Source organism: Athene noctua, chromosome 16 (genome assembly GCF_965140245.1).
Source record: "Athene noctua chromosome 16, bAthNoc1.hap1.1, whole genome shotgun sequence".
Taxonomy (NCBI): Eukaryota; Metazoa; Chordata; class Aves; order Strigiformes; family Strigidae; genus Athene; species Athene noctua.
Window position 1 is genome coordinate 4,228,193 of NC_134052.1, and position 68,292 is coordinate 4,296,484.

General features: G+C 50.6%; 5 protein-coding genes across 11 annotated transcripts in view; 1 reads left to right on the plus strand and 4 right to left on the minus strand.

The window, feature by feature from the left end:
* Positions 1–3,410: 3,410 nt before the first annotated feature.
* On the minus strand, positions 3,411–21,885 carry MYBL2 (MYB proto-oncogene like 2). 2 transcript variants are annotated; one of them, XM_074920123.1, is made up of 14 exons: positions 21,759–21,885; positions 17,511–17,604; positions 16,291–16,362; positions 15,811–15,903; positions 13,853–14,073; positions 13,536–13,692; positions 12,473–12,742; positions 10,850–11,218; positions 9,114–9,253; positions 8,015–8,114; positions 7,297–7,410; positions 6,615–6,731; positions 6,254–6,400; positions 3,411–4,155 (listed from the first exon to the last, which is right to left on the minus strand). In XM_074920123.1, the coding sequence occupies exons 3-14, from the start codon at positions 16,345–16,347 to the stop codon at positions 4,027–4,029; spliced, it is 1,914 nt and encodes a 637-aa protein (XP_074776224.1). In that variant the 5' UTR covers positions 16,348–16,362; positions 17,511–17,604; positions 21,759–21,885; the 3' UTR covers positions 3,411–4,026. The 2 variants fall into 2 exon arrangements, with proteins under 2 accessions (XP_074776224.1, XP_074776223.1); XM_074920122.1 differs by lacking the exon at positions 21,759–21,885 and adding an exon at positions 18,317–18,351.
* Positions 19,436–21,194, plus strand: LOC141967149 (uncharacterized). Its single transcript, XM_074920597.1, has 2 exons — positions 19,436–19,472; positions 20,399–21,194. The coding sequence occupies exon 2, from the start codon at positions 20,445–20,447 to the stop codon at positions 21,192–21,194; it is 750 nt and encodes a 249-aa protein (XP_074776698.1). The 5' UTR covers positions 19,436–19,472; positions 20,399–20,444.
* A 2,339-nt stretch (positions 21,886–24,224) lies between the features above and the next one.
* On the minus strand, positions 24,225–36,233 carry IFT52 (intraflagellar transport 52). 2 transcript variants are annotated; one of them, XM_074920319.1, is made up of 13 exons: positions 35,951–36,233; positions 35,041–35,128; positions 34,647–34,776; positions 33,686–33,761; positions 33,528–33,599; positions 32,570–32,696; positions 30,175–30,261; positions 29,425–29,493; positions 28,586–28,740; positions 27,530–27,617; positions 26,346–26,454; positions 25,697–25,842; positions 24,225–24,551 (listed from the first exon to the last, which is right to left on the minus strand). In XM_074920319.1, the coding sequence occupies exons 1-13, from the start codon at positions 36,067–36,069 to the stop codon at positions 24,504–24,506; spliced, it is 1,314 nt and encodes a 437-aa protein (XP_074776420.1). In that variant the 5' UTR covers positions 36,070–36,233; the 3' UTR covers positions 24,225–24,503. The 2 variants fall into 2 exon arrangements, with proteins under 2 accessions (XP_074776420.1, XP_074776421.1); XM_074920320.1 differs by lacking the exons at positions 33,686–33,761; positions 35,041–35,128; positions 35,951–36,233 and having other exon boundaries at positions 34,647–34,760.
* A 1,049-nt stretch (positions 36,234–37,282) lies between these two features.
* SGK2 (serum/glucocorticoid regulated kinase 2) lies at positions 37,283–52,426 on the minus strand. 3 transcript variants are annotated; one of them, XM_074920038.1, is made up of 14 exons: positions 52,341–52,426; positions 46,827–46,896; positions 45,481–45,538; positions 44,641–44,690; positions 43,982–44,039; positions 43,360–43,443; positions 42,931–43,062; positions 42,067–42,179; positions 41,494–41,530; positions 40,856–40,942; positions 39,376–39,471; positions 38,937–39,092; positions 38,484–38,573; positions 37,283–38,268 (listed from the first exon to the last, which is right to left on the minus strand). In XM_074920038.1, exons 1-14 carry the CDS (start codon positions 52,390–52,392, stop codon positions 38,113–38,115), a joined length of 1,239 nt encoding a protein of 412 aa, XP_074776139.1. In that variant the 5' UTR covers positions 52,393–52,426; the 3' UTR covers positions 37,283–38,112. The 3 variants fall into 3 exon arrangements, with proteins under 3 accessions (XP_074776139.1, XP_074776138.1, XP_074776140.1); XM_074920037.1 differs by lacking the exon at positions 52,341–52,426 and adding an exon at positions 50,562–50,763; XM_074920039.1 differs by lacking the exon at positions 52,341–52,426 and adding an exon at positions 49,565–49,653.
* An 8,729-nt stretch (positions 52,427–61,155) lies between these two features.
* The window catches only part of SLC32A1 (solute carrier family 32 member 1), a 9,217-nt gene continuing 2,080 nt past the window's right edge, over positions 61,156–68,292 (minus strand). For 2 of the 3 annotated variants that reach the window (XM_074920418.1, XM_074920419.1), the window contains exons 2-3: positions 64,106–64,879; positions 61,156–63,312 (exon numbers count right to left, since the gene is read on the minus strand). In XM_074920418.1, coding sequence (XP_074776519.1) covers positions 62,125–63,312; positions 64,106–64,483 — 1,566 coding nt within the window. In that variant the 5' untranslated portion in view covers positions 64,484–64,879 and the 3' untranslated portion in view covers positions 61,156–62,124. Of the gene's footprint in view, positions 63,313–64,105; positions 64,880–68,182 lie in introns of all 3 variants that reach the window. The other variant, XM_074920417.1, reaches the window with a different exon arrangement.

Sequence of the window (68,292 nt, forward strand, 5' to 3'; positions counted from 1 at the left end):
AGCCAGCTCTTAAATACAAGTGGTCTTCATCTCTTGTAAAATCCAGGAGCTGCTCAGCTAATCCTCAGCATGTATCTACCAGGCTAAAATTGTCCTTTTAATTTCCTAAACCTCTAAAGCCACAGGTTAGTGTCAAACAAAGCACATGGGAAATTTTACAAAGCTAGTGCTTAGCAACTGCTCAATAAATACCACAAGCAAAGGCAGGAGAGGAGGCACTTTGCTGCTCTGAGTAATCCCCAGGGTCAAAGCATTTTTTGTCAAAGCAGAAGCCCCAGACGCCCACCCCGACCTCAGCATCCCTTTGCACCCCTCACAGCATTCAACACGGGGTCTGACAGCCTCTCTTCCTGCACATAGCTGCAATAAAGCTTGTGAAATATCATCAAGGTGTAAACAAATTTAGTCACCAATGGGAAATTCATCTTTTTCTTCCTCCCCAACAGAGCACACCCACAGCCCCAGAGGAGGCACGCTGCCCCGTGCGGGAAGGCAGGAGAGCTGGGATGGAGCAGCACGGTGGGAGTGGGGACAGCTCCTGAACCGAGCCGCGGTGTCCCCGGTGCAGCCAACAGCCCGGCAGTACCCCGGGGTCCCAGCGCTGCCCCGGGAGGACAGACCCTCCAGACACTCTGTGCACCACAGCCTCGCCGTACTTTCGTGGGAACACCAGGCAGCGACAGCTTGTGCTCAGTCTCAAACCTCTGTACCACCACCAAGCAATTATTCATCGTTTTATGCTCTGCAATTTACTTTGCTCTGTGCCATCATATTAGTTAAGTACTGCGTGTCAGCAAGGCCAGCAGGGTGAGTTTGGGCCGTGGCAGTAATTGCGCCCAGGTTCACAGGTCTCCTGCCTGCCCGGCCAGCGCAGCTGCGCCCGCACAAGCTCTGCGTGGGAGCAGGCAACACGCTGGCTTTGCCAGGGCTGGTCTGTGGGCGAGCCAGGGAACAGGGTACACCAGTTTTCTTTCCTTTAAGTTACAGGAAATACCCAAAATAGGAAAAAATGCTTGATTCACCATTTGCATCCCTCTGCAGCCGCATGCAGGGCTGGCTCTCCCCACAGTGTCCTGCCACAAAGCCCCTGTGAGCAACCCGCTGTTTGCACCGTGCTTGAGCCGAATCAGCTGTGAGAACAAGATAGAAGGGCTGTGAAATCCCTGCAACCATCAGGAACAAGTCCAACCCTTTGAGGGACATACAGCGGCTCCCATGCTGCAGCCGTGGAGCTGTGTGAGCTCAGCATTGCTCTGCCCCACCAGGTACCACACCCAGCTCCATCCTGAAGGAAGCCTGCCAATAAAAAACCCTGGGTGTCCTCATTTTTCCTTACCCCATTATTTTTGCTCTCCCTAGCTTTTCCAGGGCTTGTCCCAGCTGGAAGCAATGTCCTGCTTGCAGACAGAGTGCTGCCATCATTCAGGAGTTCCAGCTCTGCTATTCCCCCCTTGTCCCTGATAAAAATCAATCTTTTTTCCATGCCTGGATTCAAAGAAGGGGTCATCTGCTCTGCTGAGGAATGCAAAATGCCAAAAGCAAATACAAATTTTAAAATAAAGCAGCAACCTGGGGTTTCCACAGCTTTCCAGCAAGCCAGGCCATGGGAGGGGATTCCTCTCCCACACAGCAGAGGCTCCTGGGACTCTTTCATCTGGTCTTTCGCTTAAAGCTAAATTAAATTTCCAGGTATCGCTGTGACTGAGGGTTCTGCAGCCTGCGAGGGCTCTGTTACTGCAGAGGCTTCAAAGGGACAACAGCCAGGGACACAGAGCCCTGGACTGAGGGGAGTCTCCAGCAAAACTCCCTCCCAGGTTCTCCAGCTCCAGTCCAGGGACTCCACAGCCAGCGTGAAGTTCAACCTCTACAAGGTTTTTACTGGAAATAAAGCAGAGTATTCAAATTAACAGAAAAATGAAGCAAATGGGGTCTTTTTTCCTCACCTGCAGAGCAGTGCCTACTCCTTAGCCGCAGGACAGCCAGGCTAGTAACGTCCACACAAGAAGGAGCTTCATTTGCCAATTAAAAGCTAATTGTCTTTTTACTCATTAACTATGCTAGGCCTTGCTCATTTTCCTTGATAATTTTCTGCCCCTCAATCTTTCTTAATAATCACTCTGCAATGCAGGACACCCAGCACTATCTGGATTTACAGCACCAGAGCAGCAGTTAATACTTCTCAGCCTCATAATCCCTTAATTTAGGGGCAGCTCCCAAACTTATGTGCCAGGCTCACGCACCAATTTATTTTCCAGCAGACTCTTGCCTGCTCAGGACTCCCAGTTCATGTTGACTCTGGGAAAGAAATCCAATTCTGGGCTTGGTTTTGTAGTCACCCAGCACAGGAACAGCCGAGCCCACTAAAACCCAAGCAGAGAGGGATGGTTTTATGACATTTTCTCTTAAAATAACAACAGAATGGAAGCAGCTAGAGCCAGGCTTTCAGACAAGTGGTCCCAGCCGTCTCTCCAAAGCAAACATTGCAGCACTGAGAAACAGAAAAATGACTTCATGGATTCGCTTTGGCCCCAAGCTTGTAGAAATGAAAAATGAGCTGGGTTTCTAAAACTGCCTCATTTCCCAGGATCCAAGGTTTTATTAACAAGTTTGTCAGTAAGGATTTTTTGACTATTTCCAATGCAAGCCACAACCTGAAATGAGATTTATAGAGCCCTGCTCTGTTTTTCCACCCTGCAAAGGGACTGGAGACAGTGACCCCATTAAAAGGCACAGGAGTGCCCAGAACCCCTCCTCCCCACACCTCTGCTGTGTGGCTATCCCCAGCCAGAGGCAGATCTGCCACGATGGCTTTGGTGGCTTGCAAAGGCCAGCACACCACAGCACAGCCCCCAACACAGCTCATTCAAAGAGCTGTTCATGTGCTGGTCCAACTGCTGAGCTGCTCTTGTTTTTCCAGCACCTTTCCAATCGCAGAGTTAATATGTTGCTACAATTGCCACATTTCATCCTTGTCTCTGTCAAAACAGGACACTGCACTACTGATACTGCACTGGAACAGCTACACAGATGCAGCTTTGGCTTCCAAAGGAAGGACAGAAGAGGCTCTGCTGTATCACCCTCCTGGTGCTTCCAGCCCGCTGCCCACTGCAGCCTCCATCCACTCCTGCAGTTTTGCAGAGATCTCAGCCACACTAAGCTCAAACACACTGTGGCACCTTCCCAGAAAGTAGCTACAATTGTTTTTAAACAGCTGATGAAAGTACACTAATGGTAGGGGAGAAATCATCCCTTCTGCTCATGCTGAGAGGCTAACGGGAATTCAACAACTTGCCAGGAAAGAAAAGATCCCGCATGAAAACCAGTGCTTTGCTGCACTCACCACCCCAGCACAGCGCTGCGAGGCCCCAGGTAGAGTCAGAGTCCAAGTGACAGGGTGATGTTAGCACCATTGTTTATTTGAAGAAGGAGCACAGCCCTGGGGAGAGGCGCCCACCGCCCCCCTTCTGCAGCATGGCAGTACAAAACAGCCCCACAGCGAGCAAGGGGCCGGCTCCCAACACGGGTCACCCCAAAGCACGTCTCCAAGTGCACAACACCCTCCCTCCTCCTAGAGTGAAGAGGGAACTGCTCCATCCCCTGGGAAAGCCAGAAGGGGAGATGCAAGACATACAGGAACCTTTGCAAAAGCCATTCCCGAGGTACCAGAGGCAGCCACACGAGATCCAGGCAGGCTGCGAGATGTCTCCACACACTGCTCCAAGGTGGAACATGGCTGCATGCTTCTACTTTTGCAGAACTTGGGTCTTGCAGAGAGAGGTCTTGCTGTTAGCTCTCCAACCTTCCCTTGTTTGCCTTTCCATAATGATCCTAAAACTTGCATTCCACACATTAGCCAGCAGTTAGCCCAATTTATTACAATATAGATCTACCTGGGAACAGAAGGAAAAAAATACACCCCCACACAGTAAGGCCTGGCAGAGGTCATTAGTTTCCTGTGGTTCCCCCTCCCCTCCACTTACAAAAAAATTCTTAAAAATAAAATAAAAAGAAAAGGCAAACAATCCTTCATGATAAGATTAAGGTCCTTGATGTGTGACTCTGTTTCAGCATGCCCAAAAACTGTCGAGCTTTCTCCTGCATGAAGAGTTGGTCTCGGGTTCCACCACAGGCTACTGCTTTCCAAGCCCTGGTCATCTACAGAAGGAAAAGAAAGCACGTGTGCAACACAGGTAAGGGAGAGGACAAACGCAATGTTGACATCCTGTTTTGAAAGACTGCAAAAATAAAACTAACAACTATCTGCTAGTTGTTGGGAAATAAAGGGAAATAAAGCTTTGGACTTAGGAGCACCCATCTGGAAACCAGGAGGAACTTCCAGAGCACCAGTTACTCATCACAGCCGAGCAGGTTGTTTCTAGCAAAGGAGGGTTCTGTTCAGCAGTTTCCCAGGTGAATGATCCACTTCAGGACAACCCTTACTTGCCTTGAGAAAAAACCCCAAAGCATAAACCCACTAAGGCTCCTTGTACTGAAGAGATTCCAGAGGGATAGAAAGAACTCAGGAACAGTTTTGGGGTTTATTCCCAACCAGTTCAATTCCTACAGGAGCTGCTCAGTCCCAGGTCTAGATTTGTCAAAGCCCATCCTTGACAACTTGGTGCCTTCAGTTTCAGCAGGGTCCCAGCTGAAAAATCAGGTGTGCTTCAGTCACTGTGTGCAGAAAGGGCACTCATGAGCTGCTTTTACACTCCAGGAAAACCCCTGCGAATCCTTTGATAAATGCAGCCAAGAGACACACAGTGGAAAGACCCATTCAGATGCACCGCAAAGAGCCGGAGCTCAAGCTTCAGCATGGGCTCACAGTAACAACATTCCATGCAGCCAGAGCTCTGGGGCTGACTGAGGTTCAGCTCACAGCTAGGTGAGCTTCCTTAATAAATTTCTGCCACTGCTAGCAACACCAGGAGTCCAGAAACACCGCAAACAGCTCTGCTGTCTTTGGGCAATGGGATTTCACTGCACACCACACAAGCTGCCTTACTGTCACCTTCAAGTCACTCCCAAAGCTTTATTTATATGGATCTATTAGCTCTCAGAGCAATACGACCCTGCCTAGGACAGGAGGAGAAATGGAAGTGGTTAAGTAGCATTTATTTTGAGAAAGGGAAGGAATTACTCTGGCTGAGGAGTACTTATTTGTCAGAAAGAGCTTTCACAACAGACAGCTCTAATCCAGGGACAGACACAATCTCCCTTGCTGCAGTGTTTCATGAAGACTGAGCCAAGGCTCCTCAGCAAAGACAATACTGCACCTGGGCTTTTCCTGCGATGTGAAAACACCCCCACGCTAGGCCCCCAGTTGCAGTTTCACCCCCCACCAGGGAAAGCATATATTTCCCTCCTTATTCAAGCTATCAAAGCTCCCGTGACTCAGCAAATACCTGCAAAATCATGGTCTAAATCCCCTTCTCTAAGCCACACTGCCTCACAAAGCAAGGATATCTCCCTACTAACGTGCTCTACCTGCAAACATACCAAGTGGTGAAGATTTTAAATTAAAGAGAGCACAAGAAACTGTTATGCCCCAGAGGGCATTTGTAGGCTGCTGTGACTCCAGCACAACCCAGACACAACTGTGTGGAGCTGAGGAACAGAGTAGCTGTAACAGCACCAACCTCACCACAAGCTACAGGGTGACACGTGGTCAACTGGGGCTCTGTACTGCCACGCATTCAGGTGAAGAGCAGGATAAAGCCAGCCTATGCTGTCTATGGCACACAGCCTTCACCACAACCTAGAAACATCTAAAATTACAGGGGTGGGAAATATCTTTCTGGTTAGCATTTATACAGCCCTTCACAGACTTGCCATGCCCACAGAAACAAAAAAGATGAGCCTACTGTGGTCCACCCAAGGAGTGCTCACTGGAAAAAGGAATGTTTACTTCACTGCTGGATCAAATCAACCAAATTCCCTGATGGATTGGGACAGGATGCAGATGCCCATGAGGAAATCCAGGGCCAAACATGCTAAGCAGGCCACAGCTCTGATCAACTACAGGGCTTTGAGCCCCAGCAGAAGGGCAAGTTTGCAAAGAGACAGAAGGAAGCTGTAGAGCAACACCCCTGGCTCAGTATCTCCAAACCTTGGTGCAAAGACAACCCCAACAGCACATGGATGCCTATTCAGGAGTGCACAGAGCTTCCTCCCCTCACTCCTCCTCCCAAGGAGGGACAAGGGCTGCACTACCATCTAACCTCCTGACTGGGAGAGCAGTGGCTGCAGGGCTCACCGGTGCTGGTGGTCTGAAATGGCTCGGCATTTTCCTGTAGGACATTTTCTCTGGCTGCACTTGCACGAAGGCTCTGTTGAGCAAACCGCTGCTGTTCTTCCTGCTTGAGGATGAAAGGTTCAGGGACCTTGACAAGAAATTCACAGGCTGCGAAGGGGAAAAAAAACCCCACAACTTATAAGGAAACAAGCTCTAATGGTGCTGATACTTGGCCTGGCCAAAAGGCCAGGTAACAAATCCATCCCTTCATCCACATCCACAAGGGCAGCTGCAAGTTGCAAAGCTGCCACCACTGCTCTGTGCAGGGTTTCTTTGGAGCAGAAGCCAGCTCTGCCCCTGCTCTGAGCACAGCACCCCTCACCTGGGCTCTTTTGAAACAGACAGTCTTGGGGAGGGCAGGTATATTCTGCGTCATATCTTCGTCCACAATATCCAGGGCCAGAGACTTCCGGACCTTCTTGATGGGACTCCTGCGCAGCTGGGGGACACCGAAGAACAAGTGTCAGCATGAATCAATGCGGTGAATTGCCATCTCAAGGGCCCAGGGCACACCAAGCCCACACTGCCCCAGGTGTACCTTGCAGCAGCACCCCAGGGAGAAGGTATGCTGCAGCCCTCCCCACCACAGGGCACAGCAGCTTCCAGTGCTCTCCTCCTGGCACCAAAATCCAGTTTAGAAGACAAAAAGCCCCTTTCAATAGGAAAGGAAAGCCAACAGGGCAACCGACACAAGACTCTGCATACCAGCCCACAGCCTGCTGGGAGCCCAAAATGCCACAGATGCTCCGAGTGTGCCATGGGGTCTCTCCTGTAGGATAGGGACACAGCATCTCCTTCCATGCCCAGAGTTCAGCACAAACCAGGACACAGCTGGCAGTATTTTAAGCAGGCCTTAACATCAGGCACCTCTTGCCGATTAAAAGACAACAGCCACAGGCTAAAAACCTTTTGTCATCAACAGTACCATGAATAAAACTAGCCAAAACACCACTTCTCAGCACAGGGTAGCTCAGCAGCAGGTGCTAGATGCAAAATCAGCTCACCCCTTGTTTCCTCTTTTGTTTCTCAGGCTTCACATCATCCTCTATGATAAGTTCAATGCCAGCTTCACTTCGGAGCACCTCTTTCAAGTCTTCTTCCAGGTGAGGAGTCTGGGGCTGGTGTGAAAAATCAGGAGAAAGCACACAAGACAGTCAAAATCTGTATGCTGGGCAGACTCCTGAGTATTTCCCCTCAAGGGATAATGGGGTCAGGGAGCCCAGTGGGAAGACAAACACCAAAGTTACCTATTTACTTCCCATCTAGAAAAAATATTATGTTTCTGCTAGCCTGACAGATTTACAGGATCTCCAGGCATGAGAAGCTCTTATCAGCTGAACCTCAAATGTGCCATCAAGAGACCAGTATGCACAAAAAGCCTGGGATACTGGAAACTGTCATCCCCGCAACGCTTGCAGTTCTTCAGGGATGCCTAGATAGATAGCTTCCTTGGTTTTCCTCAATGTCATCAGTAGCCAAGCACTGCAGCCTGATTCAAGGACAGATTTTGGCATTTTTTAGCTGGTTTAGAGAGAAGCTAGAAGTCCTGTGGCTACTTACCATGACAAGGTCCCCTTCAACCCTCCCATCTCAGCCTGGCACTTATAAACTGTACTTTGCTAAGGCACAGGTAACAGTTGGCTCACAGCTCTGCTGCCACCTACTCCATTACACTCATTATGCGTCTGCCACTAGCAAGCAGCAGACCTGCCCAACACTTACCAGAGGCCTAATTGGTCCATATTTCTCCAGGGCATTTTTGAAAGGCGTGGGGGTGTGCGGAGTGTTGTCCACCACATACTTCTGATCTGGTGTGACAAACCTGGCAGCAGAGAGTGGGAAAGCATCAGACATGCTGTAAGCCACACAAAGTAAGCCCAGTCCTTCCAAGACCTCTCATTACACAGGCCACGGCACGAGTCTCACGTAGCAGCAGCAACCACCACCTGCCTGGCTGGACTGTTCCTGGGGTGCGAGCAGGGCAAACAGGCATGGAGGACCCTTTAGCAGGGAAAACACCCTTCAGATGTGCCAGCTATACTGCTTCACCCTGCCAGCTACCAAGCACCCTTGTCAGAAAGCAGCACAGCCCCCTGACACAGGCAACATGCAGCTCTGCAGGCCAGCCCTACCCTGCAATACTTCTGCTGGCAGATATGCTCAGGCCCAGCCTGGGCTTGTGACAGACAAAGCTAGACCAGCAGAAGCCCTGGGTGCAAACGCACTTCAAGCAGCCAAGCCAGCTCACACTGCCTGGACAGGGCAGCTGCTCTGGACTGTGCCAACAGAGCAGTTTTGCTAGCACAGCCAGAACCTCCAAACACTGTGCAGCTTCAGCCCACCAGCAAAACATTCCCTGTGTGGACCAGTCCTCCTGATCTGCCTGGTACAGTGCCTTGAGTAATCATCACCCCAAACTGCCCCTCAGGTCAGGCAAAGCAGAGGGTGCAGAGCTAAAGGAATGGATCTGAGCAGCTCTTGTTGAGGAAATCAAATCCCTTCCCTGTTGCACAGGGGTCACAGCACAGCAACGTTTCCCAAAGATATGCACAGAAGGCAACAGCCCACCCAGCAGCTGAACACAACAGTGGTCACTTGGCTGTGGCCCAAATCAGCCTGGACATTTGCTCCCTGCAGCTCAGACAGGAGCTGTCTTTGGGGGAAAACACTGATTTAAGGAAATCCACAGCCTGTCTTGTCCCTCTCTCAGTAGTGCCACTACAAGTATTGGGGGCAGTGTGTTTGAATTGGACCAGACTCCTGTGTGGAAAAGAATGCTGCTCAGGTGGGAATGGGGGAGGAGGGGGCAGAAAGGACTTACGCAGAGTTCTTCTGGAGCAGAGGGGTCTTGTCCCTGTGCAGAGGGGTGGTGACAATCACCTTCTGACTGCACACAGGCGTGGAGGTCAGAGATGGGTTCTCCAGTTCTAGTGTATCCTGTTTGGTCCAAAAGTTTAAGAACTGCACAGCACAGGAAAGAAAGAGAAGACACTCAGTCTCAAGCATCCAGCATAGTATCACAAATCATTACTTTTTCCTAAATATGAGGAAAAATTTCAAGTAAGGACAATCCTCCCGTACCAAGGGGCACAAGAGTATCTGTCCCAGTATAAACCACAATGACTGTTACAGACTTATACAGTCTTGCACATAGACACACACATGAAAGTTGCCAGGTGCCTCACATCTATAAAGATTATTCACTTCCCCTAAGGGAGGAGGTGATATGTCTACAAGCAGCTATAGGGTGGGAGAGAAGCCTTTCCTTGCACTGGTCCAGATAAAGCCAAACAAAATGGTGAAGGAGGTAATGCCAGCCCACCAAAGGGGTTGGCAAAGGCTGCCAAAGGTGAGAGAAGTCCATGTAACAACAGCATACAAGTTAACAGATTTTGCATTGATCTGTCTTCAGCCTAAACTGTGAGAAAATGACAAACTGTTTGTTAGGATTTTACTTCATAACAGCTAATAAGGGACAACTTTACTCCCATAAGGAACAAGGTTTGTACCCAAGAACCTATCAGGAGCAAAGAGCTGTGTGTGTTACATTCACTGATGGTTCAAGCTCATCCCGAAAGGCAGGACAGGCCATTTGCCTTCTCACATTCAATCCTGGCCTTCCAGCCTTTTACACTCTGTAGAGCTGCACATTTCAGCGTTGCTTTGATTTCCCAGTTCTTACTGGCCTTGCATTCAAGGTCTACCTGAACCTGAGTGTCACTGCCCTGTGGTGCTCTCCCACATGCCACCCAGGGCTGCAAAACCAGCAGAAATAAAGGCCTAAAAGGCACAAGTTGACAGGGTCTGAACAACAGAGCAGCTGTGGGAACAGTGGTGGGGACACTGCAATGCAGCAACCTTTATTCTGTTTCACAGACAGAACTCCACCACACCACAGAGCTCCAAGATAATGTATGTTGGAGACCCTGTGTGCACACGTGTGTGGACACTGTAGGAGTCATCACAAAGGCTGAGAGATACAAAGTCCCTTTTGCCACAAAGACAAGCCCAGGAATGTTTTCCCAAGCACAGCAACTCAGAGACCTGCAAAAGGTGTGTGCTGCCAAGCCTGCCTGTGTGACTTGGAAATGAATTTTCAACTGGAAATGAATAGAGAAAGCCACTTTTCACTGCTGCCATGGTGCTACCCACAGCTGGGGCAGTGATGCCCTGGGGACAGAAGCAGCATGTTCTCCAGTGATCCTGCAGCGGGCAGGCATGTCCTTCCTCAGACTGGGCAAGTACCCTGCCCACCACACAGGGTAGCTGGGCTTCCCCAACACTGCAAGCACTCCCAGAGGCAGACACAGGCTGCTGCTCCCACAGGAAGGGCAGAGCTGAAGACAAGCAGTGCCAGAACCCAGCTCTGCGCCTTGTTTTAACAAAGACACCCCCTGAACTGGTGCTGCCTCATTCAAGGGAGGAGAAACACAAAGCTGGCAGAACTGATGGGAATACATGCCATTAAAGCAAGTAGATGGAGCAGTAACATGTTTATTAGCTCACGACCAATCCCAAGTGGAGGAGCACAGCCCGTGCTCTGCCACTGCTCCGTACCTGAGATGGAGAGAAGGGCAGTGTCTTGACAGGGGTGCTCTTAGGCGTCATGCTGTTGCAGGAATCAAGGAAGGAAAGGCTGGTGCTGGTGGCACTCTCCGTGACGGGGGAGAGGGAGATCTTCCTCTTCTTCTGCCTCTTCAGCACAGAGGGCGGCGTGCCAAAGCTCACCTCTGCGTGCGGAGAGATGGGGATGAGCTCTCCCTTGCTGCTCTTGCTCAGGTCGGAGATGGTGTGGCCGTCCAGGCGGTACTCGGTCACATTGGGCAGGGGGTTTTGCCTCACTGGGCTGCTGCTGCTACTGCTGCTGCCAGCAGAGGGTTCCTCAGGCAGGTCAAACTGGGTCAAATCACACCAACCGTCGGGGTCCTGCACACAAGGGAAACTGTCAGAAGCAGCTCAGGAAGGAAAACTGAGCAGCTGACTGGCACAGATGCAGATATGAACTGGGGGGTGAAATACATGGATCTGTGAGATTGCACTAGCTTTTCAAGGAGCCTGGCTAAGGAGGGCTCAAGGCCTCCTCCCCTCTGCTGCCAGCACTGCTGAGAACCAGACCAGGGAAGTGATGCAGCTGAAAGCTGCTGCTTGTGCATAGGGCAGATTTTTCTATTTATGCAAGGTTGGTTTCCCAGTTCAGTTCACAGCACAGCTGCACAAACAGCTGCACCCCCGTGCAGAGGGGACAAAAAAAGCATCTGGGGATAGGTCTGGGAACAGGGGCTGAATGAAGTGACTGTCAGCCAACACCAAACCACAGTCTTGGGCACATCAGTACAGCTGGACACAGGGCTCCGCTGTAATGTGCACTGCTGAAAGACTAAAAATCATCAGACTAGTTCAGAGATCGGCAGCTCAACCCCACCAATACCCAAAGTACCATACAAACGGGCCCCTAAGGGCCCACAGATGGGCTGTTAAGCCTTGGGCACAGACTCTCTGTCCTCCTATACACATGCAAAGTGCATCCTTCGTGGATAATCAGCTCATAAACTCCTCAGGCAAGCTAGGGGCTAAAGAGACACTTTCTTCTGATGGCAGCAAAGTGCTTTGTTGATTCCAGCCAGCCTCCCACTCTGGCATACCTCTGTCACCCGGGGGACCTCAGCACTGCTCAACTGGCTCAAAATTACTAGTTTCTGTGAGGCTACCTCCACTAAAAGCAAACGGTGGGGTCATCCCAGTGTGAAGGGGTCCGTCCTGCATAAAGTGGGCCTGGCCTATTCCCAGTCTATTCTGTCCTATCCCATCCTGTAACAGGAGAAGGAAAGCCCATGAGCATGAGCCCAAATCATTATGAAAGGGAGAGCTGGAGACACTGGCTGATACAGGAATGCTTGAGATCAGGTTTGCCAGCATTTACAGCCTCCCACACCAGCAGAGACCATGCACATGGACACGGGCCTAGGGGAATTTGCAAGCCCAGCACAATACTCGCAGAGCTGGAAAGGCCTAATCCAGACCTGGAAAGGAGACAGTGGGAAGCTGCAAGCCAATGACAGACCTAGCCCTTCTCCGGATGCCCATGGTGATGAGCAAGGGGACCCAGTAAGTTCATTCAAGGGAAAAGGCTGGGGATCAGTCTCCCTACATTAGATGGAGGAGCAAGGGCCTATTACTTACAGATTCAATCATATCCAGAGCTTCATTGAAGGCTGGCACAGATGTTGGGATCAAATAGTTGGCAGCTTCAACGACCCATCTGTATGGTGATGTGACAAATGAAGAGGCATCCTCAGGCACAGCATCATCTGGGGTCCCCTCAGTGTTATGCTCTGCCAGTTCGGCAGCTGGCAGCTCTGAGGGTAACTCCTGTACACCCGTCACTTCCTCATCGCTGATATCCTCTTCCTTTATTTCAGAGATATCGACTGGCCAGTTTGGCAGGACATTCTTTGCGCATACAACAAAAAAAAAAATCCAGCCGTTAGTAGAAACCAAGGGAACAATGTCAAGTCCTGGGGACAAAGAGCAAGGGTCCCCAGACACATTCAACTGTGCCTGCTCTCCTACCTGCCATTCAGTTTGTTTCACACCCTTGTTCTCCCTCACTGCTCTGTCCCATCCATCCCTGCCTGAGCAGGAGTCCATGCAACATTATGAGCACAGGACTTCAACTGAAGATTTCACTTCACAGTATCCCAGGAGAAAGTTGAACAAAGGCTGAGCAGATAGCACTATTCTGCATTTCCTACTTTTGAAGAGCCTGCCTTTGAAAACTACATGCTTTCTTCTTGAAAAAATAACTGGGTATACTTTCCCTGCCTCTTTTTTCTTTTTTTTTTTTTTTTTGGAGGAAAGGGACCCAATGCCTCTTCACCATGCCCCCACGCTGTCTGGAGCAGCCTCCTTCTCCCACCAGCAACAGCATAACACAGCCAAAAAAATCGTGAGTCTCCAAGTCAGACGAGATTGGCAAGATAACAGTCCTAGCAGACTGCTGTCCTCCACCCGGATAACACACTCAGGCTCACATTCCACCTCTAGCTCCTGGAAGGAGAGATCCCCCAACAGTCAGTCTCTTGGAGAAGGCTGGGGAAAGGCACAGACCGTCTATGTAGACACCTGGCTGTGTGTGCCAAAGGCAGCCTGAGAGGCAGCAGAAGGGTGGATGAACAGCTCTGATATGCATGAGCAGAGCAGGGGGCTGACCCAGCTGCCCGCTACAAATGTGCTGGTGCAGTACCTGGCTCTCAGCTCTCGTTTGACTTTGGCTCTCTTTGTCATCCACCTCCACAAGGAAGTACAGTGACTTGGACTCCTTAGTTTCACTGAGGAAGCCTCCAGTGTCCACCTTCCGCTTGATGGTGGAGTTCCAGTGATTCTTCACAGCATTGTCAGTCCTGCAGAGAAAGCAGAAGGAAATAGAAATCACCATTTACAGCAGCTTTAAAGCACAGCTAACAACTCCTACACACTCTCTAGCCCCATCTTATGAGCCCAATACATGCATCTCCACAGGCCACCCAGCTGTGAAGACACCAGTGAGCAAAGAGGTCCTACCTCCCAGGCAGCAGCTTGGCAATCTCTGCCCAACGATTCCCCAGGACCTTGTGGGCCTCAAAAATGATGCGATCCTCCTCCTCTGTCCATGAGGACTTCTTCACCTCAGGGTTCAGGTGGTTATGCCAGCGTTCCCGGCACTGCTTCCCTAATCGCCCTTTCAGGTGCTTGGCTATCAGGGTCCATTGTTTGGTGCCATATTTTTTAACCAGTTCAATTACCTTTGAAGAGAGCAGGAGGGAAATAAGGAAATGGAATAGAGGAGAAGGTCAATACAATCATCTTCAGGCTTTGCTCTCCACCTCTTTTGGGACCAGGTAAGGGCAGACAGAGAAAAGCCCCTTAGGAAAAAGAGCTGCACTGACAACCAGGTGTACCAACAACTGCAGGAGCAATGATCCAGCTGAATTTCTGAAAGAAACTGATTCCGTGCAAGCATTTTGCCACATGGCACCTGTGAATGCAGACAACAGCTCACAGAAGATGGGGTGGAAACTGGCAGGTGCACTAGGGGCAGAGGGGCCCAGATTTAGAAACACACGCCCATCCATTTCTGAGCAGGAGCCAACTCCCACATGCTCCAAGGCTCCTCTGCCCTCCCTCCTACCAAGGGGACTGTTGTCACATGGCCAGGTCCATCAGCTCCACACAGGTCTGCCAGCTGGGCACAGCCTCCCTTTAACAGTGTGCTACACCAAGGGCATGCCAGGGCTGCTGCTCCATGCTCCACTAGCACCAGGACACACAGCCAGAGCTCCAAAGCATAAACAAGCCATATTCACTTGAAAGCCATCCACTTTGCCACTTCCCCTTCACCCAGGGCTTTGTCATCTCTGCCTGAGGCTCAGTGCAAATGCTTCTGGGCACAGAATCTGTTCTGAGCCCCTGGAGTATGTCCACGGCATAGTCAGAATGAAACAATCTATTACCTGCAACATTCAGCCCACCAAAATCTTAGAGGGGAGGCTGAAGGTTTTCAAAGAGCATTTGTATCCCCGCCAGCTGTGCTCAGCTGAAAGGTGTGGGTAGACAGGTGATGCTCACAGTGCTCTTGGCCCAAAACAAATGTCCCTACTGCAGACTCATGACTATCAAGCACAGACATATGGACCAAGGACACCAAACAGGCACAGGCCAAGGAGCTGGAGCACTTGCAGGGCAAAGGACTGTGCAGTGTCAGGAGGAGAAAGCTGGAGCCCAGCCTGGCCAGGATGGGTGGGCTGGCAGTCAGGACATGCAAAGGGAAGGGGAAAGCAGGCAGCAACCGCTCTCCTGTAGGAAGGTGGAAGGACATCGTGAGAAGCTTCCTTAGGACATGCTTGACATAAGACACAGATGGGAGGGAAAAGGACTGTAACAGCCTGTAATGGGACCAAAAGGGAAAGAAACGGAGGAGCAGAAGCATTGCAGAAAGTCTGACAAACTAGGACATTTTGCAGCAGAAAACCTGGGTAAAAGTTGAGTTCATTCCAGCTTTTCTTAAGCACATCAAGATGACAAGTTTGTCTGAGCTGGCCCCTCTCAGCTCACTCTGGAATTAGCAGAGAAACAGGCACCCAGAAGTGATGATTCACCTAGCCGATCTCAGACATCCACTTCAGCCTGTCTACCGTGGCACAGGAAATGCCAGTTTTATTTTCTTTTTGGTCCAACATGGCCAGGTCAGGTGGAAATCTGCCAGCAGGCAGATGAATTAATTCCCTTCACTGCTCTCTCCCTTGGCAGCCTACTGTAGCAGTACTGTCTGAAAGGGAGAAGGTGTTCAGCTGAAAAGGCCTGGACCTGCTCCTGCACATCACAACTATGGCCGCATTAGGCTGCTCAGAACAGGTCAGAGTGCTGCTCTCAAGGTATCCACCACTGGAAAGAATTACCCACAACTTACAGAAGGGTATGACACCTCTGTCCTCTCTGCAGATGGTTACAGTTCAACACAGATACTCTCAGCCCTGACTTACCTTTTGGTCCTCCTCTTTGGTCCAAGGGCCCTTCACCAAGTCTGGATTCAACACTCTCAGCCACCGGTACTGACACTGCTGATCGCTGCGGTTCTAGAAAAGGAATGAGAATAGCCACGTATTAGACCTGAGGCTCCAAAAGCCCCTATAGCAACAGCAGTTGTGTCCCCCCCACACCAGACTCTCCCACAAAAAACCTGCAGAAGCACATGGAGAATACATACTATGACCAAGACACTGGGCACAGCAAAAGGAGCCTCCATTTCTCACCCCAGCTCCAAGAGACTCACCCTTGAAAATGCTCTATGCAAGAAGGGTGTCTCCCTGCCCTAAAGAAGCACAATTTCACAGCCTGGAGCTGCAGACACAGAACAGAGCCCCACTGTGCAAGGTGGTGCACAGACACAGAGAACCAGTGCAATGAGCACAGGAAGTGACATGAAAACACTAGAATTCCCAGCTGGGCAAGGGGTCACTTACAGGAAAGTGACTGGCCAGGAACTTCCAGTCATTCTGCCCATAATGTCTTACTAACATCTTCAGCTGCTCATCCTGCAAAGAACAAAGACATCCACTTTCACATACACAGAGGCAACACACGCCACAGGCACCCCTGGGCTGATGGCATCAAGAGAACAAGCTAGGTATTTTGAACTGTCAAGAAGGTTTATTTGGCATTCTGCCTTCAGGGGAGGAAGGTAGCCCACACCGTTCTTTAGCAGCGCTCCAGTGCCTGGAGCCCAACTGGAACAGACTGTTTGGTTCTGGGCTCTGTACTAGGGCAAACTCATATAGCAAGCAGAGAACAAGGGCTCAGCTCTGTTCCAGTACAGTCTGGTTCAAACCCTGTGGCCAAGGCTACCTGCTGATCCAGCCCCAGTACACCCCTGACCAGACAGTCTATCTCCCACAGCCCACGCACTGCTTTTCCCTGGCCAAGAAAGCCAACTGGTTTAAGTCTATCACCACTAGCCTGATGGTCTACTGTCTTCCAGTGTTATGGGGCTCTACAGCATTTCCTTCATGAGCGCTGCTATAGCCTACAGCTCATAAAAAGAGCCTGCTACGGGCATACTTGCCTGTGTGTGCTGTCAGGGCAAACAGGAGCATGAAATAATTTCCTGCCCAACATGAGCCCGAGGCTTTGATCCCGGCACAAAGATCACCTGACTTGGTGTTCAGACCCCAGGGGAAACAGGACATCTTGTAGTTTTCACACAGAACAAAAATGGTGGAGGAACTGGGAGGAGGGAATATAATTTCCCAACTAATTTCAGGCTCTCAGTCAAGATGACTAAGCCATGGTCCCAACAGTCTCAACAGTCCCTGCTTTTGCTAGAGAAAAGGGAGGACAGTTCCACTGTGCAATTCAGATTGCTGAGGCGTCAGCCATCCTCTGGAACCCCTCTTTGCTCACAAGGGTACTGCAGGCAGCACATGCCTCGCTCAGGACTCACATGCTTAAGCTAAAGTGGTCGGAGCTCTTGCTCTCCAGGCTACACTTCAAACTCCCCCGAACCTCCCAGCCTCATTAAGACCTCAGCAAAACAGACACATGGTCTTCACCAGTAGCAAGACAGCAGTAGGCGGTGTCGTGGCCAGTAGGTGAGAGCTGGGGCGGAGGCACCCAAGCACTGGGTGCCATGCCAGAGGCCTACCCCAAAGCGTCTGCTCTCAGCAAGTGCCAGGCTCTCACTCACCTCTTCTTGTGTCCACTTGACTTTGCACCTGCCATCCCGCTGCTCCGGCACATCTGAGTCGGTATCCTGGTAATGCAGCTCATCCTGCTCCTCACTAGAAATAAATAGAAAAAGATTGTAATTTCCACCTCTGATAAAAACACAGCAGAGGGAGTAACCTCCACCATGCAGAGCAGCACTCCAGAGAGCAACATGTGCTGTGCAGTAGCTCCAGACCTACTCTCTTCCAGCTCTGATCCCCAACACTTCACAGACATTCACTCAGACACACCAGATTTAAAGAGGTCCCTCAGCTTTGGGGTCCCGGTATATTCAAGGAATTTTAATGCTGCTGAGAGCAGGAGAAGAAGCATTTCTCTTGACTTCTGTTCCTTCCTGTCCCTCTGGGAGGACTGAATCTAAGGACTGGCCCCATTTCCCCCCCTTACCGCTCACCAGTCTCTGGATTGCTGGAGTAAAGAAGAGGGATGCAGGAAGCAGCCAGCAGCCAGCTGGGGAGTGCTGGGCGAGCAGCCCCCAGGGGCTCTGCACATCACCCCCCCGCCCGGCCCTGTCACCCCCCTGCTCCCGAGCCGGGGAGCCAGGAGAAGCCTTTAGAGCGGGGCCCGCGGAGCCCGGGGGTGCGGGGCCGCGGCCCTGCCTGCAGCCCGCCGTCCCGCTGCCCGGCCCGAGAGCGGGAACGGGCCGTCCGGGGCGGAGGTTTGTGCGCGGCGGCGAGGAGCCGCCAGCGGGTGCCCGAGGCTACCCCGCGGCGGGGGGCAGGCGCAGAGCCAGACGGGACCCGGCGCGGCGGGGGCTGCACTCACCCGCGGCTGCGGCGCGCCATGGCGGGGCCGGGGCCGGGCGGCGGCGGCACTTTCCTATCTCGCGCCAACGGCGCCCCCCCCCCGCGCGGGGCCGGGCCGCGCATGCGCGCTGCCGCCTCCCGCCCGCACAAAGAGGCGCGCGCGGGAGGGCGCCCGCCCGCCCCGCCCCCGGTGGGCGGCCCCCAGACCCCCCCCCCCCCGCTGCCGCCCACCCCGGTCACCTCGACCCCTGCAAAACCCGCCGCGGCCCCCCCGGGAAGGCGGCTCCGGGGTGCAGGAGGGCCCCGCAGGACACGGCTGAGCCCAGCTCCGGGAGGGGCCTCGCTTCTGCCACAGCCAGCCAGGCGTGGGACACAGCGCCCCCGGCAGCCGCCTCCCAGCAAAATGGGGGGGGGAGAAATCAGCAAATTAAAATCAACCACCTTCCCCACGCTGCTTTTGCAGCGCCTCTCGCTCTAGGGATGCGCTCTGGGGTCCCCGGAGGAGAGCACAGGGCTGGCCCTTCCTAGAGAGGGAAGAGGCGGCCGGCGCGGCAAGCTCAGCTCGGCCGGGCAGCGGCACTGTCACACCGCGCGGGGAAGGCGGCACAGCACAGCAGCAGGAGCAGCTACCCCAGTGACAGCTGGGCCTGAGCACGCCGGCACGCTGTACATGTGCTCTCTGCATTCCTGCCGTTTCCCCAGCACACACCGGCTAGCGCCCAGACATTATCTATACCGCCCGCGTTCAGCCTGTGCGCACGGATGCTCCTGGCCAGTGCTTCAGACAAAACACCACAAAACCGAAGAAAGATGTCACCTTGTCAGGGACCCTCCCTGAGTGTTGTGTCTGGGCAGGAAGGCTCTGTGTGTGTTGTCCTCCGCCTTCTGCAGCAGAGGACTACACCTCCTGCAAACACCCCCCTGCTCTCCAAGGCTGCCGCTGCTGACAGGCTACAAACAACACCTACAGGACTCAGTTTACCCTCAGCAGTTAGCCACAGCTCACAATCACTGCCCTGTGCTTAAAAAGAAGCAAACAAAAACCCCTCCCTCTCTCAAACTAGCTTAATTAGGAAACTAGCTTGTTAATGAATTGCCAGAACTATAAAAATGCTACAAGCAACACTAGCAAGGAAGGATCAGGATCTCCAAGGGGGTCTCCATAGAACCTGAAGGTAGGTAATACTTTTTAGCCTATCCTCTTAGCATGTATTTTATTCCCCTAATGTTTCTCACATGCTATTTTTTTTGTCTTTAAGAAAAAAATAATTTAGTCTTTCAAAGAAGACTTTCTTCCTAGAATGACCCTCCAGTCCCCCCCTTGCAGTAAATTCAGGAGCTTTTTATCTCTGCTTTCAATGTGTTCAGAGTAAAAGTAGTTTCAGACCACAGCAAGCTGCCTTTGCTCTCCCTTCCTGCCCCATTCCCTAGAAGGCAGCTGCTGCCTGAGGTGATGGTGAGCCCCTTCCTCCTGGGCAGAGGGGGAGCATAAAGGAGGCTCCTGCCCACAAAGCAGAAGGCAGGGGTGTGCAGCATGAGACCTGCCAGAAGGGCCTGTCCTGAGGACCTCCCTTAGTGCCATGTGGGCTGTGGGACCCCGCAGGTCTGCAGGGGGGGGAAACCACGTGTGCGACAAAAGGTACAGTGAAAGCTGCTCCTCAGCCTCTCCATCCTAACCAGAGCCTAGTTTTAGTGTCTCCATCCCAAAGTGACTCAACTCTAACTTTTATGGTCCTGTGACTTGAGGAACAAGGGTAAAGTGTCTTATCTCTGGGGAAAACCAGTTCCATCTTAGTACCACTAACAGATTGAGAGGTTTACTGAGAGTCCCTACACATTATACAAAGCTAAGAGTAGTGTATGCAGGCTGAGGCTGAACTCTAGAGAGGCTCCATGATGACCTGTGAACAATAAACAGGCTCTGGTGCAATTGTGTTGCTCTAGAAGACAATGACAGGTTGGATAACTGTTCTGGATCCTGCTCAGCTCCTCGCTCTCCTAAGCAAGGCTGAGACAGGATTTTGCAGAGAGCAGTCTTACTACTCTATGTCTGCAATTTGCTAGAGAACGGTAATGAACATTAATGCATTTATTCTGGCAGGGACATCCTGGTCTCCACAAGCCTGACAGTGGTGGGATTCTACACCATGCTGTCCACCAAGAGGCACAGTACCAGCATCCTGACCATAAAGGAAATACTGGAAAATGGGTTTGTGGCCAGGGCCTCCAGCCGCACTGATTCTTCTGTCTGCAGTTATTACATGGACAATAGCAGTGCCTCCAAACCAGACACCTGGGAGCTTCTCATGGACTCGGACAGTGCAACAAAAGGCAGGTCCCTGTGTGTTGTCAAGCAGTCGGAGTCTCTGAGCAGCTGTGTGAAGACTGACCTGCAGGGCCTGACCCAAAGCATCTCTGACCTCAGCCTTGTCTGCTTCTGCAAGACCCACCATGGTCAGGCTGCCTTTGACCTGTCCGGTTTGCCTTGTGAGCACCCCAGCACAGCCGACTGCCTGATGGATATGGTGTCACAGAACACCTCAACACCATGCAAGAAAGAAAAGCACCCCAAACTGCTGGAGAGCCTGCTGTCCAAGAGCGCTGAGCTCGCTGGTGACCTCTCAACCTTTGGGAAGATGCCAGCACCCAGATGGGAGATCTCAGCAATAAAAGCTCCTCTGGATACCAGCCTGTCCCTTGATGTGAGCACCGAGGAGCTGAGGTTACTGGAATGCTCCAAACCTGACACGCCAACCCTGGAGACCTCTGTAGTAATTCCTCTGGCTTGGCCTGGAGCCTTCAAGAGGCCCCGTGTGCTGACCCACAGGTCTGCCACCCCCGAGACCCAGCCGAGCGACCCTGACGCTGTCCCCGTGTCTGTGCACCAGGCTCTGTGAGCCCCGGCGGGCTGCGGCGTGTCTGCCCGGGGGTGGCCCTGCGCCAGGGGCTCGCCATGGCACCGCCGGGGCAGAGCTTCCATCCTCCCACCTGGGGCGACTGACCCTGCGAGCTGCTCGGGGCGCTGCTGGGCTGTCGGGGGCAGCCTCCGAGAGCCAGCACCAGCTAAGCCGCAGCCCTCCGGGCTTCCCCTTCCTCCCCGATCGCTGTCTTTTGTATTAATGCAATAAAGATACGTTTCGCGCGGTGCGCGGTCTCCGGTGCTCTCTGGCCGCCCATCGGGCCTGCGCCTGCGCCCGCGGCACAGGGGCGCGGGGCCGGCCGGGCCCGGCCGCAGCCGCAGAGCCCGGCTGCCGGTGAGCGCCCGCCGGGAGCAGCACCTTCCCCACCCGCGGCCAGGCCTGCTGCGGCGCCGCCGCGGAGCCCCGCGGCCCGTGGGAGGGGGCCCGTCCGCGGCCGGCTGAGGAGGGGGAGCGGCCGCCGCAAGATGGCCGGGCCCCGCCGCAGCCCCCGGCCCCGCTCCCAGGTGCTCGGCCCGGGGCCGCCCCGCCCGCCCCCGTTACCTGGCAGAGGGGCCCGGGCAGGTCTCGGTGGCGGAGTGGCGCCGGAACGCGGCCCTGGCCCCCGCCACCGGGCCATGGCGGCGGCGCCGCCCGGGTGCCGGGGCCGGCCGGGTGCCGGGGCCCGCCGCTGGCCGCGGGGAGCGCGGGCAGGGAGGCGGCGGCCGGGCGGGAGGCGCCGCCGGGGCTGGGGATCCCTCTTCTGGCACACTGGGAGAAAAACAGCCTGGGAGCGGCGGGCCCGGCCCGAGCAGCGGCACCGCGCCGCTTCTCACGGGGCAGCGGGGCCGAAACCAGCTTCCTGGAAGCGGGCGCAGGGCTCCGCAGCCCCGCGGCTGTGTCACCCGCCCGCCAGTGGTTCTGTGCGGGATTCTAATCCTCGTCCCAGCACCGCAAGCATCTGCCGACCCCGAGCCGGGGCCTCTTTAACTTCCACACGCGGGTCCGAGGGGAAGAAACGAGCGCACCCCCATGGCACCCACCCCAGGTTTTCTTGCGCTGCTCTTAGAGCTTCCTTCCCCCTTACACAGCCACTTCCTCGCTTTCCTTTTTTCCCTCTCCGCAATTGCTGCTTACAGCAGACGTGAAGACCTGGAGAATTACTTGTTAAAACCAGCTTTCCAGGGCATTTAGTTTCCTGAAGAACCAATATACACTCCCCCTTCTTTTAGGGACAGACTAAGGGATGAGAAGTCCTGTTGCATGAGAGGACAGAGAACGTAAAGGGAAAGCAGCAATAGCTGCTTGGAACCAACTTCAGTGAATTACAGCAGTAATTTCATTACTGCATAAACTCCGTGGCTAGCTGTGTCCCTAACCTTCCAGTGCTGAGCTTCGCTTCTCGAAAACTCACCTGCTTGTACTCCTTCAAAATTCTGTCAATCAGCCACAAACTTTGTGTGTACCATACTCCCATGACCGAAGCAAGCACTTCTGTTTACAAAGTACCAGTTTAAATATTTCCAGAGGCCCAAGGGACGGTTTTGAAAGAGATGCAAACTATTGCCTCCACATACATTTCACACTAGAGTTTATGGCCAAAAAAACATCCATTGAGTGAAAAAAATACACTCCTACTGTTTGCCTGTAGTGCCACTGACAGCTGAAGTAAACAGGGAGCTGCTTGTATTCTGCCTGCTCAGATGACTTTTTTCAAAACCATGTTACAACATCAGGAACAGGTGACAAAACAACTCAGAAAAAGGGCCCTGAAAGGAAATGTATTTACAGTTTGAAGTATAAACACCACAGAACAGTACAGACCAGATCTATAATTAGGAAGCGGATCACACAGTTGTTTGGTTCAACTGCAGTTTGTGCCGGTTGACTGATTGGTATTGATACTGCAGAGGAAAGATTAGGCTTGTTGTGTAAACCTGTAACTGGAATGTACAAAGTACTGTGTGTGACAAACACAACCACAGCCTTAAAGAAAAATAAATGAAAGAGGAACAAATGAAAAAATTCAAATGTACTGCTAAGAAAAAGGAATCTCTACAGTGTAAGAAGAGACACAACCACTTCTGCAAACGTAGTGGCACATCTCAACCAGGCAGTAAATGAGCAGGTGCTTCAGGGCAGGTCCTTTAGAAAAACCTGTGCCAAGCTGGCATGCAAAGCATGAAGCATCATAAAATCGAAAGATTCTTTGCAGGATAAGAGATGAACAGATCTTCTGCAAGAAGCAGCTTTGACATTAAAACACACGGCAGAGCAAGATAAAGCACAGGTGTCACAAAGGCTGCATACAAGGCTTGAGCAGGGGAAGAATTTAAGTTGCACAGTTTGGGTGCCAGATTAAATATGAAATTTTTTGGATATCACAAGTGCAATCTCAGTGTCGATGTAAAAAAAGTCCTTGCAACACAGACACACAGTGTTAATATTTACAAATCTTTTCTTTTCACCACTCCTATCCTTGGCTGTATTTTTGCTGTGCATTGAGTTTCAACATTTCATGGTCAATGAATTTCACTTGAATTTCCATTCCTGTGCTTTACCAAGCTCACCATTTCCCTGGGAATGGGCTAGATAACAAATAACGGTAAAGAAAAATATTCCTGAGTTTCTACACTTTTTCTTAATAATGATCCATTAAATCTTAAAGTCCTCTTCATCCAAATGCTGTCTCTTCTTTTCAAAATGATGTATTTCCAGTCTTATATGAGGCAGTGATCTGCAACAATGTCATTACTGCTTAATTTCAATCCTTCCCCTCCCTTAGAAGCAATGTTCTTCTATAGTGACAAATCCACCTCTCCTTGGTTCACTTTGGCAGAGAGACAAAAGGAGACTGCCTCGGGGTGACAGGATAGCATATGTGCAGCAGCTCCTGTATTTATGGCTGTATTTCCCACAACTCACAAACCAAAATAACAACCTTTCCCACAGTGCAATTAAGGACTACATGTACAGCAGGAGAACCCACAGTAAGCCTGACTACAAGAAAATAAATACAGGAGCCAGAAAGAAGGACCAGAACCACATTTTCTTATATAAGATTTTTTCATATATTACAAAATTACAGTTTCAATAAAGAGGTAGAAAAATAGGAAATTATTTGAAAGAGCTTGCAAAATACAAGCACTTCTTCAAAAGGCATTAATTACCCAAACTACATATAAATGATCCAAACATTCAGTGGACTACTGGGACAGTCCCAATCAATATACTGAACACAGAGGTTGAAAAAAATGGAAAAGTATGTTTTTACTAAAAGGTCAATCTCAAACTGGTGAAAGACAGGTCTCAGTTACCATTCTGGAATCCAGCTTCACTTGTGTCAGTATCATGTTCCTTAGGTAAGGGAAATGGAGAAAGGAGAAAAAGAAAAAAATAATTTTAATAAAAGGGCAGAAATGTCAGATTTTTCTCTTAACTAGACTATTTGAGAAACAGGAACACTTGTTAGTAGAAACACTTGATCTGCCAATAAGTTCCACACAGACTCTGAAGCATCAAATTTAATATAATTCATTATTTCAACACGGTACTGCTTGTGAGTAACAAGGGTTTCACGTCTACACTGGAGCATTAGCAAGCACTGTGGACATTCATGAGGGGACACTGCTGTTACACAACACACCATTAATGAACCGCATTTAGCTGAAATTACCAAAACTACACTTGCATGTATTAATTCTCTGTCCTGTTTTCAACTGGGAGAGAGTTAATTTTTCTTCTTAGTAGCTAGAATAGTACTGTGTTTCAGATTCAGTATGGGATTTGGTATGAGAAGAATGTTGATAATACACTGATGTTTTTAGCTGTTGCTAAGAAATCAAGGACTTTTCAACTTCCCATGTCCTGCCAGTGCCCGGGAACACAAGCAGCCAGAGCAATGGGCCCAAACTGGCCAATGGAATATTCCATATCCATGACATCATGCTCAGTCTATAGATGAGGGTTGGCCAGGAAGCTGCTCTCTCTCTCTTCCAGGATTGCAATTTCTGGATTTTCTCTCCTCTGGGATCGCTAGCTAGGAATGGGATGGGCATTGGTCGATGGGTGGTGAGCAACTGCATTGTGCATCGCTCATTTGGATATTCTATTACTATCATTGTTATTATTTTAATTTGATTTCAATTATTAAATTGTTTTCATCTCAACCTATGAGCCTCCTAACCTCTAACCCTCTAATTCTCTCCCCCATCCCCTGGGCAGGGAAGGGTGAGCGAGTGGCTGCGTGGTGTCTGGCTGACAACCAGGTTTAAACCACAATATCCCCCAATCAAAATAAATGAGACTTAAATTGAGCGCTACACATTATACACAGATTAACAGTCAAAAGTACTCTGGATCACACTTCACTGGTCTAACAACAAATGTTTTAACACATCAACATACCTCTTGCTGTGACAAGTGTAGCTACTACAAAGATACAACCAGTATCAGTGCTGATACTACCAACCATTCATTTGTAATTCTCTTATTAAAAATACCTGATTCAGTTTCTTAAACTCAACCACTTGGAAGAAGATGTGCTCCAGGATATGTTTGGCATCTTGCTTCTCCTTTGGGAGTTTACTTGTTACTCCTAGGATATCACCACATTTTCGTATGTAAAACTCCAGGTCATCATCAGAACCTAAACAAGCATCCCAGAGAAGGTGGCAGTTGAATATCACACATACCCATATCTGCTGGGCAAAAATGTACTACCAATCTCCACTTGTTGTTGGTATTCTGGGAGGTTAAGTCCTATAACTAAGTTCAGTGGACTAGCCATGATATATTCTTGCAGCTAGTACTTTCTCAAAATTTTTAGATTTAAAGACCTTAACATTTTAACTTCAAAGGACAAAAAGATGTGAAATAAATCAGCAAGAGTGTGCAAAGTAATTTATGCATGATACAGGAAACAGCAGGCAGAAACATAATAAAATGTCATGTAACAAACCAAATAAAACGTCATGGTACATAAAGTCCTGTTATCAGTTTCCAAGGCCTGCCAATTTCTTGGCCCAGGATGAGAGCAGTGGATTTTCATAAACAAGGCCCATGTTTTAAAATTAAATATAACAACAATTTTCCTCCAAAAACTTGGGACTTTATATATAAATGTGTAAATAATCAGTCTGCTCTGCTTACATTTGTTTGTAATCTCTGCAAGACGAGCTTTCTCAGAGGAAAAAGTTTCATCCAAGTCAAACAGCTCCAGAGGGGGAGGAGGCAATTCCCTGAAAGCAGGTGGAAAAACCTTGAAGAGAAGAATTAGCATGGTTTATTGCCAAATATTTTTCTTATACTTTACAGATCTCTAAGACAATAGTTTTAGACTTAGATTGGATTTCAAGACACCTTTTATATAGTCAAAAGCAACTCCAAAGACCACAGTACAAAGGTACACCTTTAAAAAAATTCTATTTATATGTTGTAAAAATAAGTGAATGTTCCAGAAGTTTAGTCACAAGTATGCCAGAATTATCAGCTACCATCGCAACTAGACATACCGCATTTGCAGTTTGGTTTTAGTTTTGGTCCATGAGATCCAGGTGATAGCTGAGACAGCTGAAGTACCGAGCTCGCTGTAACAGCTCATCTTAGAAACATATTCACATTAATTCTGGTAAGAGTGTTTTCTTCTTCATGCAGTCACCACCTACGCCACAAGTTGTACTTGTGTTTTTAAAGAGCAGCACATGAGACACTACTTCCAGTTGCAACCCTGCAGCTGTAAAGATCCCAGTAATGTTTTCTCAGTGGCCAAGGTAAAGAAGGATGGAGCCATGATGGCAAAACTCAGATACTCAAAGATGCCCACTTTTCAAAATAAGTTTGACACCGCCATAGCTCATGTTGTTGCTGCCAGCCGAAATCTCTGCTGGTAAAAGTTTGACCAGTCCTTGCTGTATAAAAGACCAACATTCCGCTTTCTACTTCTCCAAAGGGTATGGGCATGGAAAAAGAGAGAGCCAGACTGGCTCCTCCCCTGGCAGCAGTCAGTACATTACTTACACCACCGCTGCTTTCTGCAATACCACATTCTGTTTCACAGCGAAGGCTGAAGCAGCACCTCACAGGACTGGGAGCAGCTACTCAGCTAAAGGCTTTATACACACAAGGCCTTCTGCTCTAGTGCCAGGTGCTACATTTTCAATCTCTGCTGATAAACATCAGAAGTGCAAATAAGTGTTCTTTGCTAAAAGATGGTCCCTGTCTTTTTTTTTTTTTTTTTTTTTTTTTTGTTAAAAGAACTATGGAAATGACACACAGAGGTTTTACATGAAACAGAAAGGTTCTCCATGCACTGTATGAGCAAGGAGACTACTCACAGCTGGCTGGAGGACAGGTAGTGGAGTCTCAAACTGAGGCTGAATGAGTTGAAGGGGTTCATGTTTCACATTCAGCTGTTCATAAGCTCTGCAGCACAGAAGACAACAAAGTATGAGAGAAGAAATGATACAACATCCATTTCCACTCACAAACTATAGAGATGAATTTTTATGAAGACACCAGGGTCAACATTATGCACAGTCATAGCGTAAGAAAAACAGCATGTCTAATTTAAGAACCCCAGAGAACTATGTATCAGTAATAACTGACTTCTACAGCAAGCAAATCAGTTAAAATTATGACAGAGAATGATAGGTGGATATATAAGATAAAAAAGGAAGTCACACCTCACTTCTTCAAGTGACTTTTAAAGGGATGGAAGTGAATGAAGAAAAAGTGATTCAGTTCAAAGAGAGCAGACTTGGGATTTCACAGGAAGTTTTTCAAGAAGTCCATAACCAAAAGCTACTTAAAAAAAATTATTTGTTATGAGATCAGAAGGGAGATTCCACTATGAATTCACATCTAGTGAAACCACACCAGTGGTTTCATGGAATCTGTGTTAAGCATGCCACTATTCAACATGTTCATACAAGATCTGGGTTAACAGATGATTTAAGAGGAACAAAGCTGCTAGTGATACAAAAAGTGGTAAAACTGAGCAGCAGATAAACCTCAAGACACAATTACTGGGAAATGCAAAGATGAATGAAATGCAGCTTCAGTAAATGCCAAGTAATTCAGAAGTGGTAAAACAACTAGCTCTCAGTTATCACTCCAGAAAATGCCCAACATCACTGCATATAGCTCTACCAACTGCTCACTGAATAAACAGTAGTCAGAAAAAAAAGGAAAAAACAACATCAGAAAGTACAGCTAAGACAAGAATCAAGAGAAAACATCACTGTCACACTGTACAAATCAATCTTCTGGTACATCCATTTTCAGAATGCTGTCTACAGCTCAGTCCCTTCCACTCTTAAGCAGACACAGTTAAGCACAAACAGAAAATGCACAGAATGGTTAAAATAAGTAAATAAATCACAGCTGCTGACTTGATAACTGAAGGTAGGGCAGTTGTATCCAGCTGGTAAAGGGATGTATCAAACAGCTTTGTGAAGTCTCTTGGGTTCTCATCTCCTTCTTGCAGACACACTCGCAGCTGCTCAGACAGCGCGGCTGTATCTGGGAGCAGGGTATAGTCTGAAATCTGAACAACACACCAATACACACACCTATGATTCTAAAAGACCAACCCATTTACATAGTCTAGTTTATATCTCACCTAAAATCTCATCTAGAAATAATTATTTCACTCTTTACCAGGTATGACCCTTTGCAGTGTAGTTACTACATTAGTAAACTGTGCAAACTCTATTCTCTCAGCTACTCGCCACACGGACGTTGCACCTGGATTTCTGTTGTTCTTTTTATGCACACAGAGTATAGAATTTTATCACATATGGTATTTCCAAATAAAAATAACGTTTGTATACATCAGGGAAAAAACAACTAAAATTGATACAGAGGTTGATCTCTACTCACATACAGAAAATCTGCCTTCACTTCCTGCGTGTTCCTCTAGGCTGAGGACTCAGAGTGAAGTGCAGACTTACTACGCTGGAGCAGCAAATGATCTCATAAATATGGGTAAATTGGAAAAAGACTTTCACAAATGAAATCTGAAAATGAGTAGCAGTCTAAGTCTGAGAGATACAATACCATTATTATTTATGCCTAATCCATCTATTCGATCTTAGACCCTGTATAAAGGGTCTGAAACAACAACAGCATCCATCTAGCCATTAACCTTTTTGTGCTATATACACAGTTTGACAAAAGTGGTGCTGTTATGCCACACTATTATTCACCTTCTGTGATGCTTCTCTCTTACCTCAGGGTCTTCCATATCCATCTGGTTTAAATGGATATCTGATGTTGTGAGCCACTGGAAAAGCACATCCTGGAGAAGGGCAAAAATTAATTGATTTCTGGAAGGCCCAAGTAATCTTACATTAAGCTTTAACATTCGTATTAAATCTATTAAATAACGTAGCATGAAAAGGAAGAAAAATATGGGTAACAAATCAAAGATATCTAGGGATAAAATACAAACTTTTTGTATTCACATATGGAAGCAATGAGCTATGGCAGTGAGCACACTCTGTATGAGGTGCATACTTTCAGGAACACCTCAGGAGGAAACTTCTCTTCCTACACATAACAAAGTTAAATACCCCACTTTGGAAAGTGCATTACAATCTCCAGGTATCAGAAGCTATATGTGCAAAGGTTTATTATTAATCAGTGGCCATAATCAAGTACTAAAGAAACTAAGAAAAAGTAGTAAACAAAAAAACCCCCTACTTAATATTTAAATATTAGTAAAAATAAAGTGGTGGACAGAAGTAGAAAAAGCTTTTCAGAGTCCTGTAACATAAACTATATGCTTAAAAACTCATTCCTGTTAGTTGTGCTCTAACAAATTCCTGGGGACATTAGTATTGGGTTAGAATCTCCATACTGAATCCATTTCATAGCTGCCTTGCTCTAAGATGAAGCTAGTGAGCTTGGACTGCTTTGCAAGTGCTGTGAAGATCCACTAAGGTGGTTTTTTAATAAAACCAAACCAAAACATACTTACCATGATCTTACTGTTTTCTTCTTTATCTAAATACTGATCACTGAACATGTGGGAAGATCCCAGTGCTGCCATCTTGCCACCTTGACTCTATCAACACAGAATACAATAAAGCAAAAATCTTTCCAAATCGCAGTTTGAGAGGCAACTGTTAATGCTGTCTAATTACGAAGTGATTTAAAGAAATGGGCAATTTTGGAATGTGGCAAAAAGCAAGTTTCAAACTTCACAAGCTCACAAGACTGCAGCAGCATTGTAAGTGTATGTTTTTAAGGCTCATATATTTTTTAAAAATACTGATCTGTATTTCATAAGAGTAGACAGACAATTGTCTGGCAATCAAAAAAATAACAGTATCATCGTCAACAGCTGCACCAAGGTTATTTTGGAGAAAAAGAACATTCTCTTTTCAATCAAGCATAAAAGAATTAAGTGAAATGAACACATTATAAACTTTCTGCAACCTATTCTTTAGTGTTCAGAATGTAACCTAGAGGCCAGTGACATGTGTGCACGTTACTATAGCACATATTCATGTCAGATAATGAGAGAAGAGTTTGGTAATTTTATTATTTGTGAGATAAAATGAAAAATACACAGGTCATCATATTTTAATTTAGCTAAACATGCATGAAAATGCATTTGTGAAACATATTTAGAATTCTTCTCTAAGATTACCCCTCAATCCTTCCACAGGGACATATATAAGAAATAGTAAGTTTTCAACAGAAAGAGAAACCCTGTAATGCTCCCTGCACCGACTGTGAAACTCACAGCATAATACAACCATGAATACTGCTGTAACTCATTTGAAGATATATCAAACAAAGCTCCAGTTTGTTTAACAAATTTCTGATGTTTCATACTCCATGTTCTGCAAGATTTTAACCTGAGTTCTACATGCTTTACCCACAATAGCATAACTGGTTAGTACCCTCTGCTCTTACCTTCCATTCCTTCACTTTCTGTTTCTATTCTTTACAGTATCTATTTTTCATTCCAAGAGATTTTGTTTTCCTTCTATCAAGTTTCTCTGCTTGAGACAACCTCTGTCTCTGGCTTCATCTTCTACCCTTGTATCTATAACTTCCTTGATCCAGACAGGAAAAATTATGCCATCTAGACATTCATGTCATAGTATTACATCAAACAAAGAACTATCAGTTCCAGCTGTCAGAGAAGGGGAAGAACACCTTTGGCCATAGGCTTGCCAAGCTGGTGAAGAGGGCTTTAAATTAAAGCTGCCGGGCCAGGGAAACCTCAACCCATCCCACTCCTACCAGTCTGATGTCAGCACCAGCAATAGATACCCAGAGCCTGGAGGGATCACAGGTCAGCAGGAGAGCACCTGAGGGGCAGCACAAAGGAATTCCAGCCACTCCAGCCAGTAAGTCGGGTTCATCAGGGCCTCTATGCAAACGCACACAGCGTGGGGAATAAACAGGAGGAGCTGGAGATGTTCACACGCCTGCAGGGCTACGATCTTCTTGGCATCATGGAGATGTGGTGGGATGGCTCCTATGGCTGGGGTGTGGGGATGGAAGGACACAGGCTCTTTAGGAAGGACAGGCAGGGGAGACGAGGAGGGGGGTCACCTCTATGTCAGTGACCAGCTGGAGTGCAGGGACCTCTGCTTGGGGATGGATGAGGACCTGACTGAGAGCTTATGGGTCAGGATTAAAAGGAAGGCAGGGAGAGATGTTATAGTGGGCTCTGCTAGAGGCCACCTGACCAGGAAGATCGAGTGGATGAGGCTCTCGATAGACCCAGAGGAGCAGCCTCACATTCACAAGCCCAGGACCTCAACAACCCCAGTATCTGTTGGAGGGACAACACAGCGGGTCACAAGCAATCTAGGAGGTTCCTGTAATGAGTTGATAAATTCCTTCTCCAAGTGGTAGAGGAGCCAACAAGGAGAGGTGCAATGCTGGACCTTGTTCTCACCAACAAGGAGAGGCTGGTGGGGACTGTGAAGCTCAAGAGCAGCCTTGGCTGCAGGGACCATGACATGGTGGAGTTCAAGATCCTTAAGGCAGCAAGGAGGATGCACAGCAAGGTCCCTACCACAGACTTCAGGAGAGCAGACTTTGGCCTCTTCAGGGATCTTTATGAAGATAACAATAATCTTACTTACTATATGATCACTAAAACAGTGAATAACTAAAAATATCCATCTATCAACCGAAGAAGTATATAATCTGTGCTGACCATCAAATTAATTCTCCCCTAAACTCCATGCAAAGACATTTTCCATCAAAGGAGGCAGGAGTCACTCGTCTGGAGTTTGCAGATGCATCAAGAAATAGAAATGGGTTTGTGAGTACTCCCAGAAAAAGCACTCACAATTTTTATGTGGGGTAGGGGGAGAATGCATGGTTTTTTACACGCAGAATCATACCTCATGCTGATAGAAAGCAAGAATAGGCCTGTTGAGTGGGAAGCAGACAGATCCTGTTGACAGAATAGCCACTGCTGGTTTCATCACATTCAGTGTGGCACCAAATGGATACACAAACGTGAGAGATCTGCAGAAAATACAGAAACTCTGTGAGTACCTGCATGTATTGGGTAGGCTAGACATACTTATGAAACTCAGTCTGAATGCCTAAAGTGTAATTGTGCACTGGTGGTGGAATGCTTTCAAACATTTGGATCACTGTATCAACATTTCAGTCTCTTTCTACAAGTTTTTCCAGGTTGACAATTTGTCTTAAGTAAGGAAGAACACTCTTGATCTCTGTTTGCACACTCCTGTATCTGAGAGAAGGGTAGGGGTATTTAATGCAAAGATGAATATATATTCTGGAACAAAACTACATAAAATGTTTCTACACTTACATTTTTCCTTGTAATCAACTGCATGGTCATTTGTTAGTCTAAAACTAGCTGCAAGGAAGAGTACCACCATTTATAGTTGTTTACAAAAAAGCTGTATTCGTCTCAATGCCTTTTCACTCCTCTGCAGTACAGAGGAATGGAAAGCTAAAAATTGCATTAAGTGTCTCACCCTGGATTAAGACTCTTTAAAGAGATGCCTGCAGTGACTACCTACCATCTAGAGGTTATTCATACATACATTGTTTAATCAAATTCAAATCCACAGACTAGGGGCAAAAAAAATTTGGTAGGAGAGTAATAATTCCTTTCAAAACCTATCACTCCTGCTCTTTCATGGGTTATCAAGCACTACTAAACAGATTCTCCTTTCCAGATGTAACCCTGAGGAGCAAGAAGCTGACATGAGAAATACATTAGAAAACTTCAAGACAAGAATATACTCCTGCTAGATTACAATCTGCTAATTCCAAGTTTTTCTAAATAGTTTCACATCAGCTTCCTCAAAGGAAAACACTTACTGTGAGTCATGTCCACTTCCATCTTCATCTGTTGTCTCAAGCACTGTTTTTCTTGCAGCTTCACTGATTCCCCTACAAGACAGTAAAAAGCAAAACTTACTGAAAACAATACGGATGATAAGAGTTAATGTAAAGATTTATATACTCCAAATATCTACCTATTCAAAACTCCATCAGAGATAAGTGCTTCTTTTGGGTGGTGGTACTTGTAATATACATTTCGTACTACAGCATCTTGAAGAAAGGAAAAAATAAAGAAATTTACATCTTAGCTGATCAGCATGCAAGAAATTGTAATGAAAAGTGAGTTTAGCCCTTGGATTCCCTGAGTGTTTGCTTCTAACACCACAAAGCTGGCATGTGGCTCCCAAAAGAATTCAAGTCAGCCTTCACTACCATTTCCTTTTGGACATACAGATTTAGAAAAGGAATATATTTGCAAGTTCAAATAAAAATATGAAAAATAAGCACATCCATGTGTCTTCTGCAAAGCAGAAGAGGCAAAAGGATAATCCAGTTAAAAGAATATGTATCAAGTTTTACAAGCTTAAAAGTGTGATGAATTGAATATTGTTGATGCAAAAAAAAGCACTGTCTAGAAATGCCACCAAAGATCCTAAAAATATTTTACGTACACTGAGACACAGTTGTTTTGGTGGGTTTTTGGTTTTGTTTTTTTTTTTTTTTTACATTGGCAGTACAAAACCTAATGATGTCATTTTATTGGTCTGCTAAAGAAAAGTGCCACTGCTCATTCAGGGTGAGCATGAAATGATCCAATCCATCAGAAGGCATGGAAAAATGTTTTAAATTACAGGCTTTTTAACCAAGAAGTGTCACTAGAATTAATTTTTGTTATTAAATACCATTAAAACTAAAAACTACAGCAAAGGAATAGAGATAGCTACGTTGTTGTCAACGTACTCTGTGCATGGAGAGCCCTGAGTGTGCTCCAGTATTACACCACTGTGTGCATGTAGATTTCGAGAAAAAAACACCTCTTAGACCAAAAGGTATTTTGTGACAGGGACCTGCTTGACTTATATCTACAAAGGCTGAACCTGCACTTTAGATTTTGCTGAAAATAGATGAATAAAAGGTATCACTGAGACCTATTACCATTATTGAAAACGATCCCATATTCTTCTAACAAAAAGTTAATATTTGTGCCATATCGGGACTCCCCGCCTTCTCTTAGCATCACCAGGATGGCTCCACCATCCTCCAGGAATTTCTTCAGAACTGAAAACTAGAAGACAACAAAGATGCAGAAAAAATACATGTGAAAGAAGGTACACACAAGACTGCAGGAGGTTATACTGAGATGAGGGAAGGTGAATGATTCTGACTACTTGCAATGAATTTGATCCTATGAGAAAAGCATTAAAATTTTCATTTGTGTAAATTCATTTAAAGAACTACTATTCAAAAATCTTCTGTGCTGTTCTTTTCTATTGCACATTAAGGAAATCTTAAAACATAACCAATTTGCAAACAATTATTGACTTCTTACCTCAGCAGCACTGAACTTTTCTCTTGGCCCTGCTGTAATCCACAATTTTACCCCAAACAGTTTCTCAGAAGTGATCTCATCTTTTAAGCTATGAATAGATTAATAAATATGTGTTATTCTTTGATACAGTCCTAAACCACAACTTTTTTTTTTGTTTATCTTAAAAGGTCTGGCAAATAAACACAAAGCAAATCACTCCAGTCACTTCACATCCTTTTATCTGGGTTTAAAGTTGACATCTCAAGCAAACTAATCCTTACAAATTTCAGACCAGTAAATAGTAAAGCCCCTCTAAGAAGGTACTGTGGTAGATCCAGGACTGGTATAAACCACCACAGCTGCTATTAAAACTTTGCTCCTGCTGAGCTTCTGCTTATTCTTTTTTTGTTTTCCTCTAGACACATTCTGTAATAGATAGGCAATACCATATGTACAACGGCTGGTTTCTTTTTATCCCAAATTCTCAGTCAAGAAGACTCAAAGGAGTTGAGTTTCATCCTTAAAATTTAGGCTCTCTCTCTTCTGTAGGTAAGATAGAAGCTCCAAAGACAGTTACGCACAGCATCCGGCAGTGAAGCTACAGCTAACGCCACAGCAACCAATGCAGAAAGGAGATCCTGACTTAGGATACACATTCCCGAAGAGCACTCGGGTATTCAGTGTGGACCAGACGCAAATTTCAGGCTGTCCCTAGGGCCTGGAGGTGCCGCGGGCTCCCAGCGGCGAGGGGGAGGCAGCCCGGCCGCCCCGCTCCGAGCGGCCCCGCGGCCTGGGCAGCCGAGAGAAGCCCTGGCTGCAGAAACCCCCGCGGGCCTCGGGCCCCGCCTGCCGCGGGCCCTCACACCACAGAACCGCGGCTCCTCCCGCGCCAGCGCTCCGAAAAACAGTTCCTGAGCGCGCTGCGCCTCACCTCTGTATCTTCCAGTTACCGCGGAGCCTTTTCCGCAGGGATTTGTAGCTGCTGGCGAGGGTGAAGGTCTCCCCTTTGGAGGCGTTGAAGACGATGGCGTTCCGCAGGCCCCTCTCCATAGGGTCGCCCGGGGCTGCTGCAGGCCGCCAGCTCTCGGGGCGTGAGGCGACCCTCCAGCGCCCCTGCTCCCCACCGGGCCCCCGGGGATGGGGGGTGCGGGGGGGGGTCCCCCTGAGCGGGGCCGGCGGCCGTCACCCCCCTACCCCGCCGCGGGCCGCCTAGCAACGCGCCGCGCGGCGGTGCGCATGCGCGGAGCGCAGCGACGTGCGCCATTCCCGTGGGGAGGGGGGGACACGGGCCCGCCCAAACATCCCCATCCTCCCATTAGCCTAAGGTAGGGACTTCCTAGTTCATTAGGAAAAAAATGTCTCGGTGACTCTCTGCATGCAGGCGAGGGCAGAGGTACAGCCGCCCTCAGGCACAGAATAAGCCCACACCCACCTCCCTGCTGTCCCCCCTGCCCTCCCTTACACACTCCCTTACACACAGACAGATGGAAGCACAGCCGTGTATGCACTTTAATATAAACCATGTCATAGTTCTGATGACTTCAGCATGTACAAGATAAGTACAATAAAAAAAATTGCTCCAGCACAAGCTTCCCAGGAGCATGAGCATAACACCACTTCTACCCCAGTGTTGCAGTTAGAAGCTTTTAGCCCCCTTTCTCCTCCCCCCAGCAACAGAATAAAACAACTTAAAAAAAAGTGGGAAGTGACATTCACTGGGTGCACTAGCATTTAAATTAAGGCAGAATAAATATTAGTTCTACATCAATAACAGGACTTCCTAGACCAGCACCAGAGCCTGGAGGACTGCTGGAGCTGGGCTCGGCTCAGCCTCGCCCAGGCCCCAGCACAGGGCACCGAGCTGGGCTCGGCTCAGCCTCGCCCAGGCCCCAGCACAGGGCACCGAGCTGGGCTCGGCTCAGCCTCGCCCAGGCCCCAGCACAGGGCACCGAGCTGGGCTCGGCTCAGCCTCGCCCAGGCCCCAGCACAGGGCACCGAGCTGGGCTCGGCTCAGCCTCGCCCAGGCCCCAGCACAGGGCACCGAGCTGGGCTCGGCTCAGCCTCGCCCAGGCCCCAGCACAGGGCACCGAGCTGGGCTCGGCTCAGCCTCGCCCAGGCCCCAGCACAGGGCACCGAGCTGGGCTCGGCTCAGCCTCGCCCAGGCCCCAGCACAGGGCACCGAGCTGGGCTCGGCTCAGCCTCGCCCAGGCCCCAGCACAGGGCACCGAGCTGGGCTCGGCTCAGCCTCGCCCAGGCTCCCGTGTGCCAGAGCATGCTCATTGCAGTGTGCTGGTGTGCCTTGGGCAAGTCAAGCACAACTGTGAGAGGATCCCCCACCCCAAGCACAGGTTGGCCATAGGGTTATTTTTATTTTTCCAAGCAACTTGGCCTCTTTTCCATCTATTTTACCTGGGATTTTCCTTCCACACACCAGCTCCTCCATAACAGCCTCCTTGTTGCTTCAGCAGCAACCCAATCCTGGATCAGAGAGAGATGATCCACTCACCTTGGGGAGGGACTGGCTGGCATGGAAGGCCACAGCACAGGTCAGGATTTACAGACCCACAGCTGCCTCTGGAGCAATAACTGACAAACAGTTTCTCAGCCCAGGACAGGTGGCTTAAGTGGTCCAGTCCACTTAAAGGAAGAAAGCCACTGCTCAGTAGTGTGAGGAGTCACCCTGTCTACTGGGGGGGGGAAGCAGTTGGACATAGCTAGCAGAGACACCTCGACAAAAAAGTGACCAGTTACAGGGACATGTCTGTTGATATGAGTGACGGTACATACCTCAACCGTAAATACAACCACAGAGTGAATACAATTCTGCCAAGTAGCACAAGACACTCAGGGAAAAACATAATCAGTGTCCCACTTTCCTCGCCAGGGGAACAGTCATTTAGAAGGAAATCCACCAAACAGCAAAAGTAAAGAGCTCTGTTCCAGCCAGTTAGTGTATTAGTCCCAATTTCCTTAAACTATGAGCAAAAGGACAGTACCAATCCTTTTTAAGAAAAAAAACAAGCCAACCAAAACCCACCCACGAACATAAACCCCATTCAGTTAAAATCTGGCTTCTCAAAGCCTTTATAAAACCTAGATGCCCTCTTCAGTTGGTGCATAAGAAAATCCTAAAAATGCATCTGAGGCACTGGAGCTGCTGGCTGCTGGGTCAGGCGTGTGGGTGATGGAAGTGGAAATCGCTTCTTGGGTGAACTCTGGATCAAAGTGTCGCAGATCAGCTGGACCGGCCTAAGCCAAGGAGCAGACACACACAGTCATTTTGAGTGATGAGACCTAAACCAACCGCTTGTGTTGGAACAGTCTAACACAGCTGCTCTTCCAAAAGCATTGTCACCACTGCATGTGCAGTTCCTAACCTGCACTTCAGCACCCCTCAGTGTCAGCATAAGACATCTGGAGGGGATTCCTTTTGTACCACTATATAACAGATACCAGACACTTACCACATTGGGGTTAAACGGAGGAGTAATCCTCTTGTGGTACAAGTCATCCCAGTTTATTGGGCTGAAGAATACATGGTTCTTTATCTCAAGCTGCATAGAAAGCAGGGGGAAAAAGTCAGTCTTCTGCCAACCCTCCTTTTCCAGCACCTGCCAGTTGGTTTCATAACATTAAGTGGTTGAAGCAAGACTTGGAGCTACCACATATCCATGTAGGGGCCACGTAGCAAATCCCTTGAAGGGAGATGACACCATCACACACTGGTGCCCTAGCTTGCCACCACACCTTGCATCATAGTGTTCCCTTTGGAAATCCAAGTCAACCCCATATGCCCCTTTTAGGGGGCTGGAGAGACATCAGCATGCAGGGAAAGGCAGTGCTGTTATAAAAGAAAGGCTCAGAATAGAAAAGCTTCCTATTTGTCCTCTCTCCTGATCCTAATGGAGGCAACCTACAAAGTCTGTCTTGGCACCCAGCCTCCTCTTCTCATCCTTGTGGAGAAGTCCCTGGAGTATGTCACAAGCTGCCACAGTCTTGCTTCCTTGGATCTGGAGTGGCTTGTGCAGAATGTTGTCATACATCTGAGACACATCTCGGCTGTAAAAAGGAGGCTAATTTGAAAGAGAGGAGAAACAGCCAGGTAAAACATGAGCTACCATAAAGGAACCACACATCACAGGACAAAATGAGTCCTGCAGTGAGTAGATGAGGGAGACCTGCCATATCTCAGATTTTTCTATTCAAAGGGCAATGGTATGATTGAAACAGGTCATCGAATTCAGGATTCAGTTGTCTGTGTCAGGTACCATCTGAACACCAGACCAACCTTCCATAACAACTTTCAAAAATAAATTCTTCACTATGTAGCAGAAAACCCACAGCTTCCAAACGTACCAGTCCAAACAGCATCTCATAGAGGACAGCTCCCAGGCACCACCAGTCTACTGTCCTGTCATACGGCTGCTTCTTTAGCACCTCAGGTGCCAGGTACTGGGAAGAGTCAGAAATAAATATCTAAGTTGAATTATAAAAGAAGGGCTTTGTCCTCATAAGTACACAGACCTGGCTGCAGTTCAAACTGAGTAAATGCATTAGGAAGCACACAGATATATTTCCTACTGTGCTTTGCTAGACTGTCCACTTCATTCAGAGCAGTGAGTTTGAAATACACCCACTAAAACCCCTGCAGTGTTTTTCTGGGCTACAGAAGGTTCTCTTCCTATAGAGGGTTTGTACAAATATTTTCTACCCACCACAATTCAACCAGCAAATGTGTCCTGCACTGACACATTATTAAACCCCAAGAGGCTTCTGTGGTTTTGAAAAAGCTGCAGTTTTGAGTCCCAATAAGCCTGTCCAAAGCAGCAAAACTACTAATAACCACCAACAAGGAGGAACAGGGAAGAATTCAAGCGGCCTGCAGAACAAGCAGCGCATCAAGTCTGGTCTCAAACAGGATTATCTCTGTGTACTATCAGGCTTCCTATCTAGGGCAGGAAAAAACCCCACAACATACATCAAAAACACAAAACTCAAACGTTCCTGCTTGATTTGTGCTGTACTACTGCATAAGTGGATCCCCACTGAAAGCTGAGGGCTACCACCAGAAAATTCCTGCCTACTTCTGCTGAGCTTGAATACTGAAAGGTAACTTGTTTACAGACCCATCTTCTAGCTCTGAGGAGGAGCAGCAGGACAGGTGTAATACCTAGGCCAAAGTGCTACCAAAATCTCAAGTTCAACAAGAAGCAGGGAAAAAAGCCGCCAAGAAGCCAAACTGGAGATAGGTTTTAGCAAAACCTAGTTGAAGTGCAGCGCAGAAAAGGCATTTCCTCCCCTCTGAGCAGTGTTCACCCTGCAGAGGTGAGCCTGGTCCTCTCCTCTGCAAAGGGTGTTTTACAGGTCCTGCATACCAAGGACACACGGAAGAGCACAGCCAGGTCCTGTGTATGTCAGTACCAGCAGGCTCCCTATTCTGCAGCTCCAGGGTATCAGAGCAGGTAAACAACCTGCTCACAGGCTCCCAGGGTCAAGGTTGTCTCCACAGCCTCCTGGAACAGCCCCAGTTTCACAAGACAGGCCATTTCCAAGTGCAGGGATCCCTGCATTTGTACAGCAAATAGCATATAACAAATAGATAGTACAGCAAATTTAGAGTACTAATCATCTGTTACAGGTAAAACTGTCTCTGCTGAGTAAAGAAGGAGTTTACATAAGGCCAACTTCAAGTTGACAACCTCAAAGAGCCCAAGTTGGTCTAATTCAGTCCATATTTTGAGATGCTGAGCATCCACACAAGTGTGAGACTCAGAGCAGCAAGTCTCTGAAGGCTTTCAGCCCCTGGGTCACAGTGAAACCCCAGTGCACACTGTACCTCAGGAGTTCCACAAAAAGTAGAAGTTGTCTCCTCTTGCTCCATTCCTTCTTTGCAGAGTCCAAAGTCTGTCAAAACTATGTGTCCCTAGTGAAAAGAGAGACATTTCAGCTTGGCCAGCTCTTTCTAAAGAAGAGACAGGATTTCCAAGCATTAGCCTTCACACTGCATCTCAGGTATGTTTTAGTTCCCCACTGCTCATCTGCTTCCCCTCATCTTCTGGGCATCCTATAATACAAGTAGAGGAGCCTATAGAGAAAGTAGAGTCTAGTTTGCATTTTATTTTGTTTACAACTGCATAGCTATGAAAAGATCCAACACTGCTGTGTTTTGCCCTGCTTTATCCCAGAGCCAGTTTATGTAGTGGTGACACCAGAGTAGCAGCAGTGGTGCTTGCTTTTAGCACCCCTGAGCCTTGCCCACAAAGTCAGGTCCCAGCTGGGGTGGGGGGGGGGGGGGGCAAGTGTGCAGTTCTGAAGAGGACAGGCTCACTCCTTCTTGCAGGATTTGCACAGAAATGCAGTGATGCATAAATGCAAAAATCTGTGCAATGAAGTGAGCTTGTGGAACCATAGCCCTCTGATATGGCTGTGATGCTTTTAAAGCCAGAAGAAAGGCAGCACAAGCTGTGAATGTACCTGGCAATCCAGGAGAATGTTCTCAGGCTTTAAGTCCCTGCAAGACAAAGAGTGATGTTGGAGCAGATTTGGCCAGATATTAGGAAAGCTGGATCTGAAACAGCATCAGCTAATAGGATCTAACAAAACTTTCCAATCCAGTTCACTGAGGCCTTCCCAAAGTGCAGATTCCCACCACTGTTGCATATGAGCATACACACATGCAAACAGACAGACTGCTGTAGTACAGGATCAGGTGTTAGCCTGCATTTCCCTGCATATCTATGCATAAACGGTTACTGAGAGACAATTTCTTAGAGCCAGGTGTATTTTAAATCTTCACACTTAACCATTCTCTCCCCTTCCCACTATCAGGCTGGGAGTATTTACTGTGCATCAGATCCCATGCAGAGAGCACCCCTCTTGCAGGACAGAGTGCCAGCAGCAAGCACTCTCTTGTCTGAGGTGGGAGATTCTTCAGCTACTCCAGCCCTGCAGAGGCCCCAGTGAAGCCCTTTTCCTCCCCAGCACTGTACACAGCCTGGCTGGGCAGATTCGGTGCCCCTGCTCTGCCCAGCAGGACATGTGCCTTACCTGTAAATGATGTTTAAGGAATGCAGGTACCCAATTGCACTAGCAACTTCCGCAGCATAGAATCGGGCCCGAGGTTCACGGAAACAGCGCTCCCTTTGCAAGTGGAAGAAGAGCTACAGGCAGATGAGAGGGTTGATCATTTCTTCTCTAAAAAACTGAAGGATATCTGGAGCAAGCCCCAAAGCCTGATGTGCAGCAAGTAGCACATGAAATAAGCCCAAAACAAGAGACTTTAAGCAATCTAAACACCTTCCTAGAAATTGCTTCATTTGTCCTCCTCTTACGTTACCATCTCACTTGAGAATTCATGCCACAAAAAATGGTCATCAGCTGATCTAGTTAAGCTTCCTACAATCCACAGGCTGATTATAGTGGTAGTAGAGCCATGAGAAGTGCAAAGAGCTGATCCCCAATATGAATATGAATTCCATTTGGGAAAGACATCCATGTTAACAATGTCTCCCAGCCAGTTTCAGATAGCACAGAGAAAGACAGCTAAAAAAAGAGGCAAGCTTCTACAGGACAGAAAAAGAAATCTAGCACACTGCAATGGCATCACCCAAGCACTAGACTAGGAGCTGGCCTACAAGTGGGTTTTGCCTACAGCTCAAAATCAGTATTTCCCATATTCTCCATAGGATTTTAAGACACCCCTAGCACACACTTTTCTCAGCATCCTTGCCTTGGGAATCATCTGACTAGGGTCATAGCCAGCAAGATCTTCACTCCTCTTGCCAGCAGTCAAAGTAACAGATTTCACTTCAACGTCATTACCTTCTGACAAGAAAGAGCTTTAGGCAATAAAGCAGCATGTTTGGGAAGGACCAAACAGAGGATTAAAATAAAGCCTGTAAGTGTACTCACCTCTCCTCCATTTACATAGTCAAGCACAAAGTAAAGCTTCTCCGAGGTCTGGAAGGAGTAATGGAGTCCCACAAGGAAGGGATGCTTGACATTCTTCAGGAGCACATTGCGTTCTGCCATGATGTGGTTTTGCTACCAAAAAGCAGGCAAGAAGAGTTTCAGGCAAGGGTCCAGTCCAGTCTGTGATAGGGTCTCACTGCTGTTTTAAAAACAGGTGGAAGCTGGGAGCCCAAAAGGGTCATCTCCAGCCCCAAGAAGGGAACCACTCTCTATCTGACCTGATTCATCTCAGTTCTTCTCCACATTCCCATGGCACAAAGAAATCCATGTTTAACATGCAAGTTGTCTACATGAATGCCAGCCACAAGACACCTCCATTGTATTACCAGGACCACTATTTGCAGAAGTAGCCAAGGAGAGTAAACATACCTCCTTTTTCTTTAGGATTGTTTTCTTATGCAAGACTTTCACTGCATAAAAAGTCCCATCACACTTGCGTTTGGCCAGGAGAACCTGCAACAGAAGGTCCTGGTCACAGGTTTCAGTCTCACCTTCTGCCATTCAGTTAGTGTTTCCTCATTAGTTTGATACTCTTGTGAGTGATTACACACTAAGTACAGCTTCAGATATAAATTTCTAAATATCAAGCTCCCACCCTCTGACTTTCCAACACTTTCTTATGGCCAGAAAAAAAAAGCACACCGACATCACATACATTTCTTACACACCCAACAGAAAATTCTGGAGCATTTGGGGACAGTCCCACTTAAAGTGGATCCTTGCTATCTCACAATGTACAGATTTGTCTGACGATCTTTTGCTAGCTGAACAAATCTGACACTTTGAATCAAGTAGTGCTCCTCACCATTACCACCCTGAGCATAAAACACCTCACACTTCTGCCCTTAAAGAAGTTGCAGGACAGCTCAAACTATGAATAGGCTGTGAAAACCCCTCTCTCAGGTCTCATCTGGTCTCAGAAACTCCTTCAGGAAGTCTCTTTCCAAGCTGCCTCTAAAGAGCTACAGCCCACCTGTACAAATCCACTTACTTTTCCAAAACTTCCTTTGCCAATAACCTTCAGGAAGTCAAAGTCTGTTGGCTTGGCACTGTTGGGCAAGAATGAAACAAGTTAATGTTTCTGGGAGAGGGAAATATGCAGCAGCAACACTACCATCAAAGCAGAGATCCTTCTTGGAAACAGGAGTGTTTGTGAAAGGGATTAAAGGGCACTGGACGGGTGACCCTTGCTCCCAGCCAGTTTGGGATTTGCACTGTGTATGCCAGTGCACCCAGCAGAGGATGAGCAATCCCTCAGCAGCCCACCTGTTGAACACAGCCACAGGTGAAAGCACCTGTCAGGACCAAGCGGCACCTTTACGGGCAACACAGTTTATCCTCACTTCTAGAGAATGATACCCAGGGAGTCCACAGTGATGAGGAATATCTTCCCTTACCACCTCTCAAGAGAGAGGGGACAAAAGGCTGCAAACATGGGCAGGAGAGGATGATTATGATAACAAAGACCACCTGTAGTTGAAAGTCTTGAAAGCTGGTACATTGGTGATACACACAGTATTAAAGGCCAAGTAACATAATTGTTAGGACTTTTGCAGACACCACCCACATGAGACAGACCAGCTGCATTCCCCTGACAGATCTCTTAACTGCAATGCTCCACACCCTACCTGGCTTTAGCAGAGAGCTTACTTTGGGTTAGCAGAAGGTCCAAGGTTGATGTTATCAGTTGGTGTTGGAAGCTGGAGAGGAGAACAGTAATATTAGTCACAAGGACCATGCTGCAGATTGCACTTTTCTCAGTACAGCATCTCTTGCACAGAGCCACTGATAAACACCCATCAGCAAGAAACTTAAGCAAACTTAAGTGATGGGGAAAGGGAGAACAGGGCTATGCAGTATCATGCCCAAGCTGGAGGCCACACTACAGTCCATGCTCAAGTCCTCATATCATACTTGCACATAAAAAAATACTAAGCAACTGCTTGGTTCCTGACTTGAGGCTTTCAAAACCTGCTGTGTTGTCACAGAGGAAGGGCACTGCATGTCTCACCACAGCACCAAGACAACAAGGCACTCCCCACTGCTGTGCTAGGCAAGAAGCCCTGAGCACAGCTCAGAGGTACACTCCTGTGGCATCTTCCCCAAACCCTGCAGCCCTCTGCCTACTCCCGTTAAGCCCCAAAACTGCCAGGTCTGGAGCCTCAAAAGTACTCTTATGCACACCCAGCACCACAGAGGTGCAGCCTCCCTCTTCCCAGTGAGAAGAAGGTACATACACAAGTGTTCCTCTTCTTCCTGCACACCAGGAATCTTCCTCTCTCCAGATGATGGTAACATTATGCCTTGTTCAAAAGGCTATATAGGGCTTCCACTCTCCTTTTTCTCCACCCAGCACCACCCACAGGGCCAAGGCAGCAGTAAGACTCCTAGTAGACTAAAGCAGGCTCTCCTCCTTGCTTTTCTCCTACAGGCACCAGCCCCTCTCCATCCCAGAGGTAAGGACTTGCTGGCTCAGAGCCATGATCTCACCTGGGTGCTTTTGTCCGGGCTCCGGGAACGATCCATTAAAAAAGCAACTCGTTCAGCACTTGGGAGAAGAGCAAGCCAGTATTGAAAATAGTTCAAGAGAGAAACAGCTTCACACCATTAACTTCCCAGGGACCAGCCCAGACCCCAGTGCATGCTCCCCTCCATCATAGGGGACCTCAGCTGAGGTCCCCAGCTGCCCCTCGGTAGCACTGCTACTCCCAAAGGATGGGGGTGCACACGCTCTGGGGGAGGCAGGGGACAGTGGGTGTGTGCTGACAGGAGGTTGGGGGGGAAAATGTTCCTGGGTGCACAAGTGATTTGAACAAGCACAAGCATATTAAATGCCACAGTCAGCCCTTGCAGAAACTGGTCAGGGCACAAACACCTGAGGACCAGCACAGCCCCAGCAGCAACAGCGTCAGGGTCAGAGGAGACTGCAGCCCTCCTGGCCATGGCCAGACCCCTCTGGAGGCAGATGCAGCTCCCACCCCACTGCACAGGGACAGTGCAGTGCCCAGCCCTGCGACCCAGAGAGTGTCCCCACAGGACAGCCAGGAGAGTCCTGCTGGGTCCAGCCACCGCACCCCATCGGGGCTGGCAGCAGCCAGAGGCCATTCCCCCAGGCCAGGGCAGACCGTGGCAGTCTGGGGCTGTTGACACTGCAGGGAAATGGGGCTGGCCACAGCAGCCAGCACAGGCACGGTGAGCAGAGGCATTAAAGCACAGGGCTCTCAGCTACCCAGTGGAGCTGCTGCCGGGGTGGGAGGAGTTGGACTTGAACAACACTTGTTGGTTCAGATCTACCCTGCTTGAGCATCACTGGGGAGGGATGGATCCTGCCACTCCAGAGATTCCTCCCCTTGGTTTTAAGGGTTCCCACACACTCCTTGCAAAAGCCAGGATTAAAGAGGTGACAAAAACCCAAAACAAAACCAACTTTATTCCTGTCTCCCCTGCCCCAGAACGCTTTGTCCATTCCTCCTCAGACCGACCAAGCTCTCATACACCACAGGGAGGCTCTGATGTCTCTTTTGTCCCCCACCCCTTCCAAAAAGGGGGCCCAAAGATCCCACCAGCCTCCCCCATCTCTCACCTGTGGGTGCTCCCCGTCTCCACCCCCACGCACTGCCAGGCACAGACCCACGGCCATCCCAGAGCCCCCCTCCTCCGTGGCTGGGCAGACCACGGCAGGAGATGCCGAGCGCAGCGGGTGCTGGCGGCTGTCCCCAGGGACTGCCCACATCTGGCTGGTGCCAGCCAGCTCCATTCACCACAGAGCCAGCGCGGGGGTTATCGGGCTGAGCTTTTAAAGGGCTCTCATCCCACTGGGAGGCTTTCATACTCACTATGAGCAGATCCTGGAGCCAGAGGCCTTGATGGTTTGTCCTATCCTCTCACGGCTGTGCTTGATGAGTTCTGCGAGGAAAGTTGAAGCACTGAAGCCGATTAGCTGGCAGTGTGATCACAAGTGCACAGAGGCACATTTGTTCTTCACTGACCTTGCTCTTCTCTCCTCAGCCACCACCCTCCCCCTTCCACCCACATACCAAAATAACAAGGAAATTATAGGAACCAGGACAGCTCCCCTCCCAGCCCTGCCACAAGCCCTCAATAGCTCATAGGATGGGGATAAGTGCCACAAAACAGAAACCCTCTGCCATGGCAGAGGGGACTTGGGCTAAAGCACCACCACCAAGCCTCCCTGAGCCACCCCGGGTCTCCAGGAGGGACAAGGAGAGTGCTCACAAGGACAATGTTGTACTGGGATACATCACGCATTTGGCACATCCACTGCCCCTTTCATTCAGGGCTCTGTGAGTAATTAGGGACATGAATTAAACCTTTCAGGGCCCTGCAGGAGGTAAGCCAGCACACACACATCGCAGCAAGTAAGTGACTTGCCCGTGGACATGAAGCCAGTGCCAGAAGCTGGGATTCCCACCATGGAGCATCCCTGTTGCTCAGCTGTGCAGGCAGTTGCCATCACCCATCATCATCACCTCTCCTTGAGGTGAAAAGTCCTGAGCCTGCTCCTCACTGCACAGGCTGAGCAAGAGAAAAAGCCTGAGAAGTACAACCTGTATGGAGGAGTTCCTTGTTTTGCTTAGGAGTACATAGCAAAAATATTTCACGACTCAGTTTTACACACTGGCTCTACCCTATTTCTGCTCCTGGAAGGAAAGAATGAATCGGAACACTCACAGAAACATATGCTTCCCTCTTCCCTTCAGAAAGGGCCTTTTTAGACACAAGCAAGTTGTCACCCCGGAATAGGTCTTCTACAGACCAAGGAATTGGCAGCACCAACTGCCAGAGCCCACCTCCCCAGGCAGGGAGTTTGTAGGACAACAACAAGTTTTGATGTAAACACAAGCCATTTACATGGCCCTACCCACATGGGTCTTAGGATGTGCCATATGGAGGGACCCGCATGCCCCAGAGAGCCACTGAACCAGGCACCACCAGCATTCTGGGATCTGGGTGCAGATCTGATGAGGAGCCAAAAGACAGGCTGTGGTTTTAATGTTTCTGAACAGGTAAGAAAGGGAGAGCAGGAATTTAAAGAAAAACCCACAAACCATTCAGTGAGTGAGCTTAGCTGGTCTGAGACCTGGGCCTTGTCCAATACTTTGTGCTGCAGCAGGCACAAGAGCTTGGCCCAGCATGCAGGCAGCACCCAGACAGATCAATCCCCATCTCCTCCCACTGGGCACAGTCCTTATTTCCCTGACAGTCTGGCTTTCCCTGGCTCACCGAGGTCTATTGAAGGTCATCCAATGCCTGCCTCAGGGCTGTGTCTGTCCCACAGGCTGCTAGACAGGCTGGCCAGATATCACAGTCATAGCAGGGGCACATCAGCTCTGCTGTCTCAGAGCAGGCCACACTCACTCAGGGCTCAGGGAGGAGGTCAGCACCGGATGGCTGGGGGCACACAGGTGTGTGTGGAACAAGCCCCAAGCTGCAAACAGCAGTAGGTAGAAGAGTGAGGGCTGCCACCCCCTGCCCAGGAGCCTCTCACCAGAGCAACCCAACCAAGCCCACGCAGTTTAACACCTCACTCCTGCTCCATCAGGTGACACAGTCTGTTCCCCCCAAATCTGAACCCAGACAAGCTTGGCTTTGGCCCCAGGGTCAGCTTGCTGCCACTGACACTGTTCTGATCCCAGATTCATGGGGAAAATAATGACTCAGGCACAGCTGGACATGTCACAGCTTGGGCATCTTGGGGAACACATGGGCAAGCCACAGAAACACATCCATCCAGCCTGGAGGTATCTGCTGGCAGCACAGGATGCAGGACAAGTTCCTGACTTGCTGCACAGGGCTTGGACAAGGCAGCTTTAGCAAGGTCTCCACAGCCAGGCAGGAGCATCACTGCTGAGCAAAGGCTGCACAGTTCTTCCAGGGCCACAGCCCCTTCATGCTTCCGTCCACCAGCCCCATTTTGCTCCACAGCTTCTTTGTTGGAAGTGAAACTACTCAACAAGTCCCTGCTGACCAAGGGCAGTGTTTTCCAATAAAGTTATTTCAGTAAATGTATTTGCTCAGAGGCAAGAATCTCCCTTTCTGCACTGAAGTACTGTGCACATTTTTAGGATATGTACATTCCCATCCTGTATCACTTTCTATTTAGCCTCAGAGTCACCTTTCCCAGCCTGAGTCCACCTTCAAAGCCAGGTTAGTTTCTGGTTTAAATCTCCCAAGCAGTCAAACATGCTTTTCCTTATCACTAGCAAACCCTACTCCCCCTAAAGCACAAAGACTTCCTGAGCACACACACACTGAACAACAGAAGCAGAAATAGGTCATGAAAATATGCTGGAAACCTTGGTTATACATGCCCAGCTGCATCCCTCCTTGTGCTGCTGGGGCAGCAGGGATGCTCCCGGCACAGCCAGGGCCACAGAGAACATCAGCAAGCAAGTCTAGGAGTTTCCTGATACAATGTGACTATTGCACACCAGGAACATGAAACACTGCGCCCCACAGCCCCCTCCTCAAAGATCATTTCACCCCAACACCCTGGGCCAGAGACATCCCCCAGGCAGCAGGTACCCACTGTAAACATAAAGCTGCTACTTACAAGTTGGAGCAGTTACTGCAGTTAAGTCTCCCCCCAACAAACATCCCTCAGTAACAATACGTTTTCTTCCCAGCACAGCACAAGCAGCTCCTTCTTCCTTCAACAGTTCTGCCAGTGGTGACCCACATTCCCATGCTAGCCCAGCGTTATTTGCTACAAACACATTACTAATGCAACGCGTACCTTGCGCAGAGAGGCAACCTCACAGACTCGTCATCTGCAAAGCTGCCTCCCACCCTCTTCCCTGATGTCACCGCTCTCAGCATCATTTCCTACCTAACCTAGATTGCAAACCCCTCGGAGCAAGTGCCTCGTCCTCTCCCGCTCTGGGAAAGGCTAGTTGCCAGCATGGAGAGGCAAGGAGGACTGGCAAGCTGTCACTGGGACAGCAGGCAATGCTTTGGAAGAAGGACAGACTTTGGAGGGGCACCTAAGGCAGCCCACAGCTTTCATCCAGCACAGGGGCTGCACACAACATAAGGGGGAGATGCCCCAGTTTCAGCGCAGAGAAGGAGCACAAGGGGAGGTGGGAAGGAGGACTCCTTGAAAACACATGCTTTTACTGGCAAAAAAAAAAAAGCTTAAGCTTTCCCCTGCTGCAGATCTAAGAGATAGCTCCAGGCCAGCACTGAGCTCCACTCTCATTCCCACTGAGACACTACAGCACACAGCAAGTCCAGGAAGAGGTTAGGAAAGACTTTAAAAGACTTTTTCACTTGGGGAAGCTTTCTTAGCTGCCTTCTGCAGAGCTCCTGGCTTGTCCAATTTTCTTTTGCAGATCCTTTCCCCTACACCCCAGGGACACCACAAACCAGAGCAGGAACCCCAGCCAGGCAGCCCTTACTCTGAGCAAGCTGGAGACCACAGACAAACAACCCTCCAGATTTTAGAGGAAAAAATTACATGCAAAACTGGAAGAAAACAGCAGGTGGCTAAAGCTTGCAGAATTTTGCAAAACATAACCCCATGAAAATAGAAAACAAAGCATCAAACACACCTGGGAGCACATCTACCAGCGGAGGCTCTGTCCTGAAGCACGGGAAGCAGCCCACAGGCACCAAGCACAGAGACCCCTCCCTCCCCACACTTTCCATCCTCGTACTAGCCCACCCTGCTCCTGACTGCTCTGGCAGAGCAGAAGCCCAAGGCTCTTTCCTAAAACTCAGAGGGGAATAGCTTTGTTTCCTACAGCAGTTCATTTAGGCCTTGAACACAAACCTCCCCACCCTCCCAGGGCAATCACAGCAGTGCTGCTGTCTCACTGCAGCCCTTTAAAGAGAGCAGGGTAAAGCTGATCAGCTGAAAAAAATGAAGAGACACCTGCTAGATATACCCAAGGAGTGAGGATTTAGGTGGGGGTGGTAATTTTGGATGAGGAGGGAGAAGTGCAGGTGGTGGGTAGGAGCAAATTACATCCTGGCAGGCATCTCAGGTGTTAAGAACAATTTTTTACATGTTAGTAAGTTGGAAATTTGTCCACTGTCCCGTGGTTGGGAGAAAGATCAAAACTGTTATTTGGTTCAGGTTGAACAAAGAAGAAGCTGCTGCTTCCAGTGTCCTCCACAGACCTGGGAAGACTGCAGCCCAGGGTAGCCAGCCTGGTGCTTTGCAGCAGTATTAAATGCAAACATAAACACACATGGAGGGGAAAACCTGGTGTTGGAGGCACACAGTGCTTTGAGAGAGCAAAAGGAGACATTAGAGATGTGCTGGTGTCTTCTCTCTCTCTTCATTAAAAATAAAGCAGTTGCTTTTTGCTTCCACTGTAGTTTCCTATAAAATCTCCCTGTGTGTATCTACAACAGGAGCAAAGTCATGTTATAGAGTGAGTTAGGTGGTGGGTGCAAGGTGGTAAGGGCCCAGGTCTGGGCAGCCTTCCCTGTGGGACAGGTCCTAACCCCAGATTACAGCTGCCAGGAGGAAATAATCCAAAATACCTCATGTGCTCATTGCCATGTGTAACAAGAGAGGGGAAGCAACATGTTGCTTGAAATATCATTCTCTCTCAGATCAAAGCCTTAATTTTTTTTGCTCAGAAAACATCCCTTTTAAAAATATCTATTATGTGTTTATTTTCTCAGGTTTTTCCTCTACTTGTGTTGAAATGGCCAAGCATCAGAATACTTTCAGCAGCTAACAACATTTTCAAGTCAATACCTTTTGCTTTTGTTTCTTTCAGTAAAAAACTTGGTGTTATTGACAAAATCTACTTGATTTTATTTTCTATAGAAAGGCATCTTTAATTAAAAACCCATTTTCTATCCAAAGAAGACAAAACAGAGGGATCCTGGAAGGAGAAGTTTTTACCAGCTAGAATGCATAAAATACCTAATCTGGAGTATGGACAGCAATGACAATAGATACTGGTGGACAAAGCAACAGCTGGGTTGGTTTTGTCCACCCTGCCCGCCCCGTTTGTGAGGGCTGCTGACACTCCAGGGCTGTGTCCACGCTGGCTGGGGCTCAGGGCCAGGCGTGTGGTGTGAAGCTGCCACCCCCCTTGCACATAACCACCTCCTGGCCAGCCGTGGGTCTCATGGGGGCCAGGCTGCATGCGGCCCTTGCCAGGAAGGGTGAGCCCCAGCCAACTGTGCCCGCGAGGCTGGGCTGTGGCACGGGCCAGGCTGGAGCCCACCTGGAACGCACAGAACGGGGCTCTGCCCTCCGCCAGCTGCTCCGCACCACAACGCCAGCCGGAGACCTCGGTGGAGAGGCCTCCTCCATGCCCTCACCATCCCCAGGGGGTTAGTGACACCATACCAGCCAGAAGCATTACCCTTTGTCTTCCCCAGGGCGGTGGAGGAAGGCTCCATCCAGGCCATGTGCATAAAGCCAGCGGGAACAGTGCCCTCTCCTTAGGGCTGCGGCAGGAGCTCAGCGACCGACGCCGGGTGTCCTCACGCAGATGTTTCTCTGGCTGCAAAGGCGAAGGGCACAGGAGTAAGAGTAGAAACAAGCCCTGGGGTGCAGCGCTGGCTGCCTGCCAGCCGGGCATGGCTCCGGGATGCAGGGCTGGCTCCCTGACCCTCGTCTGGCCAGCACCCACCCAGCGCTCAGTCTGGTCGAGATCTCTGGGGTGCTCTGCCACCGCTCCGGTGTCTCTCTCTTTGCACTCCTCTGGAAAGAGCTTTGGGACTGGCAGATAGAGGGCACTGGAAGAGAGATGGTTGGTACTGGTTGGCTGTTTGACTTCTGTACAGCAGACAAAATTTACCCTACAACTGTTAAATTCACAGATTTCTCTTCTTGGGAAGGGAATGTTGTTATTTGATGCTTTTGAGGATCTGAGACCAAATTCATCCTCCCTGTACCTAGGGTGACTGCCCCAGCACTGGTGGCTCCCTGGCACAGGAGAAGACATTCCCTGGAAGCACAGGGACACATGGACCACCAGTAAATCCCCAGCACAGGGCAGGTCTTCACCTGGGGATTCAACATCAGACACCACCAGATGCCTGGGGCAGCTGCAGAGAGCTTTGTCCTGGAGAACCATGACTCTCCCTGGAGAGGTGTCCTGGGCAAGCAGTTGTCCCCATGATAGAGGACATGAGAGGGACAGGTATGTGTGAGCAGGGTGAGATCCAGCGTGCTGCCCACCCGGGCAGCCCTCCCCACGTGCAAGAGGTGGGACTTTCCCTCTCGCCCTGCCCCCGTGCACCCACGGCCACATCCAGCAGCAGCCTGCAGCAGCTCTCGGCCCTTGCCCAAGTGCTGCCCCTTGCCCACGACAGGACACATTAGTGCCACGCTGAAGGGCTGATGATTGTGGGAGCACTTACAGGGCACTACATTATATAGACACACAGGCATGCGTCCCTACAGGTGCTGCAGGCGTGACCATGCACCCCTTACATCAGGACTGGCCTTGGCCCATTCCCCTGCCCAGCACCTGCAGGCTCCTAAACAAAATCAAACAATTCTAGTGAAGCTGGAGACCTGATGGTGTCAGTGTTGGGTTCTGCCGGCATTGCTGGTCTTCTGTGCAGGGGTGGTGTTTCTCTGCCCTCCAGAGAGCACATCTATGCCAGGAAAACCTCTGGCTGGGCCTGGGTTCAGAGGTGATGAGCCGCTCTTGGGCAATTTAACTCCTTCTGTGCACATCTGCTGCCTGGAGTGGACTTGGTCAGACCATGATGGGAGCAAGCCCTGGCCACAGAAAGGCGATTTTTTTTCAGAGCCTGCAGACATTGCCTGTGCTTGGAAACATTTTTCTTTCCCACCCAAAGGAGGAAAACTGCCTTCATTTCTCTGAGCCCTATAAGGGGTTGAGGGCTGTGTGATCCTCTGTGGTGCTTCCCGGCAGGGCCTGCCCTGGCCTGTGCTGCTCACCCCGAGGAAGCCACATATGCAGCTTCTCTGAGGCAGGACACATCCAGTGGACAACAGGTCCAGCTTGTTGTCTCTACACGCAGAGAAGTACCCCTCTCTCTCTCTAATATTTTATATGCTATGCATATATGCTATTTTAGAGGGAAAGGTGTCTTAATCTCCCTATCTAGCATATGCAAAACCATAATCATAAAAGTACCACTGAAGTGGAACCACACAGTCCTGAGCAATCAGAATTGCAGGGAAGGGTCCAGATAAGATTAAAACAAATATTTCTCTAGAGAGCACAAAGCAAGTTTCCATCGACCTGCAGTGAAAGGTGACCTAAAATGTTTGGCTACTCAGTTATCTCTACTGGGTGAAGGATAGGATAGGATAGGATAGGATAGGATAGGATAGGATAGGATGTTCTTTAAAAGGTAAGAGCCTATTTCTTCATCTTAAGAGGATTCATGAAAGACTAAATAGACTCCTGATAATCACTGGGGTTGTTTAAATTTTTTTTTCCCTTTAAATTTTTCTTTTAGCTTCAAAAAGCCAGGGTTCTGTCTCAGGCATTGCCTTTGATTTTGCCAAGGAGTCCCAGATGGGTACTGAAAAGTTCCCTATATTTTGGTGAAAGGAGCCAGGAGGAGGACACTCAGGATCAGGTTTTTACTCTGAAGGACAGCTGAAGTGGGTTTGAGCAACTCTTGCAAGTGTCAGTGCATCTGTTTCTACAAGTATGAATATGGCAGAATATTACTGATCTCTTGTAAAGCCTTTACATCGTCAGAGGAATAAATGCCTGATCTTATTATTGCCATTAAATGAGTTCAATGGGATTTTCTTGCACTCAAGTGTTTTTTAAGTGTAGGCACAGTCTCAGTGAATAAATAACATGAAATTAGAAGCCGCCTGACTCTAAGCGACCCTTTCTCTCCTGGCTGGTCAGCCTTGTCCTTGAGGAAAGTGCAGTTCTGCTTCATCTCCCTCTCCTCTCCCTCTCCCTCTCCCTCTCCCTCTCCCTCTCCTCTCCTCTCCTCTCCTCTCCTCTCCTCTCCTCTCCTCTCCTCTCCTCTCCTCTCCCTCTCCTCTCCCTCTCCTCTCCTCTCCTCTCCTCTCCTCTCCTCTCCTCTCCTCTCCTCTCCTCTCCTCTCCTCTCCTCTCCTCTCCTCTCCTCTCCCTCTCCTCTCCCTCTCCTCTCTTTCTCCTCTCCTTCTCCTCTCCTCTCCTCTCCTCTCCTCTCCTCTCCTCTCCTCTCCTCTCCTCTCCTCTCCTCTCCTCTCCTCTCCTCTCCTCTCCTCTCCTCTCCTCTCCTCTCCTCTCCTCTCCTCTCCTCTCCCTCTCCTCTCCCTCTCCTCTCTTTCTCCTCTCCTTCTCCTCTCCTCCCCAGCAGGACCCCAGGGCACATTATATCCTATGTTTTAGAACCTTTCTTAAACAACTGGTTTTTGGGGATGAATGGCTCTTTTCTGCCGTGGCGCAGTCTGTCTGACGCAGGGTGCATGCACACTCAGGGCTACCACCTGCAGCTCAAGGCCTGAGTGTGACCAGTCTGGCAGGGACAAGGGCAGAGAAGCAGTTTCCCGGCCGGATTGAGCAGGGCTTAGCAGCTCAGAGACGGCTCGGAGAGCTGCACTGCCCGAAAACAGGCCCCTCGCTGCTGGCACAGTGCTGGGCTTGTTAAAAAAGCTTGTGGGTAAAGCATCCATGGGAATGCCTCCCCCCTGCCCTGCTCCATCCCCTCCCAGTTCCCAAGAGCTGATGACTCCAGCTCCACAGCATGGGATACATGTTTGCACCCCTTTTTATCCGCATGCAAAACCTTGGGAAGCAACTGGTGCTGGCACAGCCAGAGACTGTCTCCAGCAGAGCTATACATGTGGGATCATGGGCAGCCCAGTCCAAACTGGGCCAAGTTCTGCTCTGGGCATTGTCAGGACCCTGTGCAAGAGCAGCAGATCTGCACTCAAATCTGCTGAGCCCACCCCATTCCCCTGCCCTGGCACCAAGCAGGAGCAGCCCTCCCTGTCCTGCTGGTGAAGGAGTCAGGGATGCCCCGTTAGAGGGGGACTGGACACAGCACCCCTGAGCCTCACCAGACCCAGCCTGGACAGAGACACAGCCTGGAAGATCAGGGCCAGAATGACCTGAAATTTCTGGTGCAATCCTCACCCTTCTGGTGCTGGGTGCAACAGCCCAGTGCAGCCCAAACCTCCTTTCCCTGTGCAGGTGGTTCAGGGCCATGAGGACACACATGGTCAGTCACCAGCTACCTCTGCTGATCTGCCAGCTCCTGAAATTACCCAGGGTCAGAAACGCTTGTGGCTGCTCCCCACGGGAGCTCACCTGGGCAGGTGAGCTGATGTGGGGCTGCGGACACAGGCAGGGCGATGGAAGCTCTTTGTGAGGGAAGTTTCCTGGGGGAGGCACAGTTAATGAAATAAACCTTTCCACCTAGTACTGTATTTCCAGGGGAAGCAAGGAGGCTGCTTGTCTCCTCTCTGGATTCCTCCACAGCTGGGAAACAAACCCACTGCTGGAACTCAAACCCTCCCCGCTTCCAGCTGCTGACCCAGCGCCAGACGCCGGGGAGCAGCTCTCCCACGGGCTGGTTGGGCCCCTGGCAGCAAGGGACGAGTCCTTGAAAAAACCTTTGCTTCTCCCAAAGGGGTTCAGGACCTCATTAGAAGAAGGGAAAGTTGCGATCATCCCAGAGAAAGTAAATTGGCATTACCTGCAGAGAAGGAGGTGGGGGAGCCAGCTCCTGGGCTCCAGCAGCGGGGCCGGTGGGCACTGCCGCACTCCAGCTGTGGGAAGCAGCATGTACCGCTCTCCCTCCCGTTGTTTTTATTTTGGCAAGTCGGTCTGAAGGTCGAAGAAAAAGTCCAAAGGAGTGGCTTGTGGCAGGAAGTAAATGATTACCCTGCCACAGCTCTGCAAAGGGACTGAGGCACAGGGAGCCGAGGTGGGAGAGGAAAATCCTTCCTTGGGGGGATTAGAGGGCAGCTCGCCGCGGGGAAGTGCAAAGGGTCAGAACAAAGTGCTCTGTTTGCCAGAGGCTGTGCCGGGTCACATGCCGGGTCCTAGCAGAGGTAATGAGGCATGGGTCACCTCCCAAACGCCAGCAAGACCTCCTGCGTGTGGACACAACCCATTGCTGAGCCATCAGCAATCCACAGAGCTTGCCAGCAAGGAAGAGCTGGTGAGGTGGAGCTGTGTGCCCAGGCAGCACCGTGTCTGGGGAGGGAGATACAGATACTTTTACAAGCTTGAACTTTGTAGGTGTGACAGTCCTACAACATCACTTCTGCCTTCTGTATGACCCTCCTCTGGCTCCATGCTCCCCATCCTGGGCCACACATATGCAGGAACAAGCACCTGAGCAGCCGATCGGGACCAAGCCCCATGGACACATCAGCCCAGAGGAGCCCTCTTGGAGCGAAAGTCTACTGCCCTTTATTCATCCCCCCCCAGATTTGATCCCTGTTCCTCTCCCTTCCCTTCTGCAGGTGCCCAGCACCAGTGGTCACCACAACCCTGCCTGCGTGGGTGCCCAAATAACAGTTTGATGGTTGAGTGTGCTGGTGGAGTCACGGCTGGTCACTGGTGGAGCCTCCAGCTCCTCACTCAAGATACAAAACCCATATGCAGGAGGCATTTTATGATTACCCAGGAAGGTTTCTTTCATCCTCAAAAGCCCTTTTGTACCTCCCCCTCTTGTGGGAGTGGACCACAATGTAGTCAGTTGAGAGGTCCCACAGCTCTGTGAACACATGAATGGCAGCACAATTCCTTGAGCGTTTGTCAAGTAACTGACCTCTCACCATCAGCATGTGCCTGTCTCAGCTGGGCCTGTGAATCCCAAAGCAGAGAGGAAAAAGAAAAAGTGTCACTGGATGGGGAGGCCATTACAAAAGCAAAAGGGTGAGCTGAGGCAGGATTTGAATACACAGACAGGTACAAAGATGTATAAAATCAGATGATGGATAACACAGGTGCCACCATCATAATAAGCATTTTCTGAAACAGTCTGGACACGTGATTTGGAGCATCCAAGATTCATGAGGCCAAGACAGCCAACCGCCATCGCAGCCCAGGTCTCTGGCTCCAGGTGTGTGGGGAGAAGGCAGAGCCATACCTGCCCCTCTGTGAGCTCCGACACCAGTGGCAGCGTGTGGAGAGGAGCGGGCTCAGCCCTCGCCTCGCTCCAGCTCCCACCAATGGTCCTGTTGGGTGGCACAGCTGTGCAGGTGCGTGAGGGTAACAGAGATTTGATATCACCCTCATGTCTTGGGGAACGAACCCAAATAGAGATCCCTATTGTACTTGAGAAACCATAAAGACAGAGAGAGAGAGAAATAAATCCGTTCCCTGCTTGTGCAGAGAGGGCCTTTGTTTGTCTCATTTTCAGAATGAGAAGGTTTAGGGGATTGCTGCAGCACATGACCAGAAGCTACAAAGCTGCAGACAAAAGCCATTTGGAATAGAGATCAGGCTTTGCCAATGTGCTGGCTTTTCAGAAGATTTCTGCTTTGTTCAAGTTAAACCTGCTACTATTTGGGGGGTTATTTTGCTCACTCCGCTGCGTCCCCTGCTTTAAGTGCTGCACATCTCCAGCAACACCTGGTTCACATACACTTTCACTGGTGTCAACACAGCATCAAAATGTCTGCTGCAGCAGGCTGGAGGGGCTGCCAGTATTTCAAGCCCAAGTCACAAGGGTTGCACCAACAGCCGCACTCATTCCAGCCACTGACAAGTTTAGAGGACAAAGCCTCGGTTTATTGCTCCAGCTTGCTGAGCAGGCTCGTTTCGCAGGCTCGTCGCATGTCAGCCACGGGCATGCGTCGGCACCCAGCAGAAACATGGGGGAAAGCACTTGAGCAGAACTGACAGCGAGACAAAGCCCGTTGGGGCTCTCTGGATAATCGCTGGCTTTACCACAGCTGAAAACTACAGCGAGCCAGACGCTGAGGTGCCCTGTTGTCCCTGGGACCCACGCAGCCTGCTGCCAGGCATCACAGGGGAGGCAGAAATGCCTCGCAGAGTCCCTCCAGCCTGGCGATATCTCTGCTCCCCGGGAAGCAGGGGCTTGGGAGGGCTGTGCCTCAGGCATCTGAGGTGCTCTTGGAGAGGCTGAGCCCACTCTTTGCTTGTGCTCCCCTGCTCTACACTCTGAGGGATAGGCGCACGGAGCCCTCAGCTGCCCTGACTTTCCCCTCACTGTCACAAAAAAGGCACAAATCATCTTACAGCCCCAAATACAGTGAAAGCAGGATCCATTTCTGTTCATCAGGGGACAAAAAACCCAAAAACAAACAAAAAAATTAAACAAAACCAAAAGCTGAATTAGGTTTAAAACCTCTGCAAAATTAAAGCTTCAGAAAACGGTTTCCATCATCACGTGCCCTGACCAGAGAACCTTTGGCCCCTGAAAAACACAAAGACACAGGACAGGTCAGTCTGTGAGCATCCCGCATCCACACGTAGGCAGCTGCCCGCAAGGAGAGGCAGCAAGCGGCGCTACCGCTGCGGCACGGCAGCTGCCCGGCCTCCCGCAATCTGGCAGGGGAACAGAGAGACGGGGACCCTGCAGCCACCGCGTGCAAAGCAGATGGAAACCACAGATGTGCAGAGGAGCGTGAGACCTGCCAGCGCTCCTCAGCTCCCCGCTTACTCCCGGGATCCGAAGGGTTATCCCAGCCCTGCACGGGGCAGGGAGAAGGTGGGCTGCACCTCCTCCCGTGCTGGTCCCCTCTCGGCACCCTGCAGGGAAACAGAGCTGGAAGGGAGGGCTCACGGCAGAGGGGAGAGCAGCAGGCACCGGCCGGGCTGTCCCCGCCGGGGCGGGGGGGTGGGTGGCTCCGGGCCGGGCCGCGCCGTCGGGCGAGGGCGCTGCGCCCCACTAGCCCCGGGGCGAGCAGGTGGGCAGCCCCGCGGCCAGCGGCGGGGGCGGGCCGGGGGGGCTGGCTGCCGGTGGGGAGGGTGGTCGGGGGCCACCTGCACCAAGATGGGGATGAGGGTGGGGATGAAGATGGTGAGGATGGGGATGAAGGTGGGGATGGGGATAGAGATGAAGATGAGGATGGGGATGGGGATGAGAATGAGGATGAAGATGATGAGGATGGGGATTGGGATTGGGATAGGGGTGAGGATAAGGATGAAGATGATGAGCATGGAGATGGTGATAGGGGTGAGGATTGGGATGGGGATGAAGGTAGAGGTGGGGATGGAGTTGAGGATGGGAATGGGGATGAGAATGAGGATGAAGATGACAAAGATAGGGATGAGGTCGAGAATGGGGATGGGGCATAGCTGGATACCCCCTGGAAAGGGCACCAGCAAGGAGGGAAACACGCTAATGTGGGAGCAGGCACCCCACCACGATGCCCCCCACACCCACCCACGGCGCTACACGTCCCTGTCCCCACGCAGAATAAACCTCACAGCTCCCCTGTGCTTTCATTTCGGAGGCTGTCCGGGAAACAGCCCGAAATGCTGTTTTCTCCAAGAAGAGACATCACCCCCCATCCTGCCTGCAGCCCCTTTACCCGGCCAGTGGCAACCCCCCCTCCACTCCCGCCCCCCCCGGTACCGCATTGCGGAGCTGCCCGCTGCCGTCGGGCCGGGCAGGGGGGGGGATCCCCAGCCCCTACCGGGGCTCAACACGATTTGGGGGCAATAAGAGGGAATTCCACGGGGACCTCTGCTATGCCCGGGTTGCGGGAGCTCTGCCGGTGGGACCACCCCCTCCCCATCCTCATCCTCGATGTGTAGCGGCAGCGGGCAGACAATTAATTAGTTGTGCGGTTTAAATCGGTGTAAATCGAGGTGGTTTTGGTTACTGGTGCGGAGTGTGGGATCAGCCCCACACTCCGCACCCGTGGGCAGGGCAGAATGAGATTGCTTCAAGCCAGGGAGTACCCCCAGCCCCTTATTTCATTTATTTCTGCCCCCCTCCACTGCATTTGTTTGCACGGGTGTTATTTTCCCCTCCTTCACAAGAACAAAAATCTCGGCATACATCTGCAAACTCCCTCCATCCCTGGAGTCTGAGCACTACAGGGTAACACAAAGCTGGGAAGCAGGGTGAAAAAAGACCACCCCCACCCCCACCTGTGGGACGACCTGTTCCCGAAATATAAACTTAATCCCACCGTCGGTGACAGTGATGTGTAGGACCCCCCAAAACAAGCAGGTGTGTGGGGGGTGAACCTCCCACTGCCCCTGCCCAGCTCCTCTGAGCCCCCCACGAAGCAGGCCAGCCTCATCGACTATGTTTTCTCTTTATTGTTCGATATATTTATGTACCACATTATATGTTAAAGATAGAATTTTTTTTTTTTCTGATATACATTTTTCATCTTATTTACCACAATGACACCACACGTACATTGGAAACAGCTCCACGGATCTGGTAGATTGCACAGAATGAATTGTGTCGTAGTTTTTGTTCCTGTATCCTGAACGATGTCAAATCCAACAATATATATATATATTATTTTTTTTAACTTTTCATAATTTAGAAATAACAATTGTTAAAACAAAACAGAAGTCACCGAGAAGTGGACTCCAGGTCTGCAATTTCAACCAGAGGCAAAACATTGTAGTCGATGGGAAGCGCCGTTCCTCGGTGTGAATTTGGATGGAAGAAATAAGCAGCCCTGACATCTATGTGACTACGGTGTAAACATTGCAGGTAACTGGCGTCGCTGGTCATCAGCCGCTGCTTGGACTTTTTGGGCTGGTTGTACAATCTAGGTCTCGTCTACATCCACCTCACACAGTGTAAAACGAAAGTCCCTGCTCCCAGCACCCACGGCTGGTTTGCTTCTGTCTGTGAGTGCAGTAACCCAATCCCATTGGATCGGCACCTGTGTTTCAGCTCCTGAAACACTGAATTGCATATCTGTAAGGAGTATTGAAAACTGCGACTGTTTCCCAACAGGTCACTCGCGGGGGGTCAAGCTTCAGGCAACGAGTGAGGAGATTAGGATGGGGCACTGGAAAATTTCCTTCCAAAAATTCTAAATAACAAAAAAATATATTTAAATCTTAGCTTATTTAAAAAGACAGAAGGGCAAACACTTTCATCTCATTTCCTTTAATTTGCAGATTCTATGACATAGAATTCGTTGGATGCACATAATGAAAATAATGACTCTTTCCATTAAAGGGATGTAGATTTATTTGGCTATGTGGATGTTCAATGTGATTCTCTTACTGCAACCAGCTCTGGCTCCTCTTTAGTCTTCAGCGTTGGTTCTGAAGGCCTCTATGAGGCCTTCTAAAGAGTGGATGAACCCCGAGACACTGCAGATACCACCTATAACGAAAATGGCAACATCAAAGAAGACGTGGTGCCACAAGAGCTTCCTCCACAAGAGTTTGAGGTGGAAAAGACTGGGGAGCAGGAAACAGAGCCCTGCACCTGTGAGGCTCCCAGTAAGACCCATCAAGAGGGCAAAATGTGGGACATAGATAGCCATGAGCAGGGTGAAGACTACCAGGGCACATCTGAGGGTGAGTCCCCAGGATTTGAGCCGCCCGTCACCCCCGTAGCAATTGGGGAAAAATGCCCTGTTTCCATCTTGGAAAAGGGACCGCTCCAGGACTTCCACAGCTGCAAAGAATGGCAAGGGGTACGAGAGCAAGGCTTTGGCCACCAAGAAAATGTTAACTACTGCCCTAATGGTGGATGGCAAGTTGTCTGTAATGACTTCCTTGGTCTCATCAGCCCAGGTCAGGTAGGCGACCAAGGCAAAGAGTCCCTTAAGGATGCAAGCTGCTATGTGAGTCCAGTTCATCATGCAATGAAACTCCTTGGGGTTCTGCATGTTCCCCTCCAAGGAAGGCAGAAAGATCTGAGAGGTGTAGCTGAAGACAATGATGCCAATGGAGATGGGAAACTTCTTTACATCAATGTAAAACTTGACTTTGTCCCAGGCCCAGTCGCGTGCCCTGGAGAGGCAGTAGGCGATCACCAAGATGTTGATCACAAAGTGGGCTAATGTGCACAGCAAGCTGAACTTGGAGACTGCCTTGAGGTTCTTCAAGAACGCACAAGGCAGGAGCACTGCTGTGGCAATGATGGACCATGACTTCTGGGAGACAGGCAGGTTGGGGAAGCTGTTGTACATCAGGTTCCCACTGACCACCACATAGAGGATGCAGGTCATGACCAGTTCAATGATCTGGGCCACGTTCACAATTCTGCCTCCGAGGGTGGGGAAGCGGGGCGCGCAGCACGCGTTTGCTATGTCCACGTAGGAGTCTCTCACCCTGACTATCTCCCCATCCTCATTCTCTTCATAAAGACAGGCAATAAGGATTTTCCCAGTGTAGCAGCAAACCACTGCAGCGAATATTATTAAAAAGAGTCCTAGGTATCCACCATGAAGGATGGCATAGGGCAGGCCCAGAACAAACATCCCCTAGAAAGAGACAAAATGGAAACCGTGTTGCTGGTCTCACAGAGGAGACCGGGCAGGCGCCCGGGCACACGCAGCCGCACAGTCGCAGTCACACACACACTCGCCGTCTCGCTCGCACACCATCACACCCGCGCAATCCATCACACAGTCACGCCACGCAATCACGGCCACACACGCTTACACCCCCCCTTTCTCTCTGACGTACCACCCCCCCGGTCACACCCGTGCAATCACACCTGCACACTCCCGCACAGCCTCACCCCGGAGCACCCACAACTAGCCAGCACGGTTTCAGCACCCGGGTTTTGCCCCAAGCTCTACCCTCTCTGTCCCCAGCCCCTCCCTGCGCACCAAGACCCCTCAGAGCCGGAGACCCCCGGAGGGGGGTCACACGCAGCCCCACCACCGGCGCGGGCGCCCCCGGGGTCGCCCCTTGCCCCCGGCCCATGCGCTGGGGCCCTGAGGGAGGTGCAGGGGACAGGGCCCGGGGCCCTTCCCGGCTTTGCGCCGTATTCCGGGAGCGAGGGGCAAAGCAGATATCCGGGTTTGGGGGGCTTTCCTTTCTTTTTTTCATACTGTTTTCCTTTTTTTTTTTTTTTTTTCCTCCCCCGCCTCCTACTTTTTCTCTATCTTTTCCCTATTTTTTTTTTCCCACTTCTTCCCGAAGCGGGTTTGCCATCACCCCGGGGCTGCCGACGAGCCGGGCGCGGGGCCGGGCGCGGAGCGGAGCGGAGCGGGGGGTCTCTGCGCGGTGCCCGGCGGTGGCGGCGCGGGGTGGGGGGGGGACTCGTACCTGGATGGCGTTGGTGACGTTCCAGCCCGCCTCCCAGGCCGTGATCTTGGGCTTGCCCTGCCCGGAGAGCTCGGAGCAGACGCCCGCCTCCTTGGAGGCGGAGGGCGGGAGGGGGCCGGTGCCGTCCCGCTGGTAGTGGATGTCCCCTTCCAGGGGCGGCTCGGCGCCCTCCTCGCCGCCCTCGGACTTGAGGATATCCATCTGCAGCCCCTGCCGGTGCTCCATGTCCAGGTCGTCGCAGTGGGCGAAGCCCACCGCCTCCTCGTCGGTGGCCGCCTGGAAGCCCATCCTCGCGAACATGCCGCTCATCTTCGCCTGGGACTTGTTGGACACCGAGGTGGCCACGTTGGAAAGCTTGCTGCGGAGGAGGGTGGCCATGGTGGCCGGCCGGCCGGCTCCGCGGCTCGGGGACCCTCGGGGACGGAGAGACCCGACGGGGCGGGGGAGCGGCGGGGCGGCGGACGGGACCTCAGCGCCGGGCGGGGGGCGGCGGGGGCTGCTCCGAGCCGCTACCTCCGCGTCCCAGCGCAGTGCGGGCGGCTCCGCGCCGGGGTGCCCAGGGGCATGACACCGCTGCGGGGAGCCGCGGGCCCGCCGCCCGCTCCGCGCTGCTCCGCGCCTCTCCGCGCCGCTCCTCCGGCCCCCGCGGCGGGATCGGGGGGCGAGTCAGGCGGGGATGGGCGGGGGGGAGCTGTCAGCAGCCGGCCGCTGTCACCAGACGGGCAGCGCAAGCCCCTGGCAGAGCGCGCCGCGTCTCCATCGCAGTGCGCCCACCTCGGGGAGAGAAGAGGGAGAGGGGAGAGAATTGCTGCATTTCTGGGGGAGGTACCAGCCTCCCCGGCCAAGCCCAGCCTTCCCTCCCCCCCTCCCCGCCCCACCCACGCCCGCCGGGCCCCGCCGCAGCGCGGACCCCCCCTCCCCAATTCCCCCTCCCCGCCCCGGCTCCGCATCCCCTGCGCTGTCCCCCCCGCCCCACAGCCCGCCCCACACCCGCGCCGCGGGCCCCCGGCCTCCAGCCCCTTCCCCACGGCGAAACAAAAGACCCCCACTGAAGGGGCGGACAAACGGTTCTCGATCGGTTCTTAACGGAATTTTCCTCCTCGCGCCCCCTTCTTTTTCTTTTTTCTCCCCTCAGACATGTGCGGCCCCTTCGGAGGCTGGGGACAGCGGCGGGAGCGGCGCGTCCTGCCGCAGCTGCGGAGCAGAGCGGTGTGTGGAAATCAGCGCACAGGGAACGAGGGCTTCGCTCTCTGTAACGACTCCTGTGGTCTGTGTGCCCCGAAACCGGAGGGACACGGGTCCCCGCTCCCGCCCGGGGCTCGCAGCCCGGCGGCATCGCCTCTGCCCCGCGGAGCCGCCCCGGGACCGCCCTGCGGCTGCGGGACACCGGCTCCCCGCGGGGATGCTCGGGGGCAGACTTCTCTTCGTGGTCCCCACGATCTAATGCCCAGGTTCTCCTTTCTCTAAAAAAATACCGACATTTTCGTTTTGTTTCTAAACGCTTCTACTTATTTGTAATTTAAAAGCCTTATTTTTTTTTTTCTTTATTTAAAATATTTCCGAGGTGAGCAGCCAACACAGCAAACAACGGCAACGAGAAATCCCTGTCCTGTCCAGTGACAAGGACAAGTACAGGGTGGCAGGGGAGCCTTGGCATTTTGGGGCGGTGTGTGCGAGAGCACGTGCCCCTCTGCTGCGGGGAGATCGTTTGAATCGTTGTTTTACAGATAAATAAATAAATATAGAGATTTTAAAAAATTCATTGAAGGGGAAAATCTGCATTTCGTTTGCTGCTTTGGGAGGTAAAAAAAGAATTATTATTATTTTTTTTTTTTTTAAATATAGATGGGCGGAAAAAACAGCGCTAGATTATTTCCTAATGTCGTTGTTGAGGGAGCGCTGGGGATGAGGTTGCAGGTGGGATGCGGCACGGAGCAGGGGTGGGGAACGAAACACACCCCCCCTGCTCCTAGGAAAAAAACCTTAACACCTTTTTTTATTTTATTTTTTTTTCTTGCCACAGTCCAAAAAGAAATTGGGTGCAAAGCGACTGAAAAGCTAAAAAAAAAATAAAAATAAAAAAAATCCCCGGTGAGGGCTTTGACTAGTTCCTGCTTCTGAAGCTGTGGGGGCTGCTGCGGCAGGCGGACCCCCAAAAATGGGGCTTTTTTATAGCAACCGCTCCTCTGCGAGGGGAGGAAGGCGGCTTAAGCAAGGCGCATCCTTGCCTTCGCGGAGGAATTATTACATGTCAGTGCACAAATAGGTCGCGAAAGCCAAGCGGGACACGCTTTCGCCCCGGGATTAGCGGCGTCCTGCCCGCACCCGCGGAGCGGGGCGGCGGCGGGGTCCCGCCGGGTGGGATTTAACCGGGGAAATGAAAATCAGCCGGGGGAGGACTGGGGGCTCGGGCCGTCGCCGCTGCCCTCGGCTGCCGCAGCCGCCGTTCCGTTTCTTTACACTCCTGGCAAAGGACGGCTGCGACGAAGGCCTCGAGAGGTTAATTCAACGATTTCTTCTTCCCCCTCCGCCCCCCCCTTTTTTTTTTTTTTTTTTTTTTTTTTAATTTATCCTCAGACAATCTCATTGTGAAAGAAGACGTGAAACCTGTTTCTGAAGGCTGCAGGGGGCATCAAGGAGGAGGAACGAAAATTCACCCGAGCCGCTGTCTGGTGCGTGAATATTTCTTAAAATCGCCCTGGAACATCCCCTCCCCTGCCCCGGCACCCCCAGAGCTCGGCGCTGCCCCAGCTGGGAGCCGGAGGGGTACAGCCGCAGCCCCCCGGTCAGCACCGCCGGGGCACCGCGCCGCAGCCCCCCCTATCCCCAGCACCCCTCGACGCCGGGAAGGGAAAGGGGGTCCCAGCCACCGGCATCACGGCAAGGTGAGTTGGCACAAGGAGACGGGCTTTCGGCCGCTCGTTGAGCATCCCGCGTGTTAGGGATGTGCTGGGCTCGGGAGACACCTCTTAGGAAAAAAACAACAAAACAAAAAACCCCCTCAAACCAAAGTAAAATTAAAATGATGATAATAATAAGGAAAACCACAACACTAAACCAAACCAAACCAAACAAACAAAAAAACCCGAAAAACGAACCACAGGGAGCTTGCGGATCAGTCCCGGTGGGGCGGGCCGGTGCGCAGGGGGGTGCTCCGAGGCAGGCGCTCCCCGCGTGGGCCGTGGGACCCCCCCGTCCGGCCCGCGGACTCGGACCGTTTCTCCGAGCGGGGATGTTCTGGGGACGGGGAAAATTTTTGTTCCGCTGCTGGCTGTGGCTGTGCCCCCACCCCTTGCCCGAGGGGGCACCAAACACCCCCGGTAACGCACAGGCTGCCTGCCCAGAACGGCGGGCGCCGAGGCGAACGGGGGAGAGATGGGGGGGTCCGGGGGGATGCAGGGGGTGCTGAGGAGTTGAGGAGCTGCAGGCAGTCCGAGGGATGCAGGAGCTGGGGGGGGGGGGGGGGGGGGGGGGGGGTGTGCCCACTCGGTACTCCCACGCCCGGTTGTAACGCTGGGAAGCTGAGCCCCCGCCGCCGTGCCCCCCCGCCGCTGGCGGGGCATCCCTCGGAGCCGCCCCGGCAGCACCCTGCCCCGCTGCCGGGCTGGAGACACCCCCCCGGGCTCCCGCTGCCCCGGGCCGGCGGGAACCTCCTGCCCCGCTTCCAGAAGAAGGAGAAAAAGACTTTCTGCAGCAGCGGCTGGAAAAAAGACCCCCTGAACTTCAGCTGGCGGGTAAAAGCGGGGATAAAGCACACAGAAAGGCGAGGGGAGGAAAGGGAGGAGAGAAGCGAGAAGAGGGAAGAGGAAGAAGAGAGAACGCGAAGCCCGGAGAGGTGGAGAGGGGGGTCGGGGCATGTACCTCGGCTGCTCTCCCCAGCGCCGCCCGCAGCGCCGCTCCGCCGGGAGCACGAGTGGAGGAGCGGGGGGCTGGGGGGCGGGTGGGGGGGGGGAGGGCTGGAGGGATGGAGGGACGGAGAGATGGAGGGATGGATGGAGAGATGAAGGCAGCCGCGTCACTCCCGGGCTCCCCTTAACTCCGAATTAGCCCAAGCAGGATAACGGAGCCAAACCTTACCCAAAGGTTAGCGGTTCTCGGGGGGGCGTTTGAGCTGCAAATCGTTTCAGATGAAGCTAAAAGGAGAGAGTGAGCCTGAAAACGAGCCGTAGCTCTCCCCCCTGCCCAGG

Excerpts from the sequence above, each read along its gene's own strand:
- MYBL2 (XM_074920122.1), bottom strand. The coding sequence starts at position 18,336 with ATGGCGCGCCGCAGCCGCGG. Across the intron at positions 16,363-17,510 it reads TCAAGTGGACACAAGAAGAG|GATGAGCAGCTGAAGATGTT; the intron begins GTGAGTGAGAGC and ends TGTTCTTTGCAG. Across the intron at positions 12,743-13,535 it reads AAACGAGAGCTGAGAGCCAG|AATGTCCTGCCAAACTGGCC; the intron begins GTACTGCACCAG and ends GTATGCGCAAAG.
- SGK2 (XM_074920037.1), bottom strand. The coding sequence starts at position 50,763 with ATGAACTGCTGTAGGAAACAAAGCTATTCCCCTCTGAGTTTTAGGAAA. Across the intron at positions 46,897-50,561 it reads GCTGGTAGATGTGCTCCCAG|AACTCATCAAGCACAGCCGT; the intron begins GTGTGTTTGATG and ends CTTTCCTCGCAG. Across the intron at positions 42,180-42,930 it reads ACTATGTAAATGGAGGAGAG|CTCTTCTTCCACTTGCAAAG; the intron begins GTGAGTACACTT and ends ATCTGCCTGTAG.
- IFT52 (XM_074920319.1), bottom strand. The coding sequence starts at position 36,069 with ATGGAGAGGGGCCTGCGGAACGCCATCGTCTTCAACGCCTCCAAAGGG. Across the intron at positions 35,129-35,950 it reads GGTAACTGGAAGATACAGAG|CTTAAAAGATGAGATCACTT; the intron begins GTGAGGCGCAGC and ends ATCTATTCATAG. Across the intron at positions 30,262-32,569 it reads TTGCTTTCTATCAGCATGAG|AGTCAAGGTGGCAAGATGGC; the intron begins GTATGATTCTGC and ends CTGTGTTGATAG.
- LOC141967149 (XM_074920597.1), top strand. The coding sequence starts at position 20,445 with ATGCTGTCCACCAAGAGGCACAGTACCAGCATCCTGACCATAAAGGAA.